Raw genomic sequence first — 71,571 nt, forward strand, 5'->3', positions numbered from 1 at the left:
GGTTGATTCTATTTTAGCACCGACTGCCCACACGTCGACTGTCTTTGCCCTCTCAGCAATGTGTGGACACTGTGTCCAAGACGTGCTCGACTCTCTCCTTGCTAATCTGCGCCTCTCACCCCAAAGTAATCACACTAATAAGTCAAGGTCGTCCCTTTGCCCTTTATTTGCTCGGATTGCGGCATTCTGGCCACCCGGACTTTCTTGTCTGGTGGATTCACAAATTGGATTGGATTGTGGGAGTGTGCGACCTTTCTCGTCTTATTTTGCTTTCCTCGACCATCAAGGACTTGAATCTCGTGTTTGATGTGCCAATATCTGTTCTAGTCTGACTGACTCGTCCCGACGTCTCCTAATAAACACGTCTCTCACTGCCCTTCGATCAGTGAGTGATTGCATTCTTAAATTAGGACTCGGTCGAGTACAAAATTCCGTTTTTATGTGCCTCCGTGATGTCAAAGGACGCCATCGAACAAGTCCGTGAGAGTGAAACTCGACTGTTGATTGGGGCGTTGTGTTCTGAGAACTTTCCTTTCCATTTTGACCAACAAGTTGTCATCACTGGAATTATCAAATATTATTCCGCCTTCCCTGGATTTGAAAGTTGTCATATTTGATATTGCAGCCTCCCATGACTGGCTATGCGACTCACTTCCGTTGTGGTTCACTTCCACCGTCTTGCGATTTCTAGTTGAGCGGAATGCAACATGTTCAACTGTTTCCTGCTTATTTAGCCATGTGGGTGTCATCACACATTCTTAGATATTGGCTAGAATTGGATTCAGTCTTCTGGAGGCGATTTCTTTTTGTGAATTCGTGTTTGATGTTTTTGAGAGAAACGTGTTTATTTATAAGCACGAAGAGTTTCTATACGAGCAACGACTCTCTCAATCTTTGTGGGAACCTCTCATGTCCCTCCACCAGTCACAGACTGCATTGGGACTTGTTTTGTTGAGTCTATTCGTCAAGTGCAGTTCTATTCCTGCTCTTTGTGGAGACATGGTGAAGGAAATACTGCCGGTTCTGACAAATTTAATGTCTGTGGAGGTTGGGTCTTGTTTTGAAGACGTGTATCTCACGGATTTCCTCATGAAAGTGCTGCTGATTGTATTGGACTACCGGGATTATTTCCCTCTCGAATCACAATTGGGAGGGTTTGTGGACTATGCAGTGCGAAAGGGCGGGAATAATGCATTGCCAGTACATTTTCCAGTCATTTGTAGAGGGGGCGTTGTACCTTCTTGATGTTTTTGGAAAAGCTTTCGTCGGTCAAGTGTGGTGCGTCCACACGGCTGAATTATATGAGCTTAATTAAACCTTTTTTTGATGACAGAAAGCGCGTAGTGCGATTGTGTGCTGTCAAGGCTTATTCTGCCTTTTTGAAAATTGGGGATTACTAATTGTGCAAATTTGGATTTTTTAGTAAATTGTGATCAAATATTATTTTTTATTTCTGAGTTCTTCAGGAAGAGAAAGGAAAGCAAGGGAGAAGTACAGGTCATGAGCTTTTTAGTTGTGTTTTTGGTGTATTAAAAATACTACAAAGTATAGCCAATGCGTGTTCACTATTTCAAAAAATCTGTTCCATTCAATTAGTCTGTCGTCATAAACAGTATCTTCCTGGTTTTCTCTATTCTCAATTTCCTCCTCCTCTTTCCAGATTAGGCTGTCTAATGTTAGAAAGTCATGAATGCAGCATTTCTTAAAGAATCGTTTCGCAGTGCTACATATTTCTACGACTGTTAAATCCATCCTGTTATTATTTTCTTGTTGATAAACTTTGAGTTTGAATGCAGTAGTAATTAAGTTGCTCACTGGGTCATGTTGGGTTGCCTTGATTGAAACAGGAATGCTTCTCAACTTGGAGTATTTCTTTTGTTGTTTCAAAAGTTGAGTATTAATTCTCTTTAAGGAGAACATAAAAACAAAAATTTACCTAAAGTAAATAAGGAAATTCGAACTATAAACATTTTGTGTGCCCATCACTTCTCCAGCATATACAAAAGTCCTAGCAATAATTTGTGTCAAATTCTACAACTGAAATTAGAATTAGGAATAATCATCCTCCAAGTGAAGTCATTGTTAGATCTGGTGACGAAAGAGAGCCTGTAGAAATAGTGACAAGACCTGCAAGTAGACAAACCGATCAATTTTTAAGGATACTGCAAAATCAACTTTGCTGACCATTTGAGCTAGTTGAAACTTAGACAAAATTTACATTTGATCTGTACAAATGAATTTAATACTTACGATTTCGTTATTATTAAGATGATTTTAATAATTTAATTTAATCGATTTTGATAGCATCCTTCATTTGTTTTTCGTTATGGTTAATAAAACGCGTAAATGGGATGACTTATATGTGCAATATGGATTCACCAAATCTTTTGGAACAGGAAATGTGGATAAGGCGCAGTGTATGTTGTGCGATGCTTTAATTGGAAACAATTCATTAAAACCTTTTTTTTCCTCAAAAGGATTTTATTTATGTAAACCAAAAGAGAAATAGTCATTGGCAGATAGCCAGAGTATTGCCTCTGACTATTGCTATAGATATTCTTTCGATTAAATACCGGTGCTCACACGGGTCGCCGGTAACCCTTCCGATTAATGAGGCAATGCGCTGGAGTAGGGTCCGAGTAGAAGGCCCCTGTATTCCCGACGTCTCAACAGCCAGGGGGACAAACACTCTCCCATTCCCAATTCCAGCGTATTTCTCAGCTTTTCTCTTCTCTGCCCGTTCAGACGGGGCTCCAGGATTCTCGATGCATAATTTGATGTTCTGATTGGAAAAGGAGTTCACACACGTGACGTCCCAAACCAGACACTTTCCCCTCTGGAATGGAAATGTGGTCATCCCATCGGGTCTTCTGCCGTCCTCTACGAAAATCAGAGGGAACAAAACATAGGGAAAAAAGAAAGATGTAAGTCAGTATTTGAATAAAAAGAACAATCTTCAAAAAGAAAAACGCCAGATGTAAGCAAAACTCAGGAATATTTGCGTCTAAAACTTAATTATACACAAAAATGTTGAAATTTAGGTAAACTTTAAACAAGACCGACATTAAAAAAAAGTAAATGATCATTTTAAGGAAGAAGTAAAGGGAAATATTATAAAAATTAGAATACCTACTACACTTTTAATGAAATCTACAAAATAACTTAAATTCAAGTTCATAACTATTACATTTAATAAACCACGTTACTTAATGAGTTTAAATCGAAAAATATTTTAAATGTATTAAGTTACATAATTGGACTAAAGTTTTGATTGATATTTATATGCGGAAAATCTCAAAGCAGCCAGATAAAAACCTTGAAACAAATTTAAGAATACGAAGATAAATTGCAGAAAAACTGAATGGTGATACTTTATGAAAAAACCAAAAACCCAAGTTATGCCTTAAAAAATAAAAATAATTTACCAAAAAAGAATATTAATCCGAATAGCAAAAAAAATTCTTTAAATTTTGAAGAGGTGTTTTTTGAAAATGATTTTTTTTGTGTTCTATTCTTATCGAGAGTAATAAAGATGAGTATGAAAATAATGACATTAATAGCTAAGCAAATAGCAATAGGGAAGTATAAGCCCAAATATAATGCAAGTCCATTAAGCCAGCATCTAAAAATGAAGTTAAACAAAAACATTTGTTTTTGCATATACATTTTCCAATTAATAGCAGATATGATGATTGGTGGAATGATGGGAACGCCTAGTTGATTTTATTATTAGAAACTGACCCCAAGCAGTACAAAATGCAATTTTTAAAAAATCGACTGGAATATTTCCAAAAACTCGAACAAATAAATAGTAGAAAAAAACCCCTTCTACTGTCATCCAGGCAAACACAGACAGCAGTAAATAATGCAGTAGGAATCCAACTGCCCCACAACTCCTATTTTTACCGAACTCCATCCCAAAAGCAAAAACAAGGTTCATCAGAAGCATTGCAATGCATAAATTTAAAAATAAATGAAATGAATAAGATTTATGTCCATTTCTGAAATTTAAAGTAATCACATGACCTCCAAGACACAATCGAGTAAATAATGACGACAATCTCTGTTATTATTGATATTGCAAGACCAACATTTGTAAGAATGCTCAGCCATTTATATTCTTTTACTATAGACGGGTCCTATATGCAATAATTATTTCACAAAAAATACAAAAATGACTGCAAAATTAGTCAGATGAGTACACGTACATTGTATCCCATTTTTTGTAATCTTACTGGTGCATCCATTTGACTTCCAGTCTTGTGTGGACACATTCAGATATACACAAACTGATTTTATAGTGAAATCTTATTTATTTTTATACAAATATACTTCCCGGAAACTCAAGTTTTATTTTCAAATTGTGAATCGGTTCGTTAGTATTCACCAATATCCCCACAACAGATGTCTGAAGCTTTGATTTATTAAAAATGTTAAAAAGTTCATCGTTCTTCCAAAAAACAAATGCTATTTTTAGTTTTGCAGATTCTTACAGGTAAAATATTTTATTTTACCTTCTACTAAATCCTGAAGATGTTTTTTGTCAAATTTTATTTTAATTGCGGATTCAGTATTATCTAGAATCGACGAATTTATGTTTGTTCTGTTCAAAGTCAACAACTTTGCATCAAAATTTTCTAAACTAAATCTGGTTGTGCCGGGTTTGGCATCAGTAGAAATTATTATATTTGTTATGGTCTTCATAATTCTAATTAAATTAAAAATTATGTATGACTTGATGTTTGTTGATTTCACCATTTCATCAGAAACTGTGGATTTGGAATAAGACAATTGATCGCTGATTTTAGAAAGAATTGCCTAAATGCAATAATAATTTGGTTGCAATTGTTTTATACTGTAAACAAAAAATACCTGACTTTCTTTTTCCGTCAAGTTATTTTTTGCATTTGCATAATTCAAAAACTGGTTAATGTTATTTACTTCCTATTAATTATTTTCAGTACTCCGGTTCACCTCATTTGTGCTTTCGACTTGGATTATCTGAAAATTCCTAAATATGTCGTAATTGCATGTTACAGTTCTTGATTCTTTTACAAACAATAATTTTATTATTACCATTTCCATTTTTACATTCTTTAATGTCACCTTTTGAAATAGAATCTATGTTAGGACAATAATCGTGGATTTTTTCACAGTTTGAAATATATTGATCGTGTTTATTTTGAATTAAATAACCGAAATATCTGTCATGACAGTCCCTAAGCTGCAAAAACATCCATGGGCAGTAAGTCAAATCATTTATATATCTAAAATTAAATTATTAATTAGACTTTCCGTCCAAACTGTAAACATTAGTCCCATAAGCATAAACATTCAATTCAGAGAAGTTCACAGTTCCAAGCCATCCTAGATCTAAAAAAAATGTGAATATAATTACCATCACTAATGTTAATATTCAATCATTTTAAAATATTCTTCATATATTGTTATCGGTTTGTAATTTGTACTCCATAAACTCATGTATTCAAACCATGTAACATTTTTAATCTTTATGTAGTCATATGAAATAACTATAATAAATAATTCTCAAAATTACTCCAGTTTTCATAAATAAACAAAAATAAGATGAAAGTAAACATTCGTATTTTTATACTTCGGATTGGAATATATAGCTAGCGACAATTTTAGAATAATGACAACCGCTAACCATTTTTTTATTGCTGTACATCGAGTTGACATTTGATCGTATAAAATAATTGCTTCGGTTCTGCGAATCTGAAATTTTTTAATAAAATTGGTATATATTTGTTTAATTTATTTATTGAGAAATCGTTGAATGATCGTATCAGTTCGAATGTTTATTTTGAAAAAAGCATTTAATGTTATTTCGATTTGATTATTGTATAAAATACACATTGTCATTACCAATATGAATTAGAATTATTGTGGTTAGCTTAAATTCTAGGAATTCGCATGAGTTTTTAGAATTTTATCAAACCGGAATACACATTAACTCCCACAACTACGTTAAACGTGATCATGCATAAAAGATTACTGTTCTGCAACAGCCTTGTTAACAATCGGCAAACAGCCAGACGAGAAAGATTAAATCACTATCTTTGAGAAGATCAATTGCTCGAGCATACATTTTATGGTCTTTTGCGTCCCAAGTAGAAAATACCCAACACAAATCATGTGCAAGAATACTCTTTGTCACGTGTTGTCGCTGCGACACAGTATTGAGAATAAAATTGAAATATTTTTTAAAAACAACCACTTGTGATAAAAAGCGCAAATAGTCCGACTATTTTCTTTATGATCGGTTAGGATGTGTTTATTTTTGTATTGAGGTCAAAAAAATAATACAAGAGCAATAAAAGGTGGTAAAACATGTTCAAAGAAAAATACAAATGATTAACCAGAATAAGATTATCGAACTGAATATATAATCTCTCACCTGGGTCAATTTTAGGTATGATTTTGATTGGAAGAGGAAGGCTGCTATGGTTTTTTTATCTTTGTGATGTGTAGTGCAGGGGTCGGGAAAAATTTTTAGAGAAGATTTAATTTTTGACATTCTTGTAAATTTCTATAAATTAAAGAGCCATCTTTTACTATTTTTCCAATTAAAAATTCAATAATAATTATGAATTTATTAAAAAATTAATTATTCTCATTAATGAGAAATGTGACTCCTCATTTCTTTGGATAGTTATCTAATGTCTGGATCGTAACTTGTCAATTTTAATCTGAGGTTTGATTCTAGATTCAGTTCTGTAATTTTGTTTTTTATTTCGATTTGATATACAGTAAACCAAAAAAAAACGAACACTACATTTTTCCTAAAATTTCCAAGAAACGAATCAAAAAAAATCTAAATAGAATTTTAACAATAATAAACAAATAAAAACTAATATTTTTATTTTTGCAAAAAAAATATATTTACCGCCTTTTTACGGCAAAAGTATAATCTGAACCAAAATAAAAAACGAACAAAATTTTTTATTTGTAAATGTTATTAAATATATGATTTTTTTAAAAAATTATTAATATTTGGGACGCTATAATAACTTATTATGGCCAGACAATTGAGTTTTGAAGAAAAGGGAACAATTATCGGTATTTACAAATGCGGAGAGACGTATCGCGAAATACAACGTATAACTAAAAGATGGTGTAAAAGATCACTTGATACCATATCGAAAACAATTCGAAAATATAAACAAAATATTCCATGCACAAGAAAATATGGTTCTGGTCGTCCCCGGCTCCTAAATGAAGAAGATTTTTAAAAAATCAATAAGGCAAGGATTGAAGATCCAAATTTTAATTGCGTAAAATATGCGAAGGCATTGAAAGAAGAAACTGGGAAAATGTAACACCTGAAACAATCAGAAATACACTAAAACAAAGAGGTTTCAAAGCATTTCCGCCTACTAAAAGACCACATCTTACTAAAAAACACAAAGAACGAAGAATGGAAATCTGTCAAAGATGGAATATGCTATTGGAATCACGTTATATTCAGCGACGAATGCAAATTCAACTTAGTAAACAACGACGGACGAAGATTTGTATAAAGACAACAATCCGAAAAGTTTGTTTCCGTAATATTACTGAAACCGTAAAATTTGGAAAAGGAAGTGTGATGATATGAGGTGCATTTACGTCTGAATATTTTAGTAATCTGGTTTGAATAAAAAAAATAATGAATGGATCATTGTATGTTAACATTTTGGCAAACAATTTGTTGCCATTTCTGGAAAAAATTAGGATTATTGATCCAATTTTTCAACAGGACAACGACCCAAAACACACATGTGACCAAAACCAAAGACCCAAAATATTCTTTGAGACTAATAATATCGAATTGCTACCTTGGCCAGCGCAAAGCCCGGATCTTATCCCCATTGAACACGTATGGAGCTATATGAAGGCAAAAATAAGGGGGAAATCGTATTCCAAAAAAGAGGAACTTTTTGAAGAATTACAAAAAATTTGGAATGAGATAGGAGTGGATTATGCAAAATCATTGGTAGAGTGAACGAATATTGTCTGTAATTGCGACACGTAGTGGGCATACTAAATTTTAATTTGTAAATACAATTTTGTTCGTTTTTTATTTTTGTTCAGATTATACTTTTGCCGTAAAAAGGAGGTAAATATATTTTTTTTTGCAAAAAAAAATGTTATTGTTTATATATTGTTAAAATTCTATTTAAATATTTTTTTTGATTCGTTCTTGGAAATTTTAGGACAATGTAGTGTTCGTTTTTTATTTTGGTTTACTGTAAGTTAGAAAACTATAGTTGTTTTTAGATAAAGGTATATTATTATCTTGATCAAGATTTTTGTCTGAATATTTTTAGCAAGTTTTTCCAGTTTTCTTTTGCGAGTAACCCACTAAATATTTTTGCAAAATTCGCGTGCTTTGTGTTAAAATGGTTCTCTAAATTTGATTTTTTGTTTCGATTTAAAGTTTTCTGACAAATAAGGCATTCTCGTGGTTGTTTTAAATTAGATGTGAATGCAAAAGATTCAGTCTAATTTGATTGAAAATGTCGCGTATTATCAATTTTTGTATTTCTAGCCATATATAAATTTAAAATTGAGATTTAATGGTCACCCCAACGACGCCGCATTGTGTATTGAATGACAGTTTCCGCGGAGCACGGCGACCGAGATTTTCTGAAAAAGCCAACCCGTCTCTTTCTAGTGGCTTTTTTCAAGAAGAGCCTAGTTAAGATTTAAAAGCCACCAAAGCCTAGCAAGCCAGCTTTTGCCGACTCCTAAAGTGGTGGATTCCTGGGTTCCCCAAATCACAAATAACAAGTAGATTTTGACCAAGGATTCAAGAGTTAAGGGAAATTCTGAAAAACGTGAATTAATGGTGAATATTTACTGCCTAATTAATATGTTGAGCATCAACCAACCGTATACTCAATTCCTTGCGTTTGATTTAAAGCGTTTTGTCATAATTCTTTATATCATTTCAATATGTGGCATCAAGTTTAGGCCACCAATAAACCAAGTTTCATATAAATAACGAAAATGCAAGCTGTTATTAATTTGATTTACCCAAGTGCTCGAAGTAGCAAATTTTCACCTTTTACTGAGGCTTGTAAGCAAGTCTAAACCAGTGTTTCTCAACTTTTTTTTCCCTGAGGCCCATTTTCAGGGTCATATAAAAACTCAGGCCCATTGCCTTTAATAAAACTTTGATTAACAAAAAAGTATTTTTATTAACATAAAAAATCTTATTAAAATGTCAATGACTACACTGCTCTTGATGTCTATCTATCAATTTGTCAAGTTGAATTTCCAGATCTTGGTTCAACCTCAAACGTAAGTCTCCTCTCTTCTCAATCTGCAATTGATTGCGTTTTTTTGTGAGTAAATCGTTTGTTGCAGAAAATCCTGTCTCAACCAACCAGTGGTGGGAAAGCCAAGTACAAACGGAACAACTTTTTCAAAGAGTAATGGATGAATCGATTCTACTTTCATCCATCCATATAAGCCATCCCTTTCAATATTTTTCATAATACTTTGTTCTCCTTCAGTTCAAGAAGTTCTCCAGCAATAATAGGATCAATGTCTTTTTCACTTAATACGTCAAAATGTGCTATATCTATAATCCAACTAGGCGGATTCATTTCGATGATATCTTTAATCTTCTAGTCATATCTTCTTTCAAGCATTTCAAGTGGTCAGTGCAGCTTGCGATTACTTCTGAGCTCGGAGCAGTTTTGGCAAAATTACAAAATAAGCAAATTCATTTTTTTGAAGATGCATCTTCCAGAGACATAACTTGTTCAAAAAAGAGCGTACTTTCTCAGCACTATCTATCAGATTAGCATTTCGCCCTTGCAGTGTCATGTTCAGTTGGTTGACATGTGCGAATAAGTCAGCCAGGTAAAAAATCCTTGCTTTGTATCGTTGTTATTTATCACTGAAAACAAAGTCTCAGCTTTATCTTTCTGCTTCTTGCTACAAGCTTGTGTTTTCATGTCATGAACAAAAATAAGAACCATATCCCACATTTCAGCAAGACGAACTAGGGAATTTCCTTTGGAAAGCCATCTCACTTCAGTGTGCATGAGGAGTCTCTGGTGGTCCTCATGTTCACATAAATGTTGAAATAGGCGGTCATGCAAAGCATTGGCTTTGACAAAATTCACTGTTGAAACAGCGACTTTCAATGCATGTTCCATGTCATCATTGAGAGATTTAGCACAAAGATGTTCTCGATGGATGATGCAATGAATTGCCAATATATGAGGGGCAACTTTTTTTAATTTAGCTACAAAGCCATTCTGTTTGCCGGTCATAGCGCTGGCACCGTCTGTTGCAATCTGCAACAGATTTGACAGAGGGATCCCATTATCGTACAGATAGTCGTAAACAGCCGCATATATAGTGTCGCTTCGTGTGTCAATCAACTTTTTTATAATAACATTTCTTCATGAATTGCCATTGCATCAATATATCGGACATAAGTAAGTAATAAGGCAGAATTGTTGATTGTTGTCTCATCAATTTGTAGTGAGAACTTAGAAACTTTTAATTTTTCCACAAGCTGTTTCTCGAGGTTTTCTGCCATTTCAATTTGCCTTCTCTTCACTGTGTCATTAGACAATGGGATTTTTTGTAGAATGTTGGCAGCCTGTTCTCCTAGCAGTTCTTTAGCACAGATCAACATTGCTGGCTTCACCAGACGTTCTGCAATTGTATGTGGCTTCCCCACCTTAGCAACCAGTTCACTCACTGCATAACTGACTTTTAGTGTCTTGTTATTATGCTCATTTGCTTTTTTTAAGCAGAATTCTAAAGTTTTTGGAGCATTCTTTTGCGTAACTCCACTTTCTTCCTGAAATAGCTGCGCTCCTTTCCAACAGAAGCAGGATGCTTCAACTGTTGATGGGCGAACAATTTTGATTTCTTCATGGAAACATTTGTCATTACTAAGCCACAGTCCACACATTCAGGCCTCTTAGAATCAGCACTTGATGGGATGAAGCCTAGTAATAAAAAATCAGTCTGGTATTTGCGTGTAGTCTTCTTCTTTTTTCCTTGTGTACTTTTGACATGAACTATACAATCAGGCCTATAATATTTAAATTTAAATATGACAATATCATTAAATTAAAAACAAATCAAATCAATTTGAAAATAATAACGAATAAAGATTTATTAGTATTAGTATTAACATATTTTCTTTGAGGCCCACTCCAGGCCCAATTAAATCTTCAGGCCCATTTCAAAATTTCTCAGGCCCACAAGTGGGCCTGGGGCCCAACGTTGAGAAACACTGGTCTAAACGACCCAAAAAGCCTCTCTACTTTTGCTTAGACTTTTTTTTTCTTACTTATTTTATTCTATTTATGTAAACCAAAAGGGAAATAGTCATTGGCAGATAGCCAGAGTATTGCCTCTGACTATTGCATAGATATTCTTTCGATTAATACCGTGCTCACACGGGTAGCCGGTAACCCTTCCGATTAATGAGGCAATGCGCTGGAGTAGGGTCCGTAGAAGGCCCCTGTATTCCTGACGTCTCAACAGCCGGGGACAAACACTCTCCCATTCCCATTCCAGCGTATTTCTCAGCTTTTCTCTCTCTCTGCCCGTTCAGACGGGGCTCCAGGATTCTCGATGCATAATTTGATGTTCTGATTGGAAAAGGAGTTCACACACGTGACGTCCCAAACCAGACACTTTCCCCTCTGGAATGGAAATGTGGTCAATTTATTAAAACCTGCCAATTTATTAAGCGTTCGGCTCACTCTGATAATACAGATAGTCTTGATGTTTTTAAATTAAAACGAATCAAATATGATGATCACGGGACCCTTACATCATATGTATTGTCCCGGACCGCAAAATTATATATGGAGGTTTCATATGAGGCCTTTTTAACAAGAATTATTTGTAGATTGCTCGACTTATAGCCAGAAACAAAGTATTTCATTGTTCTGGAGAAAAACTAATAAAACCAGGTGCGTTACTAATGATTGGGAAAGATGTTGAAAAAGAATTTAAGAATATACCACTTTTGAATGATACCATCTCTCTATTAATGAGATGTCAAAAGATTTGCTAGAACAACTAATTTTTTGTATTCACCACAGTCAATTTCCAATAAGCATCCAGTTGGATGAATTTACAGATATCAGTTCAATGTGCCACTTAATAGCATTTTTTCGATTTGTTAAAGACGATTCTGTCGTGGAAGAGTTTTTATTTTGTTTGGAATTGACAGGAAGAACACGAGGAAATGATATGTTTCATCTCTTTTCGTCTTTCCTTGTTTCCAATAATATTCTCTGGACTAAAGTTGGGTCGATATGCACTGATGGAGCACCTGCCATGCTCGGACATTGATCTGGTTTATTGCACTGGTTAAGGATGTCGCACCTCATATCATCGCAAACCATTATGGAATACATATGTATGCTCTTGCTGTAAAGACGATGCCTCAAGAATTGAAAATTGTTCTTGATTCGACCGTAAAGTCAGTTAATTTTATTCGTGCGAGGGCGACTAATCATAGGCTTTTTAAATTATTGTGTGAAGAAATGAACATTCAGTACTAATTTTCCACACTGAAGTTCGGTGGTTGTCATGAGGAAGGGTGCTTAAACGGGTTGCCAAACTAATTGGTGCACTCACTACTTTTTTACAAGAAATAAATAATATAGAACTTGCCAATATGTTCGCAGATTATGCCTTCAAACAAAAGTTATTCTATCTTGCTGATATATTTGGAATAATAAACGAATTAAATTTATCCATACAAGGTAAATCTTTCTTTTTTTATCCTGAAGGTAAAGCATAGAAGTTTTTGAAAAAGTATCTGAATTTAAGCAAAAGTTGAATTTATAGAGGAAAAAATTAACTAAAAATGTTATTCCCATGTTTCCGATGTTTATTTATTTATTAAACACCAAGATGCAATTCGAGACCGATCTCTATGGACATCCTGGAGTCCAGATGGCGACTCTTTGGACACATATTAAGACTTGACAGCCTCACTCCGCCGATATCGCGATGGAAAACTACTTTGCCCATTCCAAGGAGACTTCCGGGAAGACCCAGGTCCTCTGGCTACCACGCTAAATGAAGATCTAGCTGGAATTAATAAAAAACTGAAAAATGGCGATGATCTCGACTCACTCAGGACGATCGCAACTGACCGGAGAGCCTGAGACGCATGACCGGGAGAATTTCATGGTGGCACAAGGAAGCTTAATTAACTTGTGACTTTTCCGAAAGTGCTTTTAATAATAATAATAAACACCAGACCACAGTTAAGACCAAACTAATTAGCGTGTGATCCCGACGCACTTCGACGGAGATCCTCCGGAAGTTCATCCTATGCAAGTGCATCGTCCTGCGCGACGATGTCCCGGGAGAGGAGAGCTATTGGTCCTTTTTCGGTGAGCATTAGGTGCCCCCTCGGCGTTTCAAATCATCTCGAAATCTCCAAGTGAATTTGGTGGACCACGTAACGCCTTTCTAAGGCCGGATAGGAAGGAGATCCTTTTTGACATACTGTGTCGTGCCAGATGTACTCGTCACCTCACAGGCAAAGGAACTTCGACGAGATTAACCCCGACTCCAAAGTAGCCTCTTCTGGATTCGAACCCACGACGGCTGAATTCCAGTATCCAGAGCATACTCTTCAGCCATGTTGGAGGAATTAATTGGAAATAATAAACCTGAAAAATGGATTATTTTACAAATCGACGAACACCGAAAAAATTTGCAAATTAAAATCTGAGAATATTTTAATAGCGATCAGATTGTTCCCTGATTGGATTTTAGAACCTTTTTTGTGTAAGATTGATGAGGCTCAGGAACTTCCTTTTCTACAAAAATTAATCGATTTAAGAAGCTCTGTGACTGCAAGGGTTACTTTTATAATTTTTGTGATTATTCAGATATGTTTCAATTCTTGCACACTTATGGAATTTTGGAGTAAAATGATTTTCGTTATTGACTATGGCTAGTATGCAATATTTAATTCCTTATCCAACAACATACTTATGCAAAACTGCGATGTCTTGCTTATCATTTATTAAAAATAAATCTCGTAGTCGATTGAAAATTAGAGATGATATGCGACATGGATTCAAATATTACAAAACTTGTTGCAGAAAAGCAACAACAAATATCTCACTAGAATTAAATCTTTTACACTTTTTTCACATAAAATATTTTTTTTATTTTTTTTAGTTAGAAAATAATTCATCTTTTATAATTAAATCATTTATCTCAAAAAAAGATATGTTAAAATTTAAAAATCAATAGGGGGTACTAGGGATCCATTTTTAAATTTATCAAAAATTTGAAAAAAATTAAGAACCGCTGTGCTAGACAATCTTTTAGGCACAAATTTTATTATTACCCGCATGACCACCAGGAAAGGTATGGTAGGTTAGGTGATCTCGGACTCCAATATTTTCAAATTCCTCCCAGATTGTCCTTTACCGATCCAACGGTTCTCCGATTTCTTTTTTCACATGATTGGAGTGCAATTTTATGACAAAGCTAAATCCCTCTGCCTAGTTTAAAATTACTCCAAGAACGTATAAGCACGTCTTCAATAAATAAACCGAATCTTGCTTTAAATCTTCTGTCTGCAGTAAATAAAGTGAACTGAGACTTTGATGGAATATTCATTTGTCAGCAATTGGTCTCATTTAAGGTTGTAAATGTACTTAAAAATAATAATTTTTATCAAAGAAAGTCTCAAAAGTAAATTTTGACGGAGGTACCAAACTGTGGAAAGCAGTTTTCCTTCGACCCAGAAATGTGACCAACGCCGCAATATCAGAACGTGCCTCATCCTCGACCACCAACTCTCCCAACACCCTCATCACCCCATCCGTCCCCGTCGTAACCGGAAAAGGAAAAAACAACCCCTCAGGCACTCCATACGACCCATCCGAGCCCACCACGACTGCACTATACATTTCCTGCACAAACAAGCTCAATATACCTCCCCTCCTCCAATTATAGCAGTCCACACTCCACTGCCCGCATTCCCCAAAAGTGACCCCAACTAACAATAGTCTCAACATAAACACATTTCCGGCGTATTCTCTCATACTATTTTTCGACCAATCAGAGACTCGTTCGAATGCCAGCCAGTGAGAATCCCCACCTGCCCAATCGTAGCAACCCTTGTCCTACAAATGTACACAAAAAGTACATTTTCCTCAAAGTGGGGACCTCCCTTTGACAAGACTGCCGACAAATGGGGAATTGGGAGATTGAGTGCTGTCTGGCTGACGATTGAGGCAAAACAATCAGCAAAGGGGCCCACGAAAGTGACCTAAATGACCCAGAGTGGCAACCTGGATGGGCTCACGGACATGGTCGCGGAGAAAGCAGGCCATGTTGTAATACAGCACTGCATAACGGCGGATCAAGTCGAAGCACGTTTGTCCGGAGGTGAGGTGGTAGTTGTAGGCGAATATTATGTAGTTGGCTAGGCTGAAGTCGCGGGGATCGGAGGAGACTTCAATTGCTGAGAAATCGTTCAGGTAGGGAGATATTTTCGCTTTTATTGTTCTTACCAGACGAGCCTTGAGAGAACTGTGGTCAAAAATGACAATACGTGTCTTGAAATGTGGATTGTGAGCAATTTACTTTTTTAGTGTCAAATACACCTTGAATTTTAATGTTAGAAACAAAGGACTCTATGAAACTGTCTGATGGTCCTGCAATAAGCACGGTCACCACATCGTTCATGCTGAACCCGCGTCTTTACAAATTATATTTATTATAAATTAAACAAATCCAGTTTAAAATATAAAAGACAACAACCATTCAGTGCCTTTAGTCAATATAAGTTTAATTAAAAGTTCAAGAGATGACCAAACTTGGGATAATATATCCACTTTTTGTATTTTCTGAATTTAGTCTTTTTAGAAAGAATTACCAAACTTGTTCTAAAAATAAGAATTCACCCACCAGAACTGCAAAGATGTGGCCAGTGGCATTAGTCACCTTCTGCTTTGTTAGGAATTGGTTTGAAGCTTTGTTAGTCATGAATAGTCATTTCCTGACACAAAATAGTAGTCTCTGAAGTGCAAATTGTGGTTGTCATGTTTCGACACGAAATAATTACAAACATGGCACTTTAATTCGTTTTTTGCACAATTGCCCAATTTCCCACTCAATTAACCGAACTATTAGTCTAACTGATTTTCCACATGTTCCAAAAGGAAAGCCGTGTCCCCCGTTCTGACACCAGTTTATAGAAATGGCGAATGTGAAAGAATTGATTGTGTGCACTCGAGCAGCAGTGGCATGGCAGACTGTCAACCGGTGATGGCGTCTCTGCGTGTGGGACGATTGGTCTATATATCACAGTGTCACGCAATTCGCGTGGGTTTGTGGCTGTGGTATAAATTGGCTTAGAAAGGCTCTATAAACTTTAAGCACAGTATTGTTAATGGCTAGTTCGATTATATATTGTTTAGAATGTTCATTATTTTTGCATAATAGGCTTACTTTGTTCGATTTTACTTATATTGTCCATGTCCGTTAAATATGTGCTTATAATGTGCCTGAGCTGAACATATTTAGATTCGAACATGTCCAGAATATTCAACGACAAAGAAGAGTCTCTCAACGTTTTGGGGGAAAGTCTCACCAACCTGACATGGCTCCACCACCTCAACGTCGCAGCCATAATGACCCCCACGGACAAGTCTGAGGAGAATACCAACAAGGACGACATCCTCAGACTCCCCTCCTCCTCGGAGATTGTTCAATACGCAACAGACGAGTCAGAGAAGCCGCCCTACTCCTACACCACTCTGATCGGACTGGCATTCCACTCCCTCAAAGCAGACAGACTGAACGTGGGGCAAATGTGTGACTGGATATCCTCTCGCTTTCCTTTCTATCAAACCTACACCCAAATGTGGCAGAATTGTGTCCGACACAATTTGCAGCAAAGCCGACTGTTCGAACGAGTCCGCAAAAGGAGAGACGACCGCCACAGAGGGGTTCTCTGGCGAATCTCCGCCCACGTGCGCATCGAATGTGTCTCCGATGAGGAGGAGGTGGGCGATGAATCCACCAAGAGAAAGAGACCCCCAAGTCTGTTCTGCACAGAAAACTACCTCATGGGCGGGGGAGAGAATCAGAGAAATAAAAAAAGGCGGGAAGAGGAGTACGACTATTCGTGGGATTCCCTCGTTCCCGCCACTCAAAAGGAGGACTGGTTCCCCTCATACCCCACTGAAAAAACCTTGTTCGACGACTTTGAGAGGGCGGGTCCTGTATTTGAGGACTTTGACGAGTCAAAAATGACTTTTCCGGATTTTTATATGGGTGGGGAGTATTGTGACACGGCAGACATTCCGGAGTTTACTTCGGCAATTCACTTTGACCCTCTTTTGTCGTCGACGTGGAGCACGAGCACTCAGGGGAGCGACTCGAGCAGGGAAGGACACGTGCACTACTCATTTGACACAGAAGGACTCCACTACAACTGAACAAGTGAATAAATATCGAATGATTGATAGTTCTCTTTATTTATTCTTTCTATCGTTCAATAGTACTCTAAGCATTTCTTTACTTTGTTGACTATGGTGGGTCAGAAGGAGTCCGCATATCATTGCATGTCTTGTTATGAATAATAGGTCAATTAAATTGTCATTTACACAATAGTACACAAACTTCAAAACAAAACGTCGCGTTCAATAAAAAAATTTGATTGGAAATAAAAATCCACGACAATAGAATAATGGGTGGGGTTGCCTTAGACTGGTAATAATGATGAATAAATATTTTAATATTTATTGGGAGTTTAGGGTAGCATCAAAGACACCATTTCAGTGAATAATTATAAATAAAAGAATTTCTACATTAATGAAAATGCGTTAATTTAAATACATTTTGAATCACATCTTGTTCTGGTGGACACACAATGTGCCGGGGAAGATTGATGCGAATATACTCGGCAATACAGCCCTCTGGAGAAATACATGTCGGGAATTACTGTGGGGCAATAAAGCAGTGGCTGTCCTACCAAAAGACATCAAATTTGATAGTAGGAATTGCAGATCTCCACGGCCTGACCTCTCACAGGAAGGCGTCCAATTACAAGTACTAGTTGATAACAAACACAGGAATAATATACTGGAAACTACTGCAAGTCTGCTGGCGTGTGGGATGTCCCCGAATGAGTGTATTCTGTACCGTCAGAGCGCAGTGGGTGTTGTCACAGAATGGTAGGTTAACCACCATCTTGAACTATACTGGATTCTCTCAACAGTAGTCAACCTTTCCCGGCTCACTGGAATGTCTCAGTACAAAGTAGTCCTTCGTAGTTAGACTGAGGACAAATCCAAAAGACTGTCCCCCACACTCGCCCTGTGTGGATACCCCCTTCTGATGGCCTCCGACATTCTTCTCTACAAGTATTCCTCATTTTTAATGTTGGTCCAGAAATGGTGCCTGTGGGGGAGGACCAGCGGCAGCACGTAGAGTTGGTCGGCTATGTTTCCCGTGCCTTCAATGAGGCATTCTGTTGTGATTTGTTCGCCAGTGATTTCTCCATCGGGATATACTCCTCCGCCAAGATTATGAGTCTCCGAAATCCTTCTGTCAAAATGAGCAAATCCGCGGACCATCCAAAGGCCACTTTGTCTCTCTTTGAGGACCCTGCGGACATTTTTGACAAAATCAGACATTCCTTGACTGACTCGGCCAGCAACTATATAAGCTATGACGTGGAATCAAGGCCGGGATTGGCCAATTTGATTGACATTTACTCCAACGTGGTCGGCAGGCCGGTTGCCCGAATAGTGGAGGAGTGTGGGGGAATCGGCATAGTTCAGTTTAAAAAGAACATGGCCGAGGAGTTGGTGGAGGCCTTGAAGCCTTTCCGAGAACGTTTTCACTACTTGATGGGGCATAAGGATCATTTGGAGGCTGTTTTAGAAGCTGGGAATGAGAAGGCTCGTCAGGTCGCGCAGGACACGATGGATCGAGTCAGATTTAATGTCGGTCTTTAAATCCTTTATTTGTTAATAAATCGACTGTCATTTCGATTATTGATTTGGATATATTGATTGTGTAGGAAACCACAAGAAGGTGGGTTGCCAGTCCTTGACAGTGACGACATTCATTAATCGAGGGACTACGACATTATGAATTTTGCGTAGTTATACGTCTTGGACAAAACAGTCGATTAAAATTAACAATTGGCAGCACTTGACAAATTAATCATTTTGGTGTGTTTAGGCAATGAGAAACACAATTCTAGTAAAATATAGCCGATTAAATAACATTATATTGAATTTCCTAGAATAAAGGGGTGGGATTGTCAGTCCTCCAGAATATATCAAGTGTAAAAAATCAATTTAGACTGTTAATAATAATGAATAAATATTATAATATTTGTTAGGAGCTTAATCTATTTTAAGCCGCAATAGTACGAAAGTAATATTCTGATAAATAAATTAGTTCCGCGTTTAAATTAATCCTATTCCTGTGTTCGGAATGAGCAGCCCGCAACTGAATCGGTCCACCTCCTTTGTTTTAATGGACGCAATCTCGGATTTGTTTCGATTAGAGGATTTTGAGTCTGAGTTGATAGCCAGTGGAGGCTACGCAGACATTTTCAAAGTTAACTGAGTGCACATGTCCTTTAGGCAAAACACCTGTCGACAGAGACGGTGATGGTCATCAAGAAACCCAAAAAGGGCGTGGAGCAGCCCATAATGATAAAAGAGAGTGAATTAATGGTCAAGTTCAGTCACCCGAACGTATTAAAGTGAGTGTGTGGGTGTGACCAGCAGAGCCTATGGAGTCATCATTGAGGGGGGAATTGTCAGCATCGTCGGGGAGTTTATAAACGGGGGGTCTCTCCAGAATTATTTACTCAACGACGACAACATTCTCCCGTGGAGTACTCGGATAAAGTTGGCAGTGGATATATCAGACGGAATGAGTTATATCAACCAGATGGGGTACTTCCACCGGGATTTGACTTCTCTGGTTGTCTGTCCTCTTCCATGGATAGAATGTCCTCATCAGACAGGACTCGAACTACATCAGTGCAGTCGTCGCGGATTTGGGTCTGGCCACCAAAATCCCAAAGTGGAGTGTCCGTCCTCACGTTTAGGGCAGGAGAGGTGCTGCATGCAGTGGGAACCCCCTTTTGTAGAGCACCCGAGTGCATAAGGGGGGAGTATTACGACCACAAAGTAAGGGAGGTGACGTCAGCATAGGCGGATGTGTTCTCCTTTGGGATTATTATGTGCGAACTGATTCTCCGGTGTGACTACGACCCAGACAACCTTCCGCGGACACAAGTCTGGGTTTGTGGTGATCGGGTAGAACTTTGGGGTGGACTACATGCGGATTGGGGAAATGGTGGAGGACTGTCCTGTCTCCTTTCTCTTCCTGGCATTCCAATGCTGCCAAATAGACCCCGACCGACGGTTTTCCTTCCCACAAATCAGTCTCCGTCTCGAGTCCACGTTGATTGACTACATCAACTACGGACTCACCGTCGAACATGCCACATGCACCAACAAACCGTGGATGTCCCTCAACGACCTTTCCTCCTTTTCTGAACAGGACTGTCTTGGTTCAGAACTCGACTTGCCTTCGTTGGCTGAGGTGGTCCCCGAATGTGAGGATCTGCGGACAATGTCCCCACGCGAGGTCGGACAAGCCATGACTCATCTCGACCCTCACTACACCTCCCACGGACTTGGTGTCGACTCCATTCTGTCCCTTATGGCCATGTCCTCCAATCGAGCACAACTGTCGGCAGTCCACAGTACTGAGGAGAGTCAATCCACTCGTCCGAGTGAGTCCAATACCGACCACTGCCCTCCCTCCCACCGTCGCACTCATTCCCTACCCTACACGCAAGTCCAACTGAAGAAACTGGCAGACCGCAGTCTGTGTAGTCTGCCTTCCGATCGGAACTTGAAGATGAAGTCGGACAATCGAGGGGAGGTGCCCAGACTGATATCGAGGACACTCATTCACGAAATGCACAACCACGCAATCACACTCCCAATGGCCATCGTCAATTGCAAGGATACTTCTGTCGATTCTGCCTGCACTTCTGTCTCAATTCGTCGTGCTCAGTTCGCCAACAAGTCCATATCGGACATTCAAAGGAAACACGCCTTCGCAATCGAAAACGACTTTTTCCAAAAGTTTATGAGCAATTGCAGTTCCAGCTCAATTTATTCTTCTTTCGACAGTCAGTCGGATGTGCAAGCAGACAAATGCAAGTTCTATCGGTTCATGAGGAGATACCTCACCGCCTGTCTAAATTCTCAAAACACTTTCACAAACACTGACAGGAGAATTATCTTTACTCCTGAAACTCTCAAAAGAATGAGAGACGCGAGGGAACTTTTTAAATCTCTTCAAAATGATTGAATTATGTTTTTCACAAATTTTATATCGAATTTTATTACTGGCTCAATAATTTCTGACTGTTCTGTATAGAGGACAGTGCAAGTTTCACTTTTAATCAAATAATGTAGGGCGCATAATATTAACATTTATTCACACTTTCTACTAATACCCGAAATAAATTACAAACTCATTTTTAGTTATCAGTCCAGTTGCCAGGAGACCCGCTGTGCATGTCCAAGTTGGAGTAATACTTTTTATTCGACAGAAATGAGTTTCCCCAAGAACTAAACTTCCACCAGTGCTATTCTACGACTGATTATGAAATAACTTTGCAAATTTCGCAAAGTCGAGACTCAATAGAAATAATTGTGGAAGAGACTGACTCGGCCAACCAGTGGAGAAGTGCTTTTTCTGACAAATGTAATTTTTGACTCCAATCGCCAGACATTGAAAACTTGACCAAAAGGACGGGAAATTACAAAAACTTTGAAACTTTTCTAAAAATGTTGATCAATTCTCTCGAAAACGTATATTTTAAAATTGTAAAAAAAGACCAACTCTTCCGTAACGACTCGTCTGCTTAGTTTTGCCGACTTGAAGGCAATGAGAAGGGAAGACGATTCATTCTGCGGGGAAAACAACGAAAAGCGTTATTTAATCCTGATCTACACCGCCGAATTCGACAGGCAAGTGTTGACAACTATTTTTAGAATCCAATATCCCTTGCCACTCGATTTTGTTGGCAGACCGAATGTCGTCGAACAGCAAAATTTGATTCGCGAACTGAAAGCAGAAATCCGCACATTCCGAAACGTAATATAAACCATGAATGTTAGACATGTCTGGAATCATCAAAGCAGACCACCGAAGAGTTGTTGTTAATGTAACAGTCCATCTGCCTCATTATTAGCTGCGAAAACCTCCGAAGGAAAGGGACGGGTTACGGGAAGAAGTGAAGGTCTACAAACGGCAGAGGACCGGGAAATCAGAATCTATCGAAGAAAGAATGAAAGATCAAGTGGCATATTTACAGAAGGAATTAAGCAATTTAAAGAGTCGTGAGCAACGGGAGAGTGTGAGAGACAGGACGAAGCACACGCGGCTCGTCGCAGAGGTATCCAATCGAGTCATTAACAGTTGGAACGACTCCAAACGAGTGAAAAATCCTTAAAGGCCAAAGTGAACAAACTCGTCGGTGAATTGGCTTTTTACCGAAAGTATGTTTGGGTCGGATATTTTTGAGGCCCCAGAAAGACCGTCATTCCTACACGCCCTCAAATAGAGCTTCCTGTGCTCCCAAAAATCCGCCGAGAGCTTTGTCAGACTCCGAAAAAGGGTAGAGTTTGGATATATTCAAGTCACTTCCGGGTGAATGGGCGATCGTGTCGTTGCACAAGTCCAAAGTTTGTCCGCTCACCCGCCAGAAGATTCGACCCGACGGCCTACGTGGATGAAAAGAGGAAAAAACAAGAACTTTCCCGAAAAATGACGTTTAGCCAAAATTGACGAACATGCTCAGATCCCTGAGAATAAAGGAAAAACTGTCGAGTAGAAATTCCTCGCTGGATTCCGGCCGTCTGAAATACCCGACAAGACCCACGTCTGGTGACGAGCTGTCCATTTGATTACTAGTCGCCTCGAGCATCAATTCGGATGAGGAAACGGGCACGTTGGGTAGCAAGAGGATGCAAAAACAGCAAAATAAACAACATAATTTAAGGTCAATCAATGAAAGTAGGGAGAGGGAGTATATATCACCCAAATATATCAATAAAAGGGTAATTAACTGCTTTTATAAGTAGAAAAACTGCGACAGCGACAGTTCCTGGGAGTTTGAATCAAGTAAGTGTGTAGATGAGGAGTATTGTAGCAAACACGTCGATGAGAGCAAAGGAAGCAGCACATTTGGAGGATGTGGATCAAAAACTCAAAAAACTTCAGGAAATGATGAAATCAACATTTTCTTAACATTGATTCTTGTTTTCATTTGAATAAGCAATCATTATATGACTTGGAATTGACTCCCTCGTAAGGGCCCTACAATCACTGTCACTTAGCCTATCAAATCAGGCACTGAGTGTGCTAAAGGAGATTGTCCTGGGTGGATTTGGGACACAGCGTCTTTGAGAGGAAAAATGTGGAAACAAAATATTAATAATAATTTCAGAAATGTTTAAACTGTAAAATAAAATAGCAACTAATAAATTCATGTCGGGTGATCGCCGGACTGACGAATTGTCACAACTCGTAGCACAAAAATGCAAAATCCGGAAGGGAGCCACAAATTTATACAAGTCAATCATGTCCTCTCAATCAAAGAGCCCTCGAAGACGGCACTGACAAAACTGGCATTCTTCACGAATTGTCAACTCTGAATATTTCACTGCAAATACTCCACGAACAAATATCCTCGATCGAAGACCCTGTTTGCATTTCTTGTGCAGAGTATAACACCCAGTCTACTTAGATGTGCACGAGACGAGGCTTTTCTCGTGATTGGACTAAAGGAGACCGACTCGTTTGATTACAAGAAAGTCCTTAAAGTACCCTATTTCTATAAAATCAGCCACTTCTGCACAAATTTATTGTTTCGGAGAACCATTTTGACAATCGCCTCCAAGAACTTTCTCAAATTCGGACAGTAAGCAAGCCCACTGAGTGTTAGGCGGCCATCCACCCGACACGGGGATGGGCGGGAGTCGTTTCAATGCTGCAGTACTGTAACCACGTGTCCATCCTGGCTGCCCGGTTCGCCAACGAGAATGGGGGACTGAGTTGTCCCTATTTGTGGTATGATTCGTTTTCGGGCATTCCACACTCGCAAAAGTCGCTTTCTTTCGAAAAGGGGGCCCTCTTTTTCAATATTGGGGCTTTGGCCTCTCAATTGGTCTGCACTCAGGTTGCTGTTTTTACCGAATTTAGAATTTCACGACATTCGAAGGGATTAAAGAGGCCGAAAAACTTTCGCTGTTTTCTGCGGGGGCCTTCAAGGCGTTATTGGACAACTTTCGGGGTTCTCCGTCCTGCGATATGAGTCAATCCACTCTTTCCGTCCTAACTTTGGTCGTTTTGGTCAGTTTTGGTCACGTGGGTTATTTGGTAGACTCAGGCCGCGGAATGTCGGGTGCTGGGACTTTTGTTGTCCCCGGAATCAGACTCGGTGATACTTACGAACGACTGCTGTGTTGTATCTGAAAGGTACAGCCAGTGTGTGACTGCTGTGCGGGCAAATGACTATTTCCGTGAGTGGGAGAGACCCCTGTCCACGAAGGCAGAGTACTACAAATGTCTGGCCCACTACTACTACTCCCGTTCAGTGGGAGGGGAGTTGTGTACAGTTATACTCAGCGAGCAGTAGCTGTTGCCCATTTGATGTGTGCTGTCCTCATGTTGGAGACAACTCTGGAAAAAGTGGAGGAGGAGAGTACGACCAATCCGCTTGAATTGAAAATGTGCAGGACACACCGCATGTTTGAGTTTATTCCATAAATTAGGATTCTTCTGTCTTTTTCTCATGTCGAAATACAAGACACTCTGCTTGTGGAAATGTCCCCGAGTCCTCCCTTGCCCCAGACTGGTCATTTGTTGAGGTCATGCATAGATGAGTCGAGATTCGATTGGTGCCACCCCCTCCCTTTGCCCCTCGAAGATCACAAAGTGGATGACCTTTTCATTGACCTCGTTTTTGTTTGGTATGAGTCAATTCAGGGACCCATCCACGTTTTCAATGTCCGTCAACTTGTTAATGAACCCAGAGAGGTTGTTTTTTGTTCAAAGTCACTGAGCAAATTCGGTTTTCGGATTAAGGGGAGTCAGCCTGCCATGGTGTGCCACCTGCAAGTCGGGGGAGTTGTTTATGTTGATATTGATACTGACCAGTTCAGGATTCTGGTTGAGGGAACACGACGTGATTGTGAGTATCAACGGTGCCGATTCTCGCTGGTGGTCGCAGGTGGATATTATATCCGCCATTAAGAACACGAAGAAGTGTCCGATGTGTACATTGGTTGTTTTTGCTTCTCCTAATGCATCCTGACCTTATATGCTGTGTTTTGTTGTTCCCTTGATTAGTCATTGGGTGAGTGTCTTACGTGCTTCGTCGACAAATAAATAATAAGAAACCTGTTTACAAAGCGTATTTTCAGTCATAAGGCAATATTTGGAAAGCACGATTGTCTACTATAAAACAGTCAAGGGAAGTGTGTGCTGTACAGTGGGTATTCAGAGAGGTCGCCTTTGATTTGCTTTAATAGGCCTTTCTGGCTTCCCGGAATGTGACAGGACTTATCAATTAAAGGCAATTAGATATGTTATTATCAAAGTTAAATTTTAAGAGAGGTTAGTTTGGTTTTTTTAGAATCCAATAATGGATCGAGAATATACAGACCGTTTTTTTCATTCATCATTTTGTTACTTTTTATATTTTCAACCGCATAATAAAGTGGAGGAAAATGGAATTTGCAAGGAATTGGATTAATTTCCTTTTTAATTGTTTTTCTTTGGACAGGCTTCTTATAAATATAGACATCTTCCTTTCAATGATAACTCCCCGATTCTTACCTGTTTCTCGATTTTGTCAATTTCTTGGTTGCTGGTCTCGTAATTTTGAAAACTGTAGTTATTGTTGGCGTGAACTTTGGCGAGAATTTCGTTGAACTCAGCGTCGTCCATTCCCAAAAAAGTAGAGTCGTCTAAAAACCAACTGGCGTTTCCCAGTGGAAGTCTCAATCCCACGTTCTCGGAAATATTTGGAAAACGACTGACCTCGGTATTGCTCTTGTTTCTTTTCTCGGGAAATGGCATCAACAAATCTAAATTTTGTGGGATGAAGATTTGGTTTTCTCTAAAGGAAACCGATTTTTTGTGTACGACTGGTTGGAGATGTCCCTCAAATATTTCTGAAAGTCTCGGAAACATGTCGATAATTTGTTTCAACCTCTTTTCTTCTTTTTTAGCCTATATAAGGAAAACATCAAGGTAATTATTGCTTATTTCTACATTTTGTTTATTCAACTTTTGTCGGCGATATGTTTCTTCGTTTTCCAAAATGATTTTTTGTACAATTTCCCAATTTTGATCTCTCCACTTAAGTGAATACTCGTCATCGATCGCTGCCTTATTCCCAATTCTTAATTTGACATATTCCAGTTACTTTCTGTCTTGGTAGACTTGCAGTGTGGCCTTCAGTTCGTCGAGCTGTGATTTCAACGCCGACAAATTTCTGTGATTTTGTTTGGTAATATTTTGTTTGATTTTGGTCTCGAGCATTTGGAGACGTGGCAAATATTTAATTTAAACCGATTTGGTGACGTGAATGTTTATTTGGCCATTATAACTTTATGTCCTGCACTGTTCAACAAATGTCGTCATTCTTTGCCAAGTTCACATAAAACCAACAAAGGCGCAAAGAAAGGACAATTCTTCTGAAATGATCAGTATATAACTAGTTTATCCTCAGTCGACTGCCTTTGATCGACTTAAAGATGAGCATAGGTTTGAGAATGCAGCTTTAGTCTAATCAAAATGTCATGTTGAGGACACTACTTTGTCAATAGATCTGAAATCTAAAAAAATAGTCCTTCAAGATTCAATTTTTAAAACATCTTTATGAATATTTTAATTTGAAATTTAACCATGATTGTGGACAATGTGGACGAAATCTTCGAAACCCATTCCATTACTGATATAAAATTAATGAACCAACGAATAAAGTACATTTTTAAACTAACCTCAGGGAGATTATCTATGCATTGATTATCAGTCTCGACACAAGTTCAGGTGCTCATTCCATGCACACCCTACCAGTGAGAACTACCACAAGTTCGTGGAGGCATCCAATCTTTTGTCAGAGTCAAACACAATCCTTTCCTCTCTCCAGTTTCTCTCGCAGATTGAAATTGAACAAAACGACGGATCTCCCTGCGAACAGATTCCCCACGAGATTAGTCTCCTGGAATATTCTCACGTTTTGACTTGCTGACTAAATTTAGACGATTCAAAGTCTCATTGAGAGTGACAGACTGGAAGAGGCAGCTGACAAATTCTGCCAAGTCCGTGGACTCATTTCCGAGGACTATGACTCGATTCTTTCTGTTCAAATTGCCGGGGTACCGTCTGTGGTAACCCCAGGCCATTGAGGACTGTCTGAGCAGGACAGCCGACAGTCCAGGACTACTCCTCTCCCTGAGAAATGTCCTCAAAATAACATTCCCCGAACTGTGTTCTGCTTTTTTGGACATTCGACTGGTTATTGTGGAATGAATATTGTAGAAAGCAATAATTCGCCTGGTGAGTTCCCAGGAAATTAATTCTGACTTGATTTGGGGTGTGTTCTCAGGCACTCTCGACCTAATCGAGCAAGTGGTGGAGTTATCCCCCAATCCCCCCCTCATTGAGTCCTGGATTGACTCGTTTGGTGATTTACTAATCCGCAGAATCCGTGAGGTAATATTCCCAATAAAACTGAAAACAACACTCAACATATTTCGAGTGCACTTGTCTTCGTTGAGTGCAAATCTGGCTGAGATGAGTGCGGAGTCTCCTTATTGCCAGACTCGGAAAAATATGCTGAGTTTTCTCTATGTGGAGAGAGTGGAGGATTGTGTTGACTTTGAGCGTGTTTGCGACGATTTTCTCGACTCAGTGCGGACTAATATTCCTTCTGAGTGCCTTCCCCAACGACTCGACTGTCTCCAACCATTTCTGGACTTCTTCCGTGGGTGTTTGGATGATTTCGACGAGCTCTGTTCTCATTGTGAGACTGCAGGAGTCATTTTGTCCACAAAAACACGAAATTCTCAACGAAGCAGACTATCCAACAAGTTTATGTGGACATGACAGGGTAGATTGGAGGAGGGGATTGGACTGTTCGTCTCCCAGGTGGTGGACTCGTCCGTCGACTATCAGTAGGGTTGTGTGTCTATCCCAGACTGGTGTACCTCATTCGGGTGATGGACGAACTGAAGGAATGGAGTAGTCTCGGTGGGGTCATTGAGGGGATTGTGAGGTATTCTGTCACGTTTTGTCCTCAGTGGTCGTTTGTGTGAAATGTGGAAGGACACTGCCCTGGAATCATACCTCCGTGTGTTCATGTCGGATGAACTGGTCCTCGACTCCCTTCAGGTAGTGACTGATCACGGCATTCCAGCATTGGGAGACACAAACCGTGTTTTCGACCAGTTTGAGTGTTCCGACACGAGTTAGATTAGTCCTGATAGGCATAGATCAGTTGCCCGGCTATGGACTTGCTGTTTTACTGTCATTCACGTGCTGATCTCCTCCCTTCTCGGTCTGAGGTGTGTTTGGGGATGACACTCGCCCGTGTACTGCACTCATTGGCCGAGTGTTGTGCACAGTTTGTCGACCCAGTCCAGTTTGTCCAGCTTTATTTTGACTGGTCGTTTATTCACTCCACTTTTGTGTCTTGTTTGGTTGGGGGAGTTGATTATTGTAGGTGGAAGAGAATGTGCTTTCCTGCTTGCCCGGCGAGTGGATCCGTTTGACCATATTCTGATGGAGGGTTCCCTCATGTCCCAATTTGTTGAGAGGAATCGGGATAATTTATGGGTTGGCCATAATCTAACTTGATAGGGTTTATTCGGCCGGAAATGACTAGTCGTGTCCTATTTAATGATTATTTTGTCTTGTTTGATTTTCTGTAAGATAAATATGCTGATTATTTTTGCCATCTGATATAATTTATTTAAATAACTTAGGAAGTGGTGAAAATAGAATATCGGTAGATTAAAATATATTAGATAAATAGTAGCGAGGTTGTGTTGTGAAGTATGGAGGTGTTTGTGAGTTCGGATATGCTTCCTGTGGTAGTTTTATTACTCCAGTACTGCTCAATTGTGTTTTATTTGATTTTCTCTGTCTTGTACGCCTTCTCAATCTTCTACAGGTTGGGATATGTCCTCACCCCAGTATATTCATGATGCACCGAAAACCACTGATTGACGCAGAAAAGGGATTTTCCCCCATCAGCATAATCCGCCCTCTGATGGGCGTGGACTGCTCGTTTGTGGAAAACCTGGAAAGTCATTTCACCCTGGAATACCCCAAAGTCAGTTTTAAATGCACATTTCAGTACGAGATATTAATGTGCATCAAATCGAAGGACGACCCGGCGGTGGAGGAGTGCAGGCGGATGATAGCCAAATATCCCCACGTCGACTGTCGAATCATAATCACAGGTAGGCCGGTCCTTCTATTCCAGACGGGCTGTGCAGCTGTGTCAACCCGATGGTGGCCAATATGGTCCCCGCCTATGAACAAGCCAAATATGACCTCATTTGGGTCTCCTCCAACAGAGTCAAAGTCAATTCGACGATCTGCCACGACCTGGCCTCCAAGGCATCTCGTCCCACGGTAGGAATGGCCCACCAAATGCCTTCCACAATCAGGTACCCCTCTTTCGCCAATGCGGTGGACAAGGTTGGTGTCCTTTCTGTAGTCCAGCTGTATTTTGGGGCCTTTTATTCGCGTGCTTGTCTCACTCTGAATATTCTGGGATTCACATTCCTCACGGGAATGTCGTACATGTTTGAGAAATCGAAATTGGAGAGTCTGCGTGGAATGGAGTACTACGGGCAATACCTGAACGAGGACATGTTCATTTCCAAGGCATTCCACGACTCCGGCTACCAAAATATCCTCGGGTTCTTTCCAGCAATGCAGAACTACTCGGACGTCACCCTCAAGAACATTACTCTCCGTCATGTGCGGTGGAGTAGGCTTAGAATAAACACTCTCCCTTTTGTAGCACTTGTTTTGGAGCCACTCATTACGTGTCCTCTCTCGGGACTGGTCTTGTTGCTTGCCACGGCTTATGTGTTCCCTTATGCCAATTTGTTGCATGTATTTTTGTTCCATGTACTGGCCTGTGTCGTGTTGGACTATGTACTCATCATTGGGGTGGAGAGAGGGAATCCCCATTTGGGGGTTTTCACTTATTTGGCTGCCTGGGTGGTGAAAGAGGTTCAGTTAATTCTTCACTTGTTGTTTGCGCTAGTCAGTCCGCATACTATCAAGTGGGGACCCCGAACTTATTATGTCCATTTTGGTGGACTAACTGATGTGCTCTGTGAATGATATATTTTATTTATTTCCCTTAGCTTAATCAATCAAGTTTTAATGATCAATAAAATTGTTGTATTTAATCAATTATTTTGTTTGTTTGAAAAGTAAATCAACAATCTCAGTGACAGTTTTCATGACACGTTTAGTTCAAGTTGTTATTGGTTATTCAAGTTCGTTTGCTTAAATTTTAATTTAGATTTAAGACAAGACATTTTACTGTGCAAAATTTAGGCTGAATTCTGTTGAGTGCCTCTTAATTTTCCAGAACATTATCTTTTTATATTTTTGTTGCCGAAAAATTTTAGTAAAATTTACTTTTGGTAATTCAAAGTTCTTAGCAACGCAAAATATTGAAAATCAATGTGAAACAGTGGCCTATCCATTTTCAGTTTCTAAAACTGTTTATTTGAAGCGATTACTATATTAATAAAAAGAAACTAATTAATTGCCTAAGTCCTTAGCATTCAATGTGAGCAGGGGGTGTCTTCTGCACACCTCTTTTCACCCCCCTCTTCTCTGGCTCTGTAGACCTCCGTAAGATGCAGTTTTATGTCTCTCACTGACTAAATGTCAGGACTGGATCGGCAACCATCAAACGAGATACTGCATTAAAGCCTGTAGGGACTTATCTACACCCAACTGTCTTAAGTACCCCTTTAGGTATTTTATCTCATGTCATCACACACAAAACGACATGGATTTTGCACTGGTAAATCAGCCCTAAGTCGTTTGCAAGGTCACTTTTTTTCTTCCTTTTCCACTATCCTCACACAATCTAAGCATTGATGCCAACCTCCACGATTCCAATCTCCCAGATGACCTTATTGTAATCCACAATATCTGGTTTGTTGTGCTGGACAACAAGCACCTTAATGCATACCTTCAAGTTCTCACACACCAATTAAACTCGATGAATTGATTTAGAGGTTTTGACTGTACTTGAAATTTTTGATAAATTGTTTCAATCTTTGTAACCCAACAGTTACGCGGCAAGCTCAAAATGAGAAAATTGTTGTCGAAATATCCCATTAGATAATCAACAATTTCCATTAAACTTCGTATTTTCTTTAAAACTACTTTTTATTGCACTGTTTAAAACGATATTAATAAAGAAAATCATAACGACAAAATGAGCAAAATCCGTTACCCGTTCTTTTGACCGGACTAAATAAACACGTCACTTAATGGATTGCGTAGATTCGTTTTATTCTTTAAACAATGACATTCAGCGTCATGTTTGCTTATTTAAACAGGCAAACCACAAAGTGCCACGTATGCTCAAATTGGACAAAAACAGTGCTTTACTCACCCAGAAACCATTTCACATTCCTGGGTGGATTGTCCTGCTAAATCCGCAGATACTGTGGGTGTGTCCCTCATATCCGAAACCTCAACGGCAAGACTTACGCCAAGCAGACCCACGAAGCACTCACTCTCGACAACAGGACCAAATCCAAGACCTCATTTGGGCAAATCAGCAAGGAGGCTATTCCACCCAAAAGTTGTACGTTCGGTTCAGGGAAATATAGATTCCCGATAATCCCCGGATATGCAGGTTACTTTCGGGTTGTTTTTTGCAGGTTTTGTGCCTCTTTCGCAGAATTATTTGAGTGGTACTTATTCCCGACTTACCAATCGGGCGATTCAGGATTTCTCCCAGTCATATGACATGCAGAAAGGAGTCAAATTAAGTGCTCCAAACACAAATCCCCAAAAAGTGACTATTTAAGTTATATAAACCAGATCAACCAGTCCTTCACTTATCTAAGAAACGAAAAAGCAGAAATGGGTGGCCTGACTTACCACAGATCAGGTTGGTCAGTCGGCTAATCCCCGAGGGTACAGTGGATTTGTTCCCCGGTCTCGAAATATTATTGGAAAGAACTTTGTTGAGACCACCAAAGATGCCTTGAAAGTGTTTCGATTCGACGAACATAAACAGAGAGAGACACTTAAAAAGCCTTTAAAATTTTGAATTAAATAACACTAATATTCATTAATCATCATGAACGTCTGAATAGACAAATTGATTTATTTGAACTATTAGGTTTGGTCGCTTTTTTTGAATTTCAAATATTAATGATTCGCCAAATGTTGGACAGGACTAGTTTAGTTCAAATCAATTATTTTACGCATATGACTTGCGTCAAATTATAAAATTAGTCAAAATGTGTTTTAGATATAATTAATAATAATATTTCAAAAAGATTAAATATATATTTGAATTTATTAAAATGGCCACAAATAAAATAATCTAAAAATTAATCGAGCAGTGTTGAGTTGTGTAGCCGCCTCTAAATGGATGAGATAGAGGACAATCTTGGCAACGGAGACTTTATTGTGGGCAACAAATACCGCCTTGTCAAAAAAATAGGAAGTGGATCCTTCGGAAAAATATATTCAGCAGTCAATGTGAGCAACGGAGAAGAAGTGGCAGTAAAACTGGAAAAGTCGCAAGCCCAACACCCACAATTAGCATTCGAGAGCAAAATATACCGTTTCATGCAGGGAGACCAGGGCATTCCCTGTCTAAAGGGATACTATGAACAGAACAGCTACAACATAATGGTGATCGAACTCCTCGGTCCGTCCTTGGAAGATCTGCTTAACTTTTGCAACCGAAAATTTGAATTGAAGACAGTTTTGATGTTGGCGGACCAAATGCTGGAACGACTGCAATACGTGCACTCGCGGTGTTTTATTCACAGAGATATAAAGCCCGATAATTTCCTGATGGGGACTGGTCGGTATGCCAATCGACTGTTCATAATCGACTTTGGACTGGCCAAGAAATATATGAGTACGACGACTGGCATGCACATTCCCTACAGAGACAATCGGAGTCTGACCGGCACTGCCCGCTATGCCAGCATTAATGCACATTGCGGGGTCGAACAGAGCAGACGGGATGATTTGGAGTCTCTGGGATATGTCCTCATGTACTTCAATCGAGGCAACCTTCCATGGCAGGGACTCAGAGCTGCCAACCGCAAACAAAAGTACGAGAGAATATCAGAAAAGAAAATATCGACATCTGTCGAGTCGTTGTGTCATGGATTCCCCAATGAGTTTGCGATGTATCTCAACTACTGTCGTGCTCTCCGTTTTGAAGAGACGCCTGACTATTTCTACTTGCGGCAACTGTTCCGCATTCTTTTCCGTAACATGAACATGCACAATGACCCCGTCTATCAGTGGACTACTCAGTCAAAGTGATATGTCCTCTAATATTTGCTTGCTATAATAAACGTCGTAACATTATCAATTTAGTGCAGATCAATAAGATAGGCATAATGACAACACAAAATTTAAAAAGAAAGGACAGAATCAGTTAATAGGCTACCAAAAGTTCCCTAAAATAGGAAATCATGAAATGAACTCTTCCTGGGATATCCTCCCACACCTCGACCGACCAGGAAAGGGGGGATCGGCCTCCTGGATGGAGGACTCTGCGACTGTCCTTCCACAGTCAAATTCATGGCCAGGCCTGACAAATAAACACGGCAGGCGACCATCGAGGGTGACGCCTTGGTAATTCTGCACTGCCAATTGTGCCGAACGGGGGTCTGCGAAGGTGATGTTGGCCACTCCGAGGGACCTGCCAGATCTGTCATAGTGTAGTTGGACGGAGAGGGGCTGCCCCACATTGCTGAACAGTGTCTTTGAGGTTGGGAAGGACATATACTTGAAGGTCCTCCTCGGTTACTTGAAAGTGCAGGTTTTTGACTACCAGTTTGGAAAATACGGCCTGAGATCTCCGGAAGAAACCGGGGGGCTCGGGTATTTGGGATTTTTGCCAATTATTTACAAGTCGTGGGACTCGGGCATAGTTTCGATTTATGTTTTTGTTTTTCCCACGAGTTAATCTTTTGGCTTTAATTACGGAATCGAGATCCATATCCAAACATTTTGAGTAATCCTTCATACAACAAAACAACTAAATATCGCCAACGCTATTAATTTTAAAAATAATAAAAATTAATATATTGTTTAATTAAATTACATTCAGATATTGTCTGTCTTGAGTCCACTTCTTTTCATTTTGTTCTGGCGGACATTCCCCTGCCGCCCGTACGTACTGGAAAACTCATATGGACAGTCTTGTAGACGACTCATGTCATTGCCATGCTAACGAGTGGACAGTAGAAAAGACCTGAGAAGTGCACCATTTAATTGAGAGGGAGTAGTAGTGCAGAGTCCGTACGAACTTGACTTTTTTTCGTTTTCGTCCTAAATCAGTTTAAGAATTTCAAAGTAATAATAATGACTTTTAGTCAATTTCAAGGCCTATCTGGAAATGTTTTTATGTTAAAAATTTTTCTCACAATCACGAATTGGACGAAACTCAAATAAATCTGATCAAGTTGTACAAAAAAACAAAACTAATAAAAAAAGAGCCAAGAGAATCCTTTACAAATCTATTCAAATGTTGTTTCTCAGTGAGATACAGCATCCATTACTATTCTCCGTTCTGCAGATACTTTCAACTGAACAATAAGGAATCAACCTATTTCAAAAAATATTCGAAATCCCGAAGATATTCTAACTTTAACTCTCGGTCCAGATAAGAAAACTATTTATGATAATCATAGAAGAAACGATAGAATTTTAATTTTTAGCACCAATACTAATTTAACGTTATTAAAAAATTCCAAAACATGGTATACGGATGGAAATTTCTCGATTGCACCATGTATATTCAAGGAAATTGACCTTAACAATCTAGACAAATAATCAATTGAATATCGAATTATTGTCAATAATTTTATCAGAATTGAGTTCGATTCCAGTCTAATTATAGCTATTTATGAATTACTAGCTCGGCAGCTCGCTTCGCTCACCGCGACCTAGCTCCTGCGGAGGGCCTGTTTCATCAAACAACTATAAGTTTATGTAGATGTATAAAACTACCTGGTTTAATGTAACCCTATTCTATCGCCTGTTGATAAACGATGTTTGTCGTCCGTCCTTCCTTGGCATATATGAATAAATTTTCTCTTCTGCCTACCCTCGAGCATCCCACATACAGCTGTCCATGTGAAAAGCACTCACTCTCTAAAAATAACCCAACTACCTTTAATGACTGTCCCTGGGCCTTGTTTATTGTCATTGCAAACTTTTTTTCATTTTTTGTGGTTTATTTTTTTATATTTAATTTTTTCATTTTCCTTTGTAATTTCCTTTTTTTTCTTTTTTTATTTTTTACTGGCGGAAATGGGGCAGGGGAGATACGGCAGGCGGAAATGCGGCAGGCAAGAAAGCGACACACAAAAAAGATTTAATTAATTACCTTATTAAGCTGACCGTTTTTTTTCTCAGCTTCGTTTTTCCTCCTTCGGTTATCTATTTAAAAAATTATTTTTGAATAATAAAAAAGTTTAGGAAAAGAGGCATACCGAAAATAAATTCTATCTTTACGAAAAACTCAAGTAAATAGTTAATATTTTTACGCAAATTCTTCTGATTGCGCTGTCAATTGGTGGTAAATTGTGTTAATGGTTGTGCTAATGTGGTTTCAACTTTTTTTTTTTTTTTTTTTTGGTTTCAACTATCAAAGTGTTTTTCAAAATCTGTTAATTGCACACTCTATTCAAGGTCGTGCAATCTGTGATTGCACATTCTGTCAAAGTCAAATATGATAATAGCTTTAATTTTGATTCATGGTCGATAATGATATATGCATTTAATTTTAAAGAGAAAAACATAGGATGAATTGAATTTCTTTATCGCGAATAATTGGGAGTTCATCATTGTTAATATTCTCGCTGTCGTTTTCATCAAGGATATTCTTAATACGTGAGATTTTTGCCTTGAAGGTTTTAATGGACCTCATCATGAATGTCGAGGACATTCGCGTTGTTCATTTTAATCAAAATGCAGAAAATAATTTTTTGATTTTTTGGGGGAAAGGTTTTAAGGACTTCATCATGTAAGTCGAGGACATTGTAGTTGTTCATTTTAACCAAAATGCAGAAAATTTTTTTTTAATTTTTTTTGGGGGGAAGGTTTTAAGGACTTCATCATGTAAGTTGAGGACATTGTAGTTGTTCATTTTAACCAAAATGCAGAAAATTTTTTTTTAATTTTTTTGGGGGGAGGTTTTAAGGACTTCATCATGTAAGTTGAGGACATTGTAGTTGTTCATTTAACCAAAATGCAGAAAATTTTTTTTTAATTTTTTTTGGGGGGGAAGGTTTTAACGACTTCATCATGTAAGTCGAGGACATTGTAGTTGTTCATTTTAACCAAAATGCAGAAAATTTTTTTTAATTTTTTTGGGGGGGAAGGTTTTAAGGACTTCATCATGTAAGTCGAGGACATTGTAGTTGTTCATTTTGACCAAAATGCAGAAAATTTTTTTTTAATTTTTTTTGGGGGGAAGGTTTTAACGACTTCATCATGTAAGTCGAGGACATTGTAGTTGTTCATTTTAACCAAAATGCAGAGAAAATTTTTTTTAATTTTTTTGGGGGGGAAGGTTTTAAGGACTTCATCATGTAAGTCGAGGACATTGTAGTTGTTCATTTTGACCAAAATGCAGAAAATTTTTTTTAATTTTTTTTGGGGGGAAGGTTTTAAGGACTTCATCATGTAAGTCGAGGACATTGTAGTTGTTCATTTTAACCAAAATGCAGAAAATTTTTTTTAATTTTTTTTGGGGGGAAGGTTTTAACGACTTCATCATGTAAGTCGAGGACATTGTAGTTGTTCATTTTAACCAAAATGCAGAAAATTTTTTTTTAATTTTTTTGGGGGGGAAGGTTTTAAGGACTTCATCATGTAAGTCGAGGACATTGTAGTTGTTCATTTTGACCAAAATGCAGAAAATTTTTTTTTAATTTTTTTTGGGGGGAAGGTTTTAAGGACTTCATCATGTAAGTCGAGGACATTGTAGTTGTTCATTTTAACCAAAATGCAGAAAATTTTTTTTAATTTTTTTGGGGGGAAGGTTTTAAGGACTTCATCATGTAAGTCGAGGACATTGTAGTTGTTCATTCTAACCAAAATGCAGAAAATTTTTTTTTATTTTTTTTGTTCATCATGTAAGTCGAGGACATTGTAGTTGTTCATTTTAACCAAAATGCAGAAAATTTTTTTTTAATTTTTTTTGGGGGAAGGTTTTAACGACTTCATCATGTAAGTCGAGGACATTGTAGTTGTTCATTTTAACCAAAATGCAGAAAATTTTTTTTTAATTTTTTTGGGGGGGAAGGTTTTAAGGACTTCATCATGTAAGTCGAGGACATTGTAGTTGTTCATTTTGACCAAAATGCAGAAAATTTTTTTTAATTTTTTTTGGGGGGGAAGGTTTTAAGGACTTCATCATGTAAGTCGAGACATTGTAGTTGTTCATTTTAACCAAAATGCAGAAAATTTTTTTTTAATTTTTTTTGGGGGGAAGGTTTTAAGGACTTCATCATGTAAGTCGAGGACATTGTAGTTGTTCATTCTAACCAAAATGCAGAAAATTTTTTTTAATTTTTTTGGGGGGAAGGTTTTAAGGACTTCATCATGTAAGTCGAGGACATTGTAGTTGTTCATTTTAACCAAAATGCAGAAAATTTTTTTTTAATTTTTTTGGGGGGGAAGGTTTTAAGGACTTCATCATGTAAGTCGAGGACATTGTAGTTGTTCATTTTAACCAAAATGCAGAAAATTTTTTTTAATTTTTTTGGGGGGGAAGGTTTTAAGGACTTCATCATGTAAGTCGAGGACATTGTAGTTGTTCATTTTAACCAAAATGCAGAAAATTTTTTTTAATTTTTTTGGGGGGGAAGGTTTTAAGGACCTCATCATGTAAGTCGAGGACATCGTATTGCCAATTTGAAGTTGGTGTGCACAACAGACAGACAGACAGACAGACAGACAGACACACAGACAGACAGACAGACACACACATACCATTTTATTATTAAGATTACATTCTAAATCAAGAGAGATTTACGAAGAATTTTTCGAGACTATTCAAAATGCAATTCATAATTTGAAATTTTGTCTTAAAACTATTGTGACAGACTTTGAAGTCTCGGTATTTCGAGCTGTCCCTTCAGTATTTGGGAGAAAAAAATATATTTTCCATCATTTTTGCGCAATGATAGACGCTCTGGCGTTCTTGGCCATTCAAGATATGGAAGAAGCAATAGAATTCCTAATAAACAATATGTGACCGGCACATTAAGGGCAAACTAAGTGGGATTAACATCAAAAAATTCTGTAAAAATTTTGTTAACCATATTTAGTGTGTCAGCAATATTTCCCTGTATTCCAGAAATTTAGTCGAGCGATACTTGATTTTGATAATTTCGAAAAAACTTCGTTTTATTCCATGAAGGGTAATTGTGCTATCGTCTTCAATGCATGATATAAAAAAGTCGACATGTTCTTTGTCAAACTTTTTTCTATAATTTCCACCTCTCGTGTCAGGTTTAACTTCATCCCTTATCCAACAATATGCTGTTGTTCTCGAGATATTGAGTTCAATTGCCGTTTTTTCCAATCCCCATCTGATTCTGCAGCTGAAACTATACCATTTTCAAGTCAATTTGACAATTACAAACTTCAAATGTCATCTGGATAATTCAATTTGTCAATTATATATTTCAAATGTCATCTGAAAAAATCAATTTGTCAATTATAAATTTCAAATGTCATCTGAAAAAATCAATTTGTCAATTATAAATTTCAAATGTCATCTGAAAAAATCAATTTGTCAATTATATATTTCAAATGTCATTTGAAAAAATCAATTTGTCAATTATAAATTTCAAATGTCATCTGAAAAAATCAATTTGGCAATTATAAATTTCAAATGTCATCTGCATAATTCAACTTGTCAATAACAAACTTCAAATGTCATCTGAAAAAATCAATTTGTCAATGTCATCTGAAATAATTGAAGCATATGAAAATTTTGGCGATTGACAGTCTCTATGCTCCTCTCTTGGAGTTAATTTGAGAACAGCTTATCATTGGATTGAAAATAAAGATAAAGAAAGACATCCAAGAGGAGGTAAAAGACATTCAAAAAAATCAAATAAATATAAATAAATTAATCAGTTGGATTGAAGCTGATCCTCAGATCACTTTGAAAGAATGTGCGGAGAAAATACGAAATAATTATTCAATGTCTGTGTCGGTTACAACAGTAAAAAATTGGCTTGATGGGGAATTAATTTCTCTCAAAACCTGTCGACCAATAAACCAATTGAATTAGCCTGGAGTACTTTCAAAGCAGAAGTAAAAAATGCTAAAAGAAAAGATACCAATAATTCTCAAATATAACAAAACTTCGGATGGTTCTTCAATTTCTGAATATAGGCTAAAAATGTTGGAAGAAATCGCAGGAGAGGCAAAAAAGGTTCTAACACCACAAAAATTAATGGGATTTGTTAACCGGGTTGAAAGGTATTATCCCCGAGTTACTCGTGGTGAAGACCTTTTTGATTTTTAATTTACCAAGACTGCCTTTCTCTCGCCCCTCCGCTTCATCTAGCCAGTGTTCTCAACCTTTTTTTCCCTGAGGCCCATTTTCAGGGTCATATAAAATCTCAGGCCCATTGCCTTTAATAAAACTTTGATTAACAAAAAGTATTTTTATTAACATAAAAAATCTTATTAAAATGTCAATGACTACACTGCTCTTGATGTCTATCTATCAATTTGTCAAGTTGAATTTCCAGATCTTGGTTCAACCTCAAACGTAAGTCTCCTCTCTTCTCAATCTGCAATTGATTGCGTTTTTTTTGTGAGTAAATCGTTTGTTGCAGAAAATCCTGTCTCAACCAACCAAGTGGTGGGAAAGCCAAGTACAAACGGAACAACTTTTTCAAAGAGTAATGGATGAATCGATTCTACTTTCATCCATCCATATAAGCCATCCCTTTCAATATTTTCATTAATACTTTGTTCTCCTTCAGTTCAAGAAGTTCTCCAGCAATAATAGGATCAATGTCTTTTTCACTTAATACGTCAAAATGTGCTATATCTATAATCCAACTAGGCGGATTCATTTCGATGATATCTTTAAATCTTCTAGTCATATCTTCTTTCAAGCATTTCAAGTGGTCAGTGCAGCTTGCGATTACTTCTGAGCTCGGAGCAGTTTTGGCAAAATTACAAAAATAAGCAAATTCATTTTTTTGAAGATGCATCTTCCAGAGACATAACTTGTTCAAAAAGAGAGCGTACTTTCTCAGCACTATCTATCAGATTAGCATTTCGCCCTTGCAGTGTCATGTTCAGTTGGTTGACATGTGCGAATAAGTCAGCCAGGTAAAAAATCCTTGCTTTTGTATCGTTGTTATTTATCACTGAAAACAAAGTCTCAGCTTTATCTTTCTGCTTCTTGCTACAAGCTTGTGTTTTCATGTCATGAACAAAAATAAGAACCATATCCCACATTTCAGCAAGACGAACTAGGGAATTTCCTTTGGAAAGCCATCTCACTTCAGTGTGCATGAGGAGTCTCTGGTGGTCCTCATGTTCACATAAATGTTGAAATAGGCGGTCATGCAAAGCATTGGCTTTGACAAAATTCACTGTTGAAACAGCGACTTTCAATGCATGTTCCATGTCATCATTGAGAGATTTAGCACAAAGATGTTCTCGATGGATGATGCAATGAATTGCCAATATATGAGGGGCAACTTTTTTTAATTTAGCTACAAAGCCATTCTGTTTGCCGGTCATAGCGCTGGCACCGTCTGTTGCAATCTGCAACAGATTTGACAGAGGGATCCCATTATCGTACAGATAGTCGTAAACAGCCGCATATATAGTGTCGCTTCGTGTGTCAATCAACTTTTTTATAAATAACATTTCTTCATGAATTGCCATTGCATCAATATATCGGACATAAGTAAGTAATAAGGCAGAATTGTTGATTGTTGTCTCATCAATTTGTAGTGAGAACTTAGAAACTTTTAATTTTTCCACAAGCTGTTTCTCGAGGTTTTCTGCCATTTCAATTTGCCTTCTCTTCACTGTGTCATTAGACAATGGGATTTTTTGTAGAATGTTGGCAGCCTGTTCTCCTAGCAGTTCTTTAGCACAGATCAACATTGCTGGCTTCACCAGACGTTCTGCAATTGTATGTGGCTTCCCCACCTTAGCAACCAGTTCACTCACTGCATAACTGACTTTTAGTGTCTTGTTATTATGCTCATTTGCTTTTTTTAAGCAGAATTCTAAAGTTTTTGGAGCATTCTTTTGGCGTAACTCCACTTTCTTCCTGAAATAGCTGCGCTCCTTTCCAACAGAAGCAGGATGCTTCAACTGTTGATGGGCGAACAATTTTGATTTCTTCATGGAAACATTTGTCATTACTAAGCCACAGTCCACACATTCAGGCTCTTAGAATCAGCACTTGATGGGATGAAGCCTAGTAATAAAAAATCAGTCTGGTATTTGCGTGTAGTCTTCCTTTTTCCTTGTGTACTTTTGACATGAACTATACAATCAGGCCTATAATATTTAAATTTAAATATGACAATATCATTAAATTAAAAACAAATCAAATCAATTTGAAAATAATAACGAATAAAGATTTATTAGTATTAGTATTAACATATTTTCTTTGAGGCCCACTCCAGGCCCAATTAAATCTTCAGGCCCATTTCAAAATTTCTCAGGCCCACAAGTGGGCCTGGGGCCCAACGTTGAGAAACACTGTCTAGTCAACTTTCGTAATCACAAACCCAGCCTCCTCCTGTTTGGCGATCTTTATCGTCCATCGACCGGAGTGCAACAGGGAGATCCCCTGGGGCCTTTCTATTTGCTATGGTGTCAACTCCGTCGCTCATTCTGTCCGCTCTCCGGTAAATATCTGGTACTTGGACGACGCGACGATTGTGGACCTCCCCGCTCTGTCTTAGACGACCTGCGGAGCCCATATCCCGGCCCTTTCATCCATCGGTCTGGAGATAAACTCAAGCAAGTCCGAAGTCCTAAACCTGAATATTCCTTCCGATTTTTTTGCCGAAACTCTGGACGCCCTGGAACCTATTCTAAAAGCGCGCGGGTATCAGAAACAAAGGACCTTGTAATCCTTGGTTCGCCAATTGGTCACGAGGCCCTCTCACAAACGCTCATCGCCAAGGCAAGCAATCTGTCAAACATTGATCGAACGGCTTTCCCTCATTGATGCCCACGTCGGGTTCTTTCTTCTGCGTAACTATTTCTCAACTCCGAGGCTTTTGTACACCCTAAGGAGTTCTCCTTGTTTTCGCATGCCTAATCTGTTATCCGATATCGATTCTATCTTGAAGTCTAGAGCCGAGTATCTGTGTAACATCCATTTCGACGCTCTGGGGTGGCTTCAATCTTCCCTGCCTGTTAATCTCGGGGGGATTGGCCTTCGTTCGCCCGTTTATCTGGCTCTTCCTGCCTTCCTCTCGTCCCTGGCATTCATCCCGTGCCCTCACTGACATCGTTCTCAGAAACCTTCCCGAACGAAAAATGTCAGTTGATCACGTGGCCGCTCTGGACCTTTGGGATTCATTGTACAACAAAAGACCCAGTGACCCGTGTATCCAAGCTCAATGGGATGCCATTTCTGTGAAGCTCTTGACGTACATCTACGCAAAAATTTCGATCAGCACAGACTTGCATGTCTCCGCGCAGGCTGCTGCACAGGGAGTGGGGCCTGGCTGGATGCTCTCCCTGTCCCTTCCACCGGTAACCTACTAGACAAAGATTGCCTACGAATTGGTTTATCATTGCGTCTTGGATTGGAAATCTGCGAAATACACAAATGTCGTTGTGGTGCTGTCATTGACCGTTTTGGTCTACATCCCCTTTCCTGTCGTCGCAGTGCAGGGCGCGCACCACGCCATGCAGCACTTAACGACGTTATTCAGAGGGGGTCACGCCGCTGGGATCCCATCAATCCTCGAACCCGTCGGGTTGCGAGGGGAGACGGAAAAAGACCCGACGGCCTATCGACTTTCCCGTTGAGTTCGGCAAGTCTCTGTTATGGGATGCGACGTGTTCAGACACTTTCTCGGAGCTCAACCTTCCTTCTTCAGCTGTCGAGCCTGGCTCAGTCTCTCGCAAAACCGAGGAAGATGAAGATTGGAAAGTACAAGGAGCTCTCTGAACGGTATCTGTTCACTCCCATCGCCGTCGAGACTTCCGGCGTCATCGGCGAAAAGTCTCTTTCCTTTCTAAAAAAGCTTGGCCGCATGATCTCCCATAAACGGGAGACCCACGCGAGTCCAAGTGGCTTTCGAAAGGATTTCCTTGGCCATGTACGTGGAAACTGTGTTTCCATTTACGATGCCGGGAATTTAGTTAGTTAATAACTATTTGTTAATTACATATAAAAAAAAAAAAAAAAATTGAGAGAACTTTAAAAAAAAAAAAAAAAAAAAAAAAAAAAAATTTACCAAATAAAATTTGTTCTGTTTCCCATAACATGATTACAATTTTTTTTTTTTTTTTTTTTAATGAAAACCAACCAATAACTACAAGTTAATTAATTAAAAGCTTCAAGTGCGGGAAGCCGACGCGATCGAGAAAGAATTAGAGCGTACTATCGCAAGGGATATCCGCTCGAAAAACCATCTCGATTCGCGGGCGTTGATTAAAATTAGTATATACAATATTTTGATAAAATGCAAACTTGAATTTCAAAATTGTAAATTTGAATTTTGCAGATGACATTTGAAGTTTATAATCGACAAATTGAATTATCCAGATAACATTTAAAATTTATAATTGACAAATTGATTTTTTCAGATGACATTTGAAATGTATAATTGACAAATTGATTTTTTCAGATGACATTTGGAATTTATAATTGACAAATTGAATTATCCAGATGACATTTGAAATTTGTAATTGTAAATTTGGGGTTCATAAGTGCCAAATTGACTTGAAAATGGTATAAATGTATTTTATTTCTATGCATTTGATTTTTCTTTTCCAATGATTTACGTGGCATTTTTATTTGCTGCGTCGAAATATAATATTTATAATCAATCGAAAAAAAAACTTAACCAAAATAGCTAATTAAGAGTCAGCAGTGGCTGCACCTCGGATATTTATAATTCTTTATTGATCCCATTTAGTTCGTTATATATCCCAATTAGTTTTATGTTAATCCCGTTTAGTTTTCTGCTAATTCCACTTAGTTTGGTGTTAATCCCATTTAGTATGGGAAATGGTATAGAAGATGCTTCAGATTCAAAATATATAGTAGATTACTTTGATCGAACATATGTTTGTGGTTATTATCGTTGTTTAAATAATCAAGAAAAGCCTTTAGCTGTTAGAATACAGCACAATTCTCCATTGTTCCCTCCAATTTTATGGAATGTGTATAAAGCCACGCTCAATAATAACAAAGAACAAACAACTATTGTAAAGAATGGAACAATAAATTATATAATTTGACGGGATATCGTCATCCATCAATATGGAATAGTATATCGTCTTTTCGACAAAAACTTTTATTGACCAGAATTCCATAAGAAAAAAATTACAAGAAAAATACAATTGAACGACAAAAGGCTGTTGATTGCCAGGAGGGAAAAAATCAGTAAAAGAAACACTAAAAGCAATTGCATGGAATATTAAATATTCTTTTGATTCAAATTAAACAATCCTTTAATTCACGTTAAAGAAAAATCTTTTTAAAATTTTTAAAAATTTTTAAAAATACAAAATCAGTTTCAAAATCCAGTCTCCGAACGAAGTTTTTAAAATTCATTTTGACGACGTGTTGCTTAGCTGTGGCGGAATTACAAACTAAACCATCAATAAGCAATTTAAATAATTCGTTTTTTTAAACTCGCATAATTAAAAATGAAACAATCTTAATAATAAAAATGGTATGGTGTGTGTCTGTCTGTCTGTCTGTCTGTCTGTCTGTCTGTCTTTCTGTCTGTCTGTCTTTCTGTCTGTCTGTCTGTCTGTCTATCTGTGTGTGCACACCAACTTCAAATTGGCAATACGATGTCCTCGACTACATGATGGGTCCTTAAAACCTTCCCCCAAAAAAAATAAAAAAAAAATTTTCTGCATTTTGGTTAAAATGAACAACTACGATGTCCTCGACTTACATGATGAGGTCCTTAAAACCTTCCCCCAAAAAAATTAAAAAAAAATTTTCTGCATTTTGGTTAAAATGAACAACTACGATGTCCTCGACTTACATGATGAGGTCCTTAAAACCTTCCCCCCAAAAAAATTAAAAAAAAATTTTCTGCATTTTGGTTAAAATGAACAACTACGATGTCCTCGACTTACATGATGAGGTCCTTAAAACCTTCCCCCCAAAAAAATTAAAAAAAAATTTTCTGCATTTTGGTTAAAATGAACAACTACGATGTCCTCGACTTACATGATGAGGTCCTTAAAACCTTCCCCCCAAAAAAAATCAAAAAAAATTTTCTGCATTTTGGTTAAAATGAACAACTACGATGTCCTCGACTTACATGATGAGGTCCTTAAAACCTTCCCCCCAAAAAAATTAAAAAAAAATTTTCTGCATTTTGGTTAAAATGAACAACTACGATGTCCTCGACTTACATGATGAGGTCCTTAAAACCTTCCGCCAAAAATCCAAAAAATTTTCTGCATTTGATTAAAATGAACAACGTTAATGTCCTCGACATCATGATGAGGTCCATTAAAAATCTCACGTATAAGAATATCCTTGATGAAAACGACAGCGAGAATATTAACAATGATGAACTCCCAATTATTCGCGATAAAGAAATTCAATTCATCTATGATTTTCTCTTTAAAATTAAATGCATATACCATTCAAAATTAAACCTATTATCTATTTTGACTTTGGACAGAATGTGCAATTACAGATTGCACGACCTTGAATAGAGTGTGCAATTACAGATTTTGAAAAAACACTTTGATAGTTGAAACCACATTAGCAAAATCATTAACACAATTTACCACCAATTGACAGCGCAATCAGAAGAATTTGCGTAAAAATATTAACTATTTAGTTAAGTTTTTCGTAAAGATAGAATTTATTTTCGGTATGCCTCATTTCCTAAACTTTTTTATTATTCAAAAATAATTTTTTCAATAGATAACTGAAGGAGGGAAGACGACCTTAAGAAAAGAAGTTTTTCGTAAAGATAGAATTTTTTTCTGTATGCCTTTTTTCCTAATATTTTTTATTATTCAAAAATAATTTTTAAATAGATAACCGAAGGAGGAAAAACGAAGCTGAAGAAAAAACGGTCAGCTTAGGTAATTAAATCTTTTTTGTGTGTCGCTTTTTGGCTGCTGCTACTCTGCCTGCCGCATCTCCGGCTGCCCCATTTCCGCCAGTGGTTTGTCTAATCAAGGTCACTAAGCTAAATCTCCGGACTATAAAGGCTCTTAAGCATTATCTTAATGGCTGTTAAAAAATTAGACAGGTTGTTGCCGTGGCGGCAGAGATTTTTTTTGTTTATACTTTTTTACAAATTTTTAAAGTTTTTTCATTTCTTTTGTTTTTAAATTATTTATTTTTATTTGTTTTTTTATTTTTTTTTGTTATTTTCTACAAATTCAACGGATTGAATTTTTAAACTCCTTAGATCCCTCTGAATGCCGAATCATCTTTTAAAGTTAAAGATAGGCGTTCCAGTGGTTTTATTACGAAATCTTGCGCCACCTAAATTATGCAACGGAACGAGGTTAGTTATCAAAAATTTGATGGCTAACGTAATAGAGGCGACGATATTCACAGGTAAGTATAGAGGTGAGGATGTTTATATTCCACGAATTCCGATAATTCTGATGAATTACCATTTAGATTAAAAGGCTGCAATTTCCTTTGAGGATGAGTTTTGCAATGAAATAACAAGGCCCAGGGACAGTCATTAAAGGTAGTTGGGTTATTTTTAGAGAGTGAGTGCTTTTCACATGGACAGCTGTATGTGGGATGCTCGAGGGTAGGCAGAAGAGAAAATTATTCATATATGCCAAGGAAGGACGGACGACAAAAATCGTTTATCAACAGGCGATAGAATAGGGTTACATTAAACCAGGTAGTTTTATACATCTACATAAACTTATAGTTGTTTGATGAAACAGGCCCTCCGCAGGAGCTAGGTCGCGGTGAGCGAAGCGAGCTGCCGAGCTAGTCATGAATAAAAATGTTACTTTGTAAAAAGAAAAAAAGTCGTAATAAACTTGAATTTTTTGGTTTTGCTCTAAATTTTAAAAATTTACTAGGGAAACAATTTCAAAATATAATTTCATTTATATAAAAATTTTAATCATTTTGATTAATTCTTTTTAGATAGTCGACCCTAATTGGATATTAATTATACATATAACATATTTATTTAATGATACTTTTCATTCTTTTTGCATCAGTATTTAGCATCAGAATTCACTTCAATTTTGAAAATTCGAGTATCTCTTTAAGAAATAAGGACGAACCTCTGATCCTCACCAACTATTTGAATGAAGGAAACCATAAAAAAGCACAACGTCTGAGTCGCATCAGATCCAACGTTGAAAGCTACGCGGGGTATTTCCGAGTAAATGACGACTGCGTCAGAAATATGTTTTTCTATTATGTTCCTGCCGAAGTAAACCTAACTCTCACTCTTTAAGGATGTATACTACAAAAATGCTCCAGTCTTGGCCTGGCTTCAGGGAGGACCCGGAGTCTCTTCTCTCCACGGCCTGTTCGAGGAGCACGGCCAGTTCTCCATCAACGAGAAATTAAAATGCAATTGCGTGATATTTATTGGTAGTGATTAAACGCAAAGTGAGCTGGACGAGCGGACATTCCGTGATTTACATCGACAACCCAGTGACACCAATAAATAAATTGTAGGTTGGGACTGGGTTTAGTTTCTCGAATGATGAATGTCAGATAACCAGCGAGGACCAAATCGGAAAAGATCTCTCAATGTAGGTCACTGCTCTATTTTAGATTCGCCCGACAATTTTTCAAGTTATTCCCCAATTTGAGAAAAAATCAGTTTTATGTGACGGGGGAGTCATATGCTGGGAAATATGTCCCCGCAATGGTCAGTGCCATTCACGAAATGAACGTGCATTCCGAACATTCCATAAATCTAAAGGGAATGATCATCGCGGATGGTCTGTGTGACCCTTACAACGTAAGGAATTATGATCCCATATCAGATGGTGGACTATGGGAGGCACTTGTTCAACCTTGGTCTCATCTTTGATTATCAAGTCAGTCAATTTGACAGTTACAGAGATATGATCCGAGAAAGCATCGATCGAAATGACTACAAACAAGCCTTTGAGGTTGGTCGTGAGTTGGGAGTTGAAGTACTTTGACCGGATTATGATTGGGGACTTGACTCCCGACCCAACTCTCCTCTTCAATTTGACTGGACTGACAAATTATTTCAACTACATGGCCGATGGAGTATTATTATTTATGACTAGACGTTAGGCAAAGCCGACTTTGTACGAAAAGTTCGTTTCCATGTATTCTCAGGAGCTGAATGTGGGGAATCAGGCGTTTAATGATGGCAAAAGTGTGAAGTTGGCATTGGCGGGAGATTTTATGCGGTCTGTGACTCCCCTGGTTCAGACAATCCTCGACAATGGCTATAAATGTCTCTTTTTCAACGGACAATTCAACTTGCTCGTTCCATTTCAGATGACTTCCGAGTTTTTATTAAAGATGGTCTGGTCAGAGAAGGATGCATTCTTGCATTCCGAACAACGGATTTGGTATTCTCGGAATACGCCGGAGGTGGTGAATGGATATGTTCGCAGTTATAAAAATCTGTACCACGTTTTAATCAGGAATGCTGGCCATATGGCTGCCGTAGATCAACCCCAGGCCACTCTTGAAATGATTGATAATTTCATTTTTGACCGAAAATTCTAATTGTCCTACTAACTACTCCTTATCTAGCATTAATAAAATTTTGTGTTCATTTGATATCCGTTTAATAAAAATTCCATTTGATTTAATCGGTTTCGACCTGCGCAAATCTAAGCCAATAGTCAACCAATTCTAATAGTTATCTGCAATCCAAATTGGAATGTGTTTGTACTGAGTATGTAAATTCCACTTGACTATATAAAGTCACCACAGATCAATAAAAGAAAAATAGTTTACTTGAACGGTTGTTATCCGATGTTCCCATTGAAAGGTTAAATAATAATTCGTTATCTTTTCTCCTTCAGCTGTTTCAAAACATTTTCAAACATCTTCCGACGGTCCCGATCACTCTTCTTAAACGCAAACATGGACTTCTTTTTATCCCCCGCCAACAGCCTACACTAAAAACAATCCCCGACTTCTCGACAATCGTGATGAGCAGGTCGACCCTTGTCGTGCTGCTGTTCTCGATTCCCGACATGTAGTTTGTCAAATTCCAGTTGACAATAATATCAATGCTCTGTGGGATCACTCGCTGTATAAACCTGTCTAAGACTGGCACAAAAAGACAAAATGGCGGTCGACTGCAACCCTGGGACGGGATTGGTGCCAACAAAATCTAAGAATGCGGGCAATAAATACCTTCAACTGCCTTAAGAATTGCACAAAACTGTAGGAAACTACTGTAAGTCATCATTTTGACTTCCTGCTGAGTCACCATCGACTCGAAACAACGGAAAATCACGTCGAACGTGGACAGACATATTTCATGGGACATTGATATCTAAAAAACGAAAACCCGACTAACCGGCAAGTGATCGAAACTCAAAATAATGTCTTTGCAGAATATGACAATGTTCTTGTCCAAATCCGTGGAAGTTTGTACTGACTCCTCCTCGCTCATCCAATTGAAGTCATCTTCCTTATGGGGGTGAGGGAATACAGCAAGCGAACAAATCTTGCACCTTCGACGCACAGAACTTGCCGACATGTTGACCAGCAGTATTTATTAAGCTATCAAAGTCCCACTGACTACAAAATCGTGTCACGTGAATGCTCCGTGAATCAGTACTGTGCGGTAAAGATCAAAGCACTACAAAGTGAGTGCCGATATATGTTCCTTCAGGAAATCTCCAAATGCCAACAAATAGTTCATATCGACGCAGATTTGAACCATTTCCCCAAGCCGATTCGGTTGCTCGACCATTTCTTCGAGGGGACGCAAAAAACGTGAGACCATCAGCGCCGAGAGCAACTCGTTCGTGTTTTTTCGGATATTCGAGTCCACGGCTGGCCCACTTTGAACATTAACAACGGGACGACCAACTTGGATGTGGAATAAGAGAAGAATCTGAAAACTTGGTCGACAAAATGTTTCATTTGTTTACACACAGTCAGACAAACCACAGAAAATGCTAATTTGTGGGGAAACTGAAACTAATGCGACAAAAAAACCGTTTTTGGACTCTTTTCAAAGACTTTAATGTATTTTCTGATGCTCTGACGGTACTCTTTGTCGTCCTTAACCACCAAACACGCATATCCGCTCTTCTCGATGACACCCTCGACGACCTTCTCCACCTGCGACTGCAGAATCACTCCATAGCGCTCACTAAGCCTAATTTGGACAAAACAACAAAATCTTGTCCTGCAAAGCAGCCAACGGAGAAAAGGCCAAGTCGAATTTCTATTTGATCAGACATACAAACCTGCATTGCCATACAAAACTCAAGCAACTGCCTGTTCAACTCCAAAAGTCGATCTGCCTCACGACAACTGTTCTGCCCGTACAGATTTAAACACAACCAGACGAGACTCGATGCACAAAACGAGTTCATTCTCAGCCAGTTTCCACAAATCCAGCAAATATGATCGCAGACTGAACTCGACTGTCCCCGCCACCTTGTCCTCGATCATAAAAAACCTAAAAATAAACACCCAGCAACAACCCGGCAATTTCCTGGAAGAAAGTCTCATTTGACTGACTTTTTTTGCTCAAAACTTCAAAGGAAAGCAGAATTTGCTGTCTTCGCTGATTGATATAGTAGTTCTCCACTTCATCCAAACTGTCCTTCAGAATGGACTAACCAGGGCATACCAGGAGAGAATAAATGCTGATGCACTTGTAGAGAACACTCAAGTCCAGTATCCTGAGGGGTTCCTAAGGGACTGAATGAACATCACAACTTTCGGTTTGGTAGAGAACTGGGCAACTGAATCAGCCAATGACATTCCTTGGCTTAGTTCTGTCACAAAATGTCCTCGGCTGGCCTGGGAATAAGACTGGGAAGAACTGAGAGGAGATCCCCGCCGAACAGTGCCGACTGATACCGAACTGACTCGAGATATGTGTTCAAATCCCGTTTGACTTCTGCCTTTATTTGTCGTCGAATTTGGACAGTGAAAGCAACCAACTGGCCATGAAAACTGAATTTGGACAATCCCGGAAGAAACGAGGTCTCCAGTTCTTGCAGGTCCCTCAACGCCTCATGGTACCTTTCATATAAAAGGACCCTCAACCTCGCACTCTCGAGGGAATGTTTGATCTGGTCGAATAAGTCAAAAACTATAAATAAGATTATTGGATTGCCTGGGAGGCATTGCCGGAGGTCATGTTTCACGGAATTGCAGGATTTGGAGCGGGATTGACATTCCAATGTGCTCTCGATGACTTGAATCAGTTTGTTCCCGATTTGTTGGATTTGTGTGTTTATATCCGCCCCCTCGGCCTAAGGATTGGGGGAGGAGGTTACTGTGAGTGAAGTCGACTGGTGTTTTAGTTTGAGGAGGGCGTAACTGGTTTGAATGAATTCTTGGTGGCGTTCTGAACAGATTTCCTGTATTTTGGAATCGTTGTTTTTACTGGCCACATCGACCATGGTGAGGAATTCTTCGAGGCAGTCGTTTTGGGATATCATTTTGATGACTTGTTGAAGGCATTCCTCGTCATTCTCCACCATCGAGACCAATCTCGAAACAGGGGAATACATTCCTGTTGGTCAAAACACAAACCACAAAATAACATTTATTTAGTTAATTTATTAAATTTAAATTTTTATTAAATTAATGAACTTAATTATATTATCGACATACAAAATCGTTCACAGTTTGAAGAAGGAAATAAAATAATTATAAAACTTTTAGTTATTCAACAAGTAATGATTAATTTTTAATTAATGGATTTGCATTCTGTCAATTTGTTTCCTCTCGTCTGTCATCACCAATCCGAATGTCCACTCTCGGCAAAGCTCCCTCCGTTGTTCCATTTTTAAACCAAGACTTTTGCATTTTTCAGGCAGGATCAGTCCAAATTTATGTTCTATGCTCTCCAAATGAATTTTCTTGGTGCTGGGAGTTCCTGCTGTGGTTTCCTTTGTGTATATCCATCACTCTCTGTGGGCAGAGATTGAAAATAGACCATCATCAAATAACAAAGGAGAAACCTCAAACAATATTTTTTTTAAATCCCGATCGTAATGAAAAACAGCTTTGTTTACGTTCCTCAAATTGTTTTGCTGGGTGAAATTGTGATTAGCATTTGGTTTTCAAATAATGTGAGTCAATGAAACAGTCTTTTTACGACTCCTTGTATTATTCTGTGTACACAAGATAGTGTAATTTAACTTATTGCAGTACCCAGAGAATCTTGAATAATGATTTCTGTAAAGCAAATTTATAATTTACAGTAATTTATGGAAGAAGCACAACTAACCTGCCTATCAGATAAAAACATTCAAAACTATTCTCTCTAACGTTCCGCGATGCAACATTTATGAATATATATTTCTTGAGGAAAAAGTTTTAAAGATCGAATCCTAAAAACAGTACCGGATCGTTTATGTTATAAAAAATAACATCCTTCATTAATAAAAATATTGTCTAAAATGTATTTAAATTATTTGAGAGGCTATCGTGAGAGGCAACCAACGTCAATTATGCTGGCGGGGTCCACTTCGGATAGATGGCTTTGTTAACTTCTAGTAAATTACAACATTTTTTTATGTTTCAATTTTATTTAAATTATTTTTATGATTGACATAATTAACTTCTCTATTTTACTTGTTATTTAAAACAAAAGTTAATTGTCTAAAAAAAACATAATTAAAATAAAATTGATGGCGTGACACTTGTCGCAATTGTTTGTTGTTATCTTTTAGTTTTTGTTTTTCTATACATAACATATTTTTATTTCATATTATTGATGTTCATTCGATTCTTCAATTTTTGTGTTTTTATGTTTTTTAATATCGGGTTTTCTAGAAATCTCGCTATTTCAAATATATCATTCTGCCTAAACCACGAAAGTTGTATTTGTCGTTTGAAAATGTCATTTTATTTGTATCAATTCTTTTTCCGATCGAAATTGTACATATATTGTTAATTTCCGGTTAATAAGAAGTGATGTATCTATTGAAATTGTTATGAGTAAAATTTTCTATTTAAATTGGTTTTTTACAAAACTCAACGATATATTTTAAGTTAATATCTCCATTATTGCAAGCAACATATTATTAATATTGATCGATACCAAAAAAATAATTAAAAAATTGTCAGGGCTCATTGCCGGCCCTCTATCTCCTCCCTGCACCTCAACTGTCTTCTCAATGAGGCATTCTCTGTTTCCAGCGAGTCCACCTTCTCCTTCAGTTCTTTGAAGTAGATTGACCGTTCGAGTTTGCACGTGACCATATCCTCCAATCTGGGAGGACTCACCTCCTCTTTCAGGCGACGGGTCATGTCCTTCAAGTTTTGTTTCATCACGATTATAATTTCTTTAATGATGGGAAAATGGTCTGTTAATTTTCCTCCGGTTGCTGATATTTTCATTTCTAATATTTTTCTTTCCGAAATCTTTCTTGAGTTTTTTCGATTTTTTCGCGGTTCGTTTGACTGACAAACAGTGTTCCCTCTAAGCGAGTGGTAGCTATGCGCGCTGGGCACATTGCATTGTGCAGCGTTATAAAGTGACGTGTGCAAAAAATTTTTGGGGGGGGGAAATTTTACATTAAAAAACCAATGGTTAAAAAAATAGGTCTAGTCAATTGGATATTCTCTTCTGTTTTTATTTGTATCAAAATTTGTATACTCGATCAAGATCCACTGTATTCCCACTTTTAAATAGAACTTGATTCGCATGATCATCTCCAAATGGTCAATCTCAAGTCTATTACGTAGTTTAGTTTTGATACAGTTCATCAAACTAAATCCACGTTCAGCATCAGCACTCGACGCTTGAATGAAATGTGCACAAATATCCACTAATGTTGCAGTGGCTGAAAATTTTTTCTCCGCTAGTATATAGTAAATTACATCTTCAAATGTTTTCAAAGCACCAGAGTGCAGTTTTTCTTTTAAAATAAACTTGAGATCTGTATATTCCGACTGCAGTTTTATGAGTGGGACTTCTGAAGAGAGTAAATTTTCATATTTTTTCGCTAATTTAATTATCTCCTCTTTTCCAAATTCAAAGTTTGTCTGATTTTGAATTGCTTGAGTGTCAAATGCTACCCATTCTCTTAATTCGTCAGCTGGAAATCTTTCTTGTAAATGCAGATAAACATGCTCGATAAAGCATAGGATTTCATCTGTATTTGTATCTCCATAACCAGTTGTTGATAACAACATCTTCACACTGTCACTCCAGTAAATTTCATTTCCATCCAAATATTGAGATTTCAGCTTCGAAATTTTTGCTCAATATTTTTCACAAGATTATTTTTTTTCCATGCATCATCGATCCCTAGATCTTGTCTGTGAACGACGCAATGTTGTTCAGTAAGATGAGGAACCTCAGCACGGATCAGTGATGCCACGCCATTTCTTCTCCCTAGCATAACGGATGCCCCATCTGATGTAAACATTACCATCTTTTGAAAATCAAGATTGTTTGTCATGTAGAATTTCTTGATTGCAATGAAAATAGATTTACTGTCACAACTTGTAAGTTTCATTATGCTAGCAAAACTGTTTTGTGATAATTTGTCCCCGTAGGACGATATTTAATATATATAATAAGCATTTTGGTTACGGATATATCTGTGCTTTCGTCCACAATGAGTGTATGGAACCGAGACTCTCTAATTTCCTGCATACATATCTCTTTGACCACGTAGTCGATGCATTCAACAAACTCAAATGCATAATTTTTACTTCGCCAGCTATCAGGAAGTTCTACATATTTTGCCATATGATCATGTATATTCATAACAGAAAGTAATGAAGCATTCATGGAGAGAGCCAAAATAACATTGTCAATGAGAATTTTCACTTTTTCAATTTTACTTCGTGCACGATCACTCATTTTGAATCTCATCTGTCGGTCATCCTTAGACTCTGTGAGCAAGCAGCTGATTCCAGTTCCTGCTCGAATTCTTCTTAATTTTATTATTGAATCTGAATGAATTTTATGGGTAATATGTCTCTTCAGATAATCCAATTTCCATATATCCCAGGTTTTGCCACTCGCAAAATCACAAGTCGCTTTAGCGTCGCCACATATTTTACAAACAACTCCGCAGTCTTCGGAAAAACTAAAAATATCACCCAGTTGCACATGTTGGGGAATTTTTGAATCTGGTGTTAAGGTTTCGACGTACTCTATCAACCATTCCGGCTTAAAGAAGGAGAATTTTTCTTAAGTCTCATATCAATATTTAGACACGTTTTCGTTTTGAAATGAAAATAAGAATATATAAATTCATATAAAAAATTTAAAAAAATAGCAATTTTTAATATTATACTTTCTACTGCGCAGAAAAAAATTTCGCTGCGCAGCAAGGTGCAAACTGCTGCGCGGCCGCGCACGCGCGCAGCTTAGAGGGAACACTGCTGACAAACCCTCCCCACAAGCATGACTAATGGAGGGTTCATGTATTGCCGGTAGATTGATTGGCTTGTGGGGAAGCTGATCCATTGTTTGCATTTACGGAGGAACACTTTTAAGATGTTCAGTTTCTTCATGCAACTAGTTGTAACATTTTCAATCTGTTGGGAGAAACACATATGACTATCCTAATTTACGCCGATGATTTTCTGGGATTTTTAAAGGGGATTTCCATGTTGTTTAAATATAAGTTCACCACCATTTTCCCAAGCTTCCTTGGTGAGACCAGAAGGGTAGTGACTGATTTTTCAGGACTCGTTGATAGTCGATTTAACGAAAGCCAACTTTCGAGATTGTGGAGGTAGTTCTGCACTTTTGAATATGTACTCTTCCTTCTCTGTGGTTGACAATATGGAGCTGCGGGATAAGATTCCTCAAGTATAGCCGAGTTTGTATTCTCAATACTACAAGATTGGCTGCCTTGTTCTGCGGGTGTAACATCATTTGGGACAATATGCAATTTCTTCATGAGTCAATTTCGGATATTTTTTGGCAATAACGTCAGGTCCGTCAAAATGTCAACGGAAAATAAATCGAATTACTAAATGGTTTGATTCAATCGAACAATTATATTATAAACAAAACTAACGGTTACGAATCGAGCACAAGAAGGGATGTAAGTAATTGTTTGACTACCAAAATCACAGAAAGACAGGAGTTTGGAAATTTATTTTTTACACATTTTTAAATCAGTCTTTTGATCTACATAGAACACAATATAATTCAATAAAAATTATTTTTAAGCTCATACGACTGTTTTATCTCATATTTTCACCTAATTGTGCGACCTAGGTAATTGCTGTTCAACATTCTTCCTCGGAAGATAAAGTCGATTTTGTTTCGCAAATTATTATTAAATAGTCTAATAATATTTATGAATTTTGTCAACAGTAAAAATAATTTGAAATTTAATAAACTCAATTTAATTTTGGAGCCAATTTGTAATAATTTGTGTTGGCAACAATGGAACGGCGTTTTTTACTGGAGAGATATGGATTCCACCAATTTGATGAGACACAAACCAAGAAAGAGTGGACAGTTATTCCATTTAAATTAATAAAACAGATAATCGAGTCAAAAAACATCTCATCCTTGTTGATTGAGATTAACAACCAGTTCCAAGTAATCGTAAAAAACGACGAGACTGTTTTGGAATCCTTCATTCTCTGGGACTGCGAGAAATGGCTGAAATTGTACAGAAACCAAGACAGTCTCCTATTTTTAGTCAAACACGAGGCACAGTCACTCCTAACCCACATAGAACAAGTCGAGGAAGTTCAAGGTCCAGTTCAAACCCTCCCCCACTCAATCCGGGGAACTCCTCTGCGGGAAATTCCACTCATATGCTGAACAATTCTCCACCAAACACAACACCAGCACTCCCGAGCCCTGTTTTGAAACAATTTCTTCATTTGTGAAGGTATTGGTGGGCACATTCTTCCAGAAAAGATTGAGAAGTGACCCTTTGGCTACTCTGGGGAGATTGGATAGCCAATTCGACACAGGTGATGTCGACAACTTTGTGAGGGCATGTCTTATGGATGGAAACTTCCTCAGTTTTGTGCGGACTGTCGAAGGAGTTGTGAGATCCCTCGAAGATGGCAGGGAATAGAATTTGTTTGCTGAGTTTGTTTATTTGTGCCCAACAGAATGTCCAGACCAACAGTTTTATATAAGTTTCCAGTCATGAGAGATTTAAACGTTCAGGCTTTCTTTCTGAGCAGTTTTCTTGTTGAGAATTCCTGACAGAATGCTGTGCTGTAGATTATTCTCTTAGATTTGTCAAATCAGTTTTTTGAGGGGAATCGAAATTATGGCCTCTGTCGCTTCTTTTATTAAAGATTGAGTTGTAGGTTAAGCTCAGAGATGGTTGATGAAGCAGTCGTTTTTAGGTAAAATAAAATTCTAATCCTTCGACGATATAGCTTTGTAGGCATTCCCCTTCTACATTATTGTCCACGATAAATTTTTTTAGAATCTTTGATATATTTTGAGTTTATTTAATAAAGGGATGATTGTTCTAAGAGTCATCTGGTATTTTGGATTGTAAAATCGGGAATGCTTATTTTGTAATTTCATGAAATGTGTCATACAAATACGAAACTTATTCGGACTTAATGAGAAAGAAATTATGATTATCTGCGGTTTTTAAATTCGTTGAATTCAGGTAAATTTTAAAAGTCGAAAAGTAACCTATTTCAGCCTGTTTGAATAAAGAAATATTAGAAAAGAGACCTCCCATCCTCCGCTTATTAAATATTATATTCAAAAAGACATCAATTCTTAATATTCAGCCCATAACCATTATATACATTACAAGGCAGAAATATTCCCAGGTCATCCCCATTTCTGCAGCCACAATAACACACAACTAAAGACAACAAAAACACATCAAAAGACAACCTATTCAGCAAAGTTCAAAATCAAGTCGATAAATGAGAATAATTAATAAACAATCAATTAAATCGATTATAGAATTGTTAGTTAAATTAGTATAGGATTATTCTATCTTGAATCTGATAGGCACAGTCCTCAGTTCAGGCATCACTGTGTCCCCCGTGTCGGCATAACAAGAAACAACAAAATCCTTTCCCTTAGGCAACCCAGTGAACTGAATAAACACAGTCGGGGACACATACCCCTCCTGCATTAAATACGGATACAAATATTTCCTAAAACTGTCCACAACAGTGACCGTAGTGGACACCCCCTAGAATACACAAACACACTCACTTGGATAGAACACGTAATGTTCGAATCATAGTAGGGAATCCACCCATATACCTCAAATAGCAATCATAACTAACTCTATTAAGCATAAGCAGCACACACGGCTGTCCCGAGGCATACCCAAAGTTATTGGCGAGAACACAGGCAGGCGGGGCGGAAATTGTAATCCTGCAGGGCGTCTCCTTCGAACTCGGAGAAGAAGGAGAACAATTTTTGGAATTGACGTTGATGGAGGCACTTTCTAAGGAATTGTGGACTACATTAAGTCACGGCTGAGGAATGTGGAGATCTCATCAACGTAGGGTTTGTAGGAGGCAGGATCGGAGGTCGAATAAGATATTATTTTCTTGTTCTTTCCAGGAATGCAATTAAGGCCTGATCGAGTCAGAAAATGACAGACCTGGACCAGTCCTTATTAGAGAAGAGAAGCCGGTCAGTTTGGGTTGATCCACTGGGAGAGTTTTGTTGAAAATAATTAGAATGATTATAAAGAAAGCGACAAGGGCGAGATAGAAGAGTGTATAGAACATGCATAGTTTGCCTAGAGTACAATATAGACTGATTACCCCAGTTTCTGCCACTTCTTTCCATTACTAGTTTTGTTTCTGGGTTGTAGAGAAATGTTGAGAATGCTTTCCTCTTTGCTGAGAACCTTTCTTGGAAGGACATTTTCCCGTCCACTTGAGCCATGCTTATCAATATATCAACTGTTTATTATTTTAAAAATAAAATATTCGATTTTGAAAATATAATTTATTTAATGTTTCACATACTCATGTCTTTATTTTCTCATTTAGATCAAGTCTCAGGCAATCATTATATTTCTCTATTCACTCCGATTATAAATCAGTTCAAAAAATAAGACACAACTTTACAAGCTACATTAAACACTATCCTATAGCGGAGAAACTGATAACAAAAACTTAGATTGCCCGTCCCTTTGGTTCCGACTAAGATGGCTACTCACCCCGAGGCAATCACACACCCCGTCGTTAAGACTTTTTGTACATAATGACGACTCTCCTACACCTTGAATTAGAGCATTTTTAGGAATTTCTGTTAACAGAAAATAACAAATTATTCAATTAGAATTGCTTAATTATAGTTAGGAGTAGATTGTCAATGATTTCCCTTCTTTTTTTGAAAGAACAGTTTGCCAGAAACTTTCTTTTCTTTTTTATTTCTGTGTCATGGGTAATGCCCTAAGCGGTCTTGTGAGGTAGTGCCCACATTTGTGTTATACAGTCAAACCTCTCTAATTTACCACCTCTATGATTTGCCACTCTTTTTTTACCGAAAAAATGAAATTCTGTTCTTCCCTTATGTTTTTCTATTTTAATACTTTTTCAGTCTTTTCAAGCAAATTCAAAAACCCGGAAAATTCAACAACTTCAATTATTTGTAATTTTGTAGATATTCACACAATCAAACTTCGTGAATACCTTCAAAAGAATTGAATTTATGGTTGATGGATATGATGTTAAAAAGAAGAATACAGTACGACCCCGGTTTGGGGCAGCATTTTTATCATAGTGCCCCAAAAGCGGGGGTGCCCCAAAATGCGAGGGTAAAGATTTTTTGCTTTTATTTTCTCCTCAATAGATTTTTATTGCATTTTAGACTATAAATTAAAATTATTTAATATTAATAAAAATTCTAACATAGTCCTTTCTTAATAAAATTTAAAAATTTTAATAAATCCAACAAAAAATACTATTAAAAGTAATCAGTAATTTTCTCACCGAATTGGTTTTTTTTTCAGTTCTCCTGATAGGTTTTTTCTAAATTCGTAGTAGATTTTCAAAAATTGTGGACATGTACTGAAAATATTATCTTCTAGAGAATTCACGATGTTTATGATTTCTTTAATTGATGATTTTTTAGATTCATATCCATCATAAGTAATTTTGTCCTCAATAATATCTGTCGAATCCATTGAAATAACATCTGAAATCACGTCATCTATTAATTCTTCGTCCAACTGTACATTATCCGAAATTTTGATCTGTTTTCATTTATTTTCTGCCAGCAATTAATTATCGTTGTCTCTGACATCATTTTCCATGCCTCCCCGACAACTGTAATGACTTGTCTAAGATTGACATTATTCAAATTCTAATCAGAAAGCTGTTCTTTTTCAAATATAAGAGTAAAATCAATCAGTTTATTGAAATAGAGGGACTTGAAGGATTTTATTATTCCCATATCTAGGGGTTGAATTAAAGCGGTCGTATTTTTGGGAAGAAAAAGTAAATAAACATTGGAATATTCTGTATTTCTGTGACAGCTCGCATTATCCAGTATTAAGACAATTTTTCTCTTTCATTGATCATATTGATTTACTTTCCATAACCATTTCCCAAAATATCACTAGTCATCCACGAATTTTTTGATGCAGCATATAGTACTCCGTGATCCTCAGCGTTAAAATTTTTTAAACACCTAGGAGATTTGAATTTTCCAATTAATAGAGGTTTTAACTTTTCACCAAGTGCATTACAACAAAGGAGAAGGGTAACTTTCTCTTTGCTCATTTTAATTCCATTGCATTTGTCATTAAATTGAACAAAAGATTTCGACGGCGTTCGCTTTATGTATAAAGCTGTTTCATCACAGTTAAAAATATTTTCACTTCCTACAGTTTCCAAACAGTTGTCATAATCAGCAAAAAAATTGGAAACCGTAGAAAGGTCAGATGAATTCTTTTCTCCACTTATAGTTTTAAATAGCAACTCGTGTCTTTTCTTGAACCGGTCTAGCCATCCATTTGATGCCTTAAATGATTCATAATTTATCTTTTAGATAATTTTTTTGCAATCAGTTTAAGATAGTTCCAGAAATTGGAAGAAATTCATCTCTCAGACGTAGAAAAGTTTCAAAAACTAATCTATCTAATTCATTATTTGGATCATGTGATTCCTTGATTCTATCGGATTCAGTTAATCCCGCGTCAAAATAATAAACAAAATTTTGTTTAATGCGAGAAATAGTACCTGTAATTAATAATTAGTTAAAAAAGATACCTTTGCTCGTTTTATACTTTTTAGCAAGATCTCTTTCTGAAAATTGACCATGTTTTATATCTTTAGCGATTTTAATTTTGTTTCATAATTAATCTTTGAATTCTTTTTACGAACCATACTAAAGTCAAAATAAACACGTGAAATAATAGTATTAATTAATATTAATAAATAAACTAACATTTTGTAATTAAATAAATTAAATAAGTGCCCCAAACCGGGGTCATCAAAAATAAATAATAGAATGAAAAATTTACTGTTTTCAAAAACTGCCCCTAAAAGCGGGGGTGCCCCAAAACCCGAGGGTGCCCCACCCATGGGGTCTGCCCCAAACCGGGGTCGTACTGTAGTATTGATTTTGGACAATTGTCAAAGTCATAAAATTAGTTATCACAGTAAATTTATTGAGCTATTGTTCCTTCCAAAAAACTCAACAAGATTACAACCATTGGATGCAGGAATAATCAAGTGCTTCAAATCTCGATATTATCATTGCCGACTTTCTCATGTTGTGGACGAAATTGATTCCCAAACAAATCCTGAATCGCTATTTAATTAAATAAATATAAAAGATGCAGTAATCCAGGTGTTCTCAACCTTGGGCGATAATTAGGTCAAAGGGGGCCGATAATATATTTAATAAAATATTCGAATTTAAATATAATAAAAGTATTTGTACATGTTAATTTTAATAATGTTTCAGATTTATTCCTTCTCAAGCTGAATCACGGTCCGTCAGCAAATGCTTTGTCAAAAACGGCCTGCCGCCCGGTGCGATCTTGTGTGGGCTCGTGGAAAGATCACCGAGCGAAAATGAGGTCCCTGGTCGGGTGCAGCGGGATCACGTGACGTTTGTTTTGACTCTTACCGTGGTCTTGGCGGTTAAATAAATAAATAAAAAATATTGTTTATCCTTTAATATTTAATTCAAAATAGCACGCTGTTTTTACATCTAAGATGTCTTCTCGCTCAAATAAGAAAAGTTGTCATTATCAAAACGAATATTTAAAATATGGGTTTATTCAAAGTACTGAAGATACAAAACAGCCTTATTGTCTTTCTCAAATGAGGCGATAAGCCATCACGATTACAGGATCATTTAAAACGCAAGCACCCTGATAAAATGTCAAAGCCGATTTAATATTTTCAAACTTTAAAATACAATTTTAAAAATAAGAAAACAATCAAAGCGTTATTCACAAAGCCAGTACATGATGGTTATTTAACATTTATTTATACAGTCCGACCTCTAAATGGGGCACTAAGTGCCTCAAATCAGAGGTTTCCCCAAAAAAGAGGTTTTTCAAAAAGCTCAATAAATAAAGAAAAAGAACATTATTTTTTAAAATAATCAGTTAATTTTTCTCCATATTTATTTTTAATTCCTAACGACACTTTCTTTCTGAATTCATAAAAATCATGAAGAGAATCTGGAATCAAATCAAAGATGTTTGTCTCTAAGTTTTCCATCAAACTTAAAATTTGTGATATTGATGGTTCGCAGCTTATATTCTCATAAATATTTGGATCATTATCTTCTATTTCATCAAAACATTCATCAATAACATTATTAAATATTTCTTCAGATGATTCATTTATGCAACTCGAGTCTGATGGAGATTGTCGAAAAACCTTTTGCCAGAAGTTATAAATAATATCCGCAGATACATTATTCCAAGCATCTGAGATTATTGTTACCACTTGCCGCAAATTTAATTTGGATAAAGACTCTATAAACAAATCCTGGTCGTCTTGAAAACATAAAAAATCAATTAGACAATTCAAATAATTATCAGCAGATGCGGATTCGCCTGACAATGTTCGGAATTTTATTTCATGCCTCTGCTTGAATTTTTCTAACCATCCATTTGAAGCTTTAAACTTGTTTGAACCCATTCTCGAAGAAACAGTTAGGGAAATTTTTTTAAAAGAGTTCCAGAAACTGGAACATTCTGATCCCTTAGACGCTGAAAAATATCAAGGACTTTTTCATCAAATCCGTTTTTATTTTCACTCAATGATGAAGAAAGAAATCCTTTTTTGATAAATGGAAAAATATTCTTTTTTATACGAAAAATAGTTCCCTTGCTAGTATTGTACATTATGGATAATCTCCTCTCAGAATGTTCTTTCTTTAAAAGATGATCAGCAATCTTCAACTTGGTTTCATAATTCAAAGGCATTACACAAGAAATTTGAAATGAAACGTGTCTTAAAATATTTATTTTTTAAATTGGTATAATTAATTTTATTTAATAAAAAATCAATGCCCCAAATAGAGATGTTAAAATTAATTGATTTTTTATAATTTGGTTAAAAAATTTATAATGCCCCAAAACAGAGTTTTCCCCAAAAAAGAGGTGCCCCACCCCTGGAGGTGCGCCCCAATTAGAGGTCGGACTGTATATAGTTATGGGTGCGCACATCGCTTTTTATAAAATTGCTGAAATTATTGCGAAAACTTCCTGTTCTCATACTATCGCAGAAAATGCAATAATTCCATCACTGGAAGTAATAATATCGGATGTAATGCATCAAGATGATTCTAAAATTATTAAAAATCTACCTCTTAGCAATGATTCGGTTCGTCGAAGAATTGATGAAATGGGTGATAAAATGTAAAAGAAATTTTTATTGAAAGTCTGAAGCGAAGTAAGTTTTCTTTATAAACTGAAGAAAGCGTCATTGTAGATAGTAAAGCTATTTTAATGGGATTTGTAAGGTTATTTTCGAATTTTTAATAAAATTTAAGTACTTCGATAATGAATGTGTATTAAATGAGGATTTATTGTTTGTCGAAATATTGGAAACCTGTACAACTGGATTTTGGTAATCTCTAAATTTTGGCAATCAAAATATCTACAAATGAAATTTCAAAATTTATGGAAGGAAATGAGAAATGTACTATTGACATTCCCTACCACTTATTTAGTCGATTATAATTTTTAATAAAAATTCAATTTTTACATTTGATCTATTGTTTTATATTTTGATTTTTGAGTCATATACACAAAACAACCAATTAAGGGATAATGCACAAAAATTTTTGAATTTTATGTGGACAAGGGGGCGATAAAATATCTAAGGGGGCGATGAACAAAAAAAGGTTGAGAACGCCTGCAGTAATCTTTGCATCATATGCTTGGAGTGACATTTCTTCTAAGCCTATCAACCATTGCTGGAATAAAACAGGCCTCGCGAGTGGAATTATTGATGATTTTTCATGTGAAATCGAGGGATTCAAAGAATTACTGAATGAACTAAACATTATTGATGTAGCTGATCAGGAGGAAATCCTAGAGCCTGACTTAAGAATAAAAGATCGGTTTATTAACGACAGCAATCTTAACAATGACGAAAACTTGGAAGAATGTAAAATGGAAATAGAAGATACCGAAAATGAAAATACTTAAAATTTAAAACTTTGATTGAAAGATGCTCTAAACAACGTCGACAATTTCAAATCATTTTTTGTTGAGCTCAAAGATTTTTCGAATGATTGCTTAGTTACATTGAAAACTATCCAAAAGATACTAAACAAGAAACGGTTGGTGGAAATAAATAGAGTTGACTGTGTATAAATCATTAAGTGAGATAACTCATCATTAACTAAAGAACATGCCTGTATGCTACTAAATAAAATCAGAGAAATGCAACTCAATACGAGCCAAGGACATTTATTCGAGTTCCCTGTCGATTTGAATGTACATGACTACCCTCCACACGAGTACTTATCGAATGAGTGGTCAAAAGTTGTTGTTTATATACAAGTTAGCACGTTAGCAAATATGACATTTCAGATCGATGTTTAGTGATATCGATTGTATGTGTTTTTGAAAGGGGGAGGCTTTGGAAATTCCAAGACGTTGTGGAAAATGACTCCAAGTGTGTAAAAATCTACTGTCCCAGATGTGCTTTGATTTTTTTCCTGACAAAAATTTTCATCTGCAAATTTCCATGTTTTTCCAGATTGGGTTATGAACGGTTTTTTCATAAATGAGTTGGAAACGGCACTATCACTGGAGGAATGTGTTTTTTTGTCTGGATTAGTCTTTAAATTTGTAGAATTAATGGCAGTCACCAACTCGTCGTGTTTAAGGAGGGGACTATTATCATTCAACATGTAACAATTTTTATTGTTTTGTGGTTCTTTGTTTACTATATTATTTCAACAAAACTTGAACTTGTAAACAAAAAATAATTTAATTAAAAAAATCTAAACGAAAATTACTTTAAAACATCGATTTTCAAAGTGTCAGCTACAAATTAAGAGAAATAATTCAATTCAATTAATATTCGTTAACTAGAAATGCTAAGATTATCTCCTGTCGTGCCTTCCGTGTTGTCGCTAAGCGAAAAATCGACGCCCTCTCCGTAGAACCATTGTCGGAACTTGTCCTTTCCCACTCTCTCTCCGGGACTGAGTTCTCCGTCACTTTTAATCTACGGAAATATACCGCAGGGCATACTTCCGTGACTGTATCTGTAACTGAAGAAATGTTTGAATTCCGTTCAAGGGAGTCCTCTAAACATGATTGGAGACCTTAACCAGGGTCGTGGATCAACTGCCCCAGACTTTCAGACACAATAAGCAAGCCTGGCGAATCACTGGATATAGAAGGGGGACAAGAATCCTCCCCCACACCCACATCACAGTAATCACCAGTAATCTCCACCACCCCCAGGTTTTCCACTTTGGAAAGTCTTTTCGGGAATGTGAAGACTTGTTTGTCAGCCTGGGAAGCCACCACAGTCCCCACCGACGTGTCCTTCACTGGGGGATCCACTTCTGTTGAAATGTCAATTTTTATTTCTTGTGTTTGTGTGCTCATCTCCGACGTCTTTGTGGTTGCTGGTGGGGGCGGAGAATAAGAAACGTGTTCCTCTAATACTTCTAGAGGCTGAGGAGTTGTTTTGATCACATGTCTGATTATTGAGTGGTTCACTTTATCCTCCACATGTATGTTCTAAACTATAATTCAATTTTCAACCTTTTCGATGATCAAAGGACTTTTTCCTGGAAGAGGTCGACGAAAAACCCTCGAAATGGCAATCGGAATGTGGGAGTTGGCCAGTCTCTCTGCCGGGGGTTTTGTTTTGGGGACATTTTGGTCGGGATTTGTGTCCTTTTTGGCCTCTGGGGTGCACAATTTGAGTAACTCCTCTGCATAACTCGAGTAAGGCCTGTGGTGATTGACAGTTTCAGTTTTTTCTTTTTTTTGTCGATTGTATTTGTTTGCCTCCTTTGACTGGATTTTCGAGTTTTTCGATTGAGTGGCACACTCCTTCTCTGTTTGATCAATAAGACGAGTGATGGTGTCTCTGAGTTCATATTGTCCGAGCACATCCAATCCTTCCTGTCTTAAATGTTAGGTAAAAATGCCTACCGTGGCTCTGAATATAGTTTTTGAATGTTGTGCAATCTTGTGTTTGCTTGGAGTGAGCCAATATTCCATTCGAGGTTGTCTCGTTGCACACGTGTGGCATTCAGGACTTGGTAACCTTTGCGAATCCAATTGTCCTCACTGCCGTCGTCCATAACTCTCTTAGCAACATTATTTTAACATTTAATACAATTATTTTTTATGAAAGATTAAATTAGATAAAACACGTCAGAGAGGGTAAAGCAAGTTTTTCGGTAGGATGAAAACGTTGAGCAAATTGAGTTGCAGTAGTCGATGGGTTACTATTCAGAAGTTGCAATCTCTAGTAGCGATGTGTCCCCGCACTGCTGCAGAAACGAGCGGCCAGCCTTAAAAGGTTGTCTCAGGCATTTCGGTTATTGGTAAACAAGGGAAAGTGTACAGACGCAAAAAAATGACCCATCCACTGTCGTTTTATGATGTATTGTAATTAAATGTATAGCACACTTAATAATAAATATTGTGACAAGAATGAAAATTTTTAATCACAATTTTTTTTAAATCTGCCGCGGAGAAAGCAAAAGTACAAAGTAAAGGACAAATCTGACTCCCAACGAAATTGTAAGTAGAATAAAATTAATGAATTTATTTAAATAAAACAGAATAAAGTTGCCAAGACAATACTCGAAACATGAATGCAAGAATATAATAATTAATCCACAGATTCTCGATAAGAGAGAAATCCGTTTGAGTCAAGGAAGTAGAGACATCGACAGAGTGCACATCCCCGACAGATTGACCTGGACGAACTGGCAGCCCAAGAGTGAACACATCAAACGTCTGGAGTTATACAACGGAGGCATGTCCGCAAAAAAAATATCCTTCAAGTAAATATAAATAATCACTTTTGTCTACCCAAATCAAACGTTTTCTCGTTCATTTGCCCCAAACAGACGCTGCTCTTTCCGGGCTGCACCACACACTTACTTGTCGCTTTTAAATCAGAAGTCTACACAGAACATCGAGAAATTGTGGAAATCAACATTCAAGTTTAATCCAAACATTAACGCGCAGAACATTCGCGAGCAAGTCGTTTTGGAGGCCCTCGTTTCGGTTTCAAAACTCATCTTCCAAAACAAAATTCATGTCCCAAGTTCACAAGTCGGCACAAATTCGAGTGTCGTTTTATCAGCAAAATTCATTGGGTTTGATCCAAAAGTATATTTTAGTAAAAATCCGCTTTTTTTCGAATGGGAAGTGTGCCCTCCATTTTCAATCTCTCCGAGCAGTGGCACTACAAAGAATGACGTTGAGTTCATAATAACCTTCAATTCGAATGTTTTTTATTCAACTGAAATTTAGGACCTCAAGTCTTACAGTTCGACCGCACACTGCTTCTACGGACACGACTATTCCAGTCACGACTCGATTCAGTTGACTGGCAAAAGTACGCCCACAACCCTATGCTTAGGCGAGTTGCCCCAACTGTGTCTCAGTTTCCCAAGTCTAAACAATCCTCAGTCCCTCGATTTTGGGGATTTAGCACATGGGAGGAAAGAAACAAAAGAAATTGCGATCAAAAATACTTCAAAGGTACTGGATTTCCCTAATCAAGATACCTGCTGCTTTCTCAATCGAACAAAACTCTCAAATTATAAAGCATTTCAGTATTAGTGAACGGAGTGGAGTCATCCAAGCCAACCAAACCAAAACATTTAAAGTTTGTGCATTATGACGACTCGGAGATTACTTTCTGTCCCTCAATGAAGGACCGAGACTACTGGGACTACTTTCAAGTCAACTCGAATGACTCGAATCAGCAATTCCACATAACTTGCAAAGGACACTGTCATGGTGACTCTACAATATGCACTTTCTAGGCACACATGTAACAATGAGTTCTACTCAAGTGAGGTTTGGGTCTGTGCACGTGGGGGAATCAATGGACAAGATGTTTAAACTTTTGAACAATTCTAATATTGAAGGATACTTCAAAGTAGTCCAAAGTCACCATAAATCTAAGTTCACCGACTCTGCCCCCACACACGTGTTCAGAGTCGAGCCGATGGAAGGAGTCATCAAAGCTAACAGTTTCGTTCGAATAAGGGTCTTCTTTCAACCAAGGGAGCACTTCCACTACTACAAAGGAATGCTATGCCGAGTGAAGGGACAGGTAGGGTTGGTGGACTTAGTGTAGGATGACGTAGTGCTCAACGTGTGGGGGACTGGATTGGTCAGAGACACACCCATTGAGGCATCCAATGGGGATAACAAATACCAAATTGAGACACAAGTAGTGTCACACAACGTATATGAGCACTGTTATCCAATTAGAGAGAAATAATGACATTTCAGCACTCGACAGTGTGATTTTGATTGACGGTTCTTAGAACACGCCTGTGGAAATATCGGCCAAGGACGTCGACTTTGGGTACGCCACACAACAGACATCCCAGGTGAGGACGAAGGGTAACATGTAGGCAATCACAATACTAAACAACTCCAACAAATGTGTTTCAGTCACGTGGATTAATTGTACGTTCTCTGGACTAATTACCAGCCTCCGACAACTTCCAAATGCTGCCCGAGAAGGCTACACTTGCCCCTTTGAAGAGAAATTCTTTCCAACTATACTTCAGTCCTGTATTTGGTGGTACGACATGACAGGACTCTCCAAATAAGTTGTACAGCCACATATTCGAAGCATATGTGAGCCTCCACCGAGTAGACCAGGATGTCAGTGACCCCTCGGAAGTCCACTCTTATTACTCCCTCAGAGTCCAAGGTACTTCTTTCCAGAAACTGACCAGGTCATTCATTTCTGAACAAGAAACTCACTTTCCCTGCCAAATTCTCAGTGTGGCCAGAGAAAGTGTGTCTGCAAACTGCCCTCGGAATTGACTCGGAGGTGATAACAATTCACAACGAAGGACAGACCCCATTCACGTACTCGATCTGTCTGGCGGAGGGGAGGTTCTTAAGGACTTTCCATGTGTAGTTTTTTTAGAATGTCGGCTTATCAGGGGCTTGTAATGCCGGACAAGAGGGATCTTCTTCAAGTCTACTATGAGCCTAGTGAGTGGGGCGTCCAGAGAGAATCCTTGAAATGCATCTTCAACGATGGCACTGAATATGTCTGGTCTTTCATGTTAGAGCAGTAGATTGTTCAATTGTACGGATTCTGTGAGAAACCGTCAATTTCAATTAATAAAAACACACTCATTTTCCCGTCAACGTTTTATAAAGGAAAGTCAACCAGATCCGTAGAATTACAAAATACCAGTACTTCGACTATAAAGTGAGTATTTATTACTCATATTTATTCAGATTTGAGTTCGAAGTGGATAAATTCGAAAATAGTCAATTTACTTTCTCACCAGAAAGTGGTTATATAAATCCACAGCAAATTGTCCCAATTGACGTACATTTCTACCCAAAAAACATTCAAAAAATTCAAAAAGATGTACTAATCAAACTTTATTGCACAAATCTCGACAAATCGAGAATAAAGGACTCCAAATGTTCCAGGAAACTTCATTTAATCGGCACAGGATGCACTGGCATTCTAAAAGTATCAATTCTCTGACAGTTCAGACTGAAAAAACGAGTATTGAATTCCCGAGTACGTCTATGGGAGATTCCTCGCAATCAGAAATCAGATTGCTAAACGAAAGTGATTGTGATTTGGAATATCAACTTGTTTTAAAACCTCACAAAATTTTGGAGGACTCAAAAAACGTGGACAAATACAGTATTCTACGTTGATCACTCCCTAGCTGTTAAAATTAGTTGCATTGATGGACTGATTGAGTCCAAGAGTACAAAAATTGTCAGAATATGCTTTTCTGGCCAAACTGTCGGGGTCTATGACTTTTCCCTGTTTTATGCCCTGAGGGACTGTCCTGGCGGAGAACAGTTTTTGTGTGATCTGCAGTTCTCGGTCTCCTTCCCCAGGATGGAAATCCTCGACATCCGCCGTGTCAGTTTACTTCCAAATCTCTCCAAAAAAGCCCTTTGGACCATTTTTTCAATTTCCAAGTCTGATTATGTGACAAACGTGTTTTATTAGCTTAAACGAGCAACTTGGCATTATCCCTGAAGAAGATGAGTATTTCTCAACATTTCTCGACCGGAGGAGTTGTTTCCCGCAAGTCGAGTTTGAGGAATCTTCCAGAATAGTGTTCGACATTTGGGCAACACTCTGAATGGGGACCCTTCCGTGATAACTCTCATTCTCCACAACCCGTCCCCCCTTCCGTGCAAATGGTAGTCGTGACCAATATAGAT

General features: G+C 37.7%; 9 protein-coding genes and 1 long non-coding RNA gene across 10 annotated transcripts; 6 read left to right on the top strand and 4 right to left on the bottom strand.

Annotated features, from left to right (window-relative positions):
• Positions 1 to 4,752: 4,752 nt before the first annotated feature.
• On the bottom strand, positions 4,753 to 5,005 carry LOC118761251. Its single transcript, XR_004997238.1, has 3 exons — positions 4,975 to 5,005; positions 4,873 to 4,944; positions 4,753 to 4,818 (listed from the first exon to the last, which is right to left on the bottom strand). It is a non-coding gene; the product is annotated as an uncharacterized LOC118761251 (long non-coding RNA).
• Positions 5,006 to 9,839: 4,834 nt separating this feature from the next.
• On the bottom strand, positions 9,840 to 10,289 carry LOC115228706 (SCAN domain-containing protein 3-like). Its single transcript, XM_029799230.1, has one exon. The coding sequence runs from the start codon at positions 10,287 to 10,289 to the stop codon at positions 9,840 to 9,842; it is 450 nt and encodes a 149-aa protein (XP_029655090.1).
• Positions 10,290 to 10,405: 116 nt separating this feature from the next.
• Positions 10,406 to 10,942, bottom strand: LOC115228707 (protein ZBED8-like). Its single transcript, XM_029799231.1, has one exon. It carries the CDS (start codon positions 10,940 to 10,942, stop codon positions 10,406 to 10,408), a length of 537 nt encoding a protein of 178 aa, XP_029655091.1.
• A 5,623-nt stretch (positions 10,943 to 16,565) lies between these two features.
• On the top strand, positions 16,566 to 17,474 carry LOC115228708 (fork head protein homolog 2-like). Its single transcript, XM_029799232.1, has one exon. It carries the CDS (start codon positions 16,566 to 16,568, stop codon positions 17,472 to 17,474), a length of 909 nt encoding a protein of 302 aa, XP_029655092.1.
• A 957-nt stretch (positions 17,475 to 18,431) lies between these two features.
• LOC115228709 (tryptophan--tRNA ligase 2-like) lies at positions 18,432 to 18,998 on the top strand. Its single transcript, XM_029799234.1, has one exon. It carries the CDS (start codon positions 18,432 to 18,434, stop codon positions 18,996 to 18,998), a length of 567 nt encoding a protein of 188 aa, XP_029655094.1.
• A 1,345-nt stretch (positions 18,999 to 20,343) lies between these two features.
• On the top strand, positions 20,344 to 21,390 carry LOC115228710. The gene has a single exon (XM_029799235.1). It carries the CDS (start codon positions 20,344 to 20,346, stop codon positions 21,388 to 21,390), a length of 1,047 nt encoding a protein of 348 aa, XP_029655095.1.
• A 3-nt stretch (positions 21,391 to 21,393) lies between these two features.
• On the top strand, positions 21,394 to 22,875 carry LOC115228711 (coiled-coil domain-containing protein 61-like). Its single transcript, XM_036499000.1, has 5 exons — positions 21,394 to 21,453; positions 21,922 to 22,182; positions 22,280 to 22,444; positions 22,507 to 22,586; positions 22,620 to 22,875. Exons 1-5 carry the CDS (start codon positions 21,394 to 21,396, stop codon positions 22,873 to 22,875), a joined length of 822 nt encoding a protein of 273 aa, XP_036354893.1.
• Positions 22,876 to 32,730: 9,855 nt separating this feature from the next.
• Positions 32,731 to 33,666, top strand: LOC115228712 (casein kinase I-like). Its single transcript, XM_036499001.1, has one exon. The coding sequence runs from the start codon at positions 32,749 to 32,751 to the stop codon at positions 33,664 to 33,666; it is 918 nt and encodes a 305-aa protein (XP_036354894.1). The 5' UTR covers positions 32,731 to 32,748.
• A 6,915-nt stretch (positions 33,667 to 40,581) lies between these two features.
• LOC115228714 (SCAN domain-containing protein 3-like) lies at positions 40,582 to 41,772 on the bottom strand. The gene has a single exon (XM_029799237.1). The coding sequence runs from the start codon at positions 41,770 to 41,772 to the stop codon at positions 40,582 to 40,584; it is 1,191 nt and encodes a 396-aa protein (XP_029655097.1).
• A 1,134-nt stretch (positions 41,773 to 42,906) lies between these two features.
• Positions 42,907 to 49,291, top strand: LOC115228715 (carboxypeptidase Y-like). The gene is made up of 4 exons (XM_029799238.1): positions 42,907 to 42,976; positions 47,785 to 48,002; positions 48,568 to 48,696; positions 48,893 to 49,291. The coding sequence occupies exons 1-4, from the start codon at positions 42,907 to 42,909 to the stop codon at positions 49,289 to 49,291; spliced, it is 816 nt and encodes a 271-aa protein (XP_029655098.1).
• The last annotated feature ends 22,280 nt before the right edge of the window (positions 49,292 to 71,571 follow it).

Source organism: Octopus sinensis, unplaced genomic scaffold, assembly GCF_006345805.1.
Source record: "Octopus sinensis unplaced genomic scaffold, ASM634580v1 Contig10964, whole genome shotgun sequence".
NCBI lineage: Eukaryota > Metazoa > Mollusca > Cephalopoda > Octopoda > Octopodidae > Octopus > Octopus sinensis.

Coding starts and splice junctions, on each gene's coding strand:
- LOC115228706 (XM_029799230.1), bottom strand. CDS start 10,289: ATGACCGGCAAACAGAATGGCTTTGTAGCTAAATTAAAAAAAGTTGCC.
- LOC115228707 (XM_029799231.1), bottom strand. CDS start 10,942: ATGTGTGGACTGTGGCTTAGTAATGACAAATGTTTCCATGAAGAAATC.
- LOC115228708 (XM_029799232.1), top strand. CDS start 16,566: ATGTCCAGAATATTCAACGACAAAGAAGAGTCTCTCAACGTTTTGGGG.
- LOC115228709 (XM_029799234.1), top strand. CDS start 18,432: ATGGTGCCTGTGGGGGAGGACCAGCGGCAGCACGTAGAGTTGGTCGGC.
- LOC115228710 (XM_029799235.1), top strand. CDS start 20,344: ATGCGGATTGGGGAAATGGTGGAGGACTGTCCTGTCTCCTTTCTCTTC.
- LOC115228711 (XM_036499000.1), top strand. CDS start 21,394: ATGTTTTTCACAAATTTTATATCGAATTTTATTACTGGCTCAATAATT. Junction 22,183..22,279: donor AAATCCGCACATTCCGAAAC/GTAATATAAACC, acceptor CCTCATTATTAG/CTGCGAAAACCTCCGAAGGA. Junction 22,587..22,619: donor GAATTGGCTTTTTACCGAAA/GTATGTTTGGGT, acceptor TTGAGGCCCCAG/AAAGACCGTCATTCCTACAC.
- LOC115228712 (XM_036499001.1), top strand. CDS start 32,749: ATGGATGAGATAGAGGACAATCTTGGCAACGGAGACTTTATTGTGGGC.
- LOC115228714 (XM_029799237.1), bottom strand. CDS start 41,772: ATGACAAATGTTTCCATGAAGAAATCAAAATTGTTCGCCCATCAACAG.
- LOC115228715 (XM_029799238.1), top strand. CDS start 42,907: ATGTCAGTTGATCACGTGGCCGCTCTGGACCTTTGGGATTCATTGTAC. Junction 48,003..48,567: donor TCTATTATGTTCCTGCCGAA/GTAAACCTAACT, acceptor ATCCCATATCAG/ATGGTGGACTATGGGAGGCA. Junction 48,697..48,892: donor ACTACAAACAAGCCTTTGAG/GTTGGTCGTGAG, acceptor ATGTATTCTCAG/GAGCTGAATGTGGGGAATCA.